Source organism: Triticum aestivum, chromosome 2D (genome assembly GCF_018294505.1).
Source record: "Triticum aestivum cultivar Chinese Spring chromosome 2D, IWGSC CS RefSeq v2.1, whole genome shotgun sequence".
Classification (NCBI taxonomy): Eukaryota; Viridiplantae; Streptophyta; class Magnoliopsida; order Poales; family Poaceae; genus Triticum; species Triticum aestivum.
In genome coordinates, this window is record NC_057799.1 from 564,259,060 (window position 1) to 564,331,148 (window position 72,089).

At 43.1% G+C, this 72,089-nt stretch overlaps 2 protein-coding genes across 2 annotated transcripts; one reads left to right on the top strand and one right to left on the bottom strand.

The window, feature by feature from the left end:
* Window positions 1-8,637: 8,637 nt before the first annotated feature.
* On the bottom strand, window positions 8,638-9,678 carry LOC123055927 (uncharacterized). Its single transcript, XM_044479733.1, has 3 exons — window positions 9,448-9,678; window positions 8,915-9,134; window positions 8,638-8,645 (listed from the first exon to the last, which is right to left on the bottom strand). Exons 1-3 carry the CDS (start codon window positions 9,676-9,678, stop codon window positions 8,638-8,640), a joined length of 459 nt encoding a protein of 152 aa, XP_044335668.1.
* A 2,027-nt stretch (window positions 9,679-11,705) lies between these two features.
* On the top strand, window positions 11,706-29,664 carry LOC123055928 (uncharacterized). Its single transcript, XM_044479735.1, has 5 exons — window positions 11,706-11,902; window positions 27,934-28,083; window positions 28,173-28,964; window positions 29,137-29,229; window positions 29,479-29,664. Exons 1-4 carry the CDS (start codon window positions 11,706-11,708, stop codon window positions 29,177-29,179), a joined length of 1,182 nt encoding a protein of 393 aa, XP_044335670.1. The 3' UTR covers window positions 29,180-29,229; window positions 29,479-29,664.
* The last annotated feature ends 42,425 nt before the right edge of the window (window positions 29,665-72,089 follow it).

A 72,089-nucleotide genomic window follows, 5' to 3' on the forward strand; every position in this document is an offset into this window, starting at 1 on the left:
GGGGCGCGCCCAGGGGGTAGGGCGCGCCCTCCACCCTCGTGGCCAGGGTGTGGGCCCCCTCTGGTATTTCTTCCGCTCAGTATTTTTCATTATTTCCAAAATAACTTCCATGGAGTTTCAGGACTTTTGGAGTTGTGCAGAATAGGTCTCTAATATTTGCTTCTTTTCCAGCCCAGAATTCCAGCTACCGGCATTCTCCCTCCTTATGTAAACCTTGTAAAATAAGAGAGAATAGGCATAAGTATTGTGACATAATGTGTAATAACAGCCCATAATGCAATAAATATCGATATAAAAGCATGATGCAAAATGGGCGTATCATAAAGCTCACGATGTTCTTCATCTTCATTCATTGCAAACTCATCGGCTTCAACTTGCACCACTTCATAGTTGGAGCGTTGAATGCTTGCACTTCCCTTGTAAATGGAAACAACATGTTGCCATGCTTCCTTGGCCACGGTGAAAGGTCAGGGATGCGCAATATGTTCGGATCGAATTGTATCTTGGATAATGAAGAGAGCGGACTCGTTGAATTGATGATCCGCGGCTTCTCTAGGAGTGAAGTTGCTTGGGTCGTGCGGGTAGAAACCTTGCTCAATAATTCTCCAAAGGTGAGTAGAACTATGATTTAAATGACGTTTAAAGCGATAGACCCAAGATGCAAAATCCTCATTTTTCACAAACTTAGGAGGAGGACCAACATGATTCATATGTGTGGAAGGAACCGGTCCTCCATAAGTAATTGGAGGTTCAACATGGGCAAAGATGCCATTTCCACTTCTACCACTAGTCAAAGGAACTTTATCACTAGTAGCTTCCCCCTTGTCGGAGTTAGCATCCGTCACCATGTTAGCAGGATCACCCACTTTCATTGGTGCAGTGGATAATTTAAGGCCTTCTAAAATCTTGTGAACATGCCTTCAACCTCGGTCGTCATGGAGGTTTTCAATGTGTCCAAAGCCGCATTGAACTCCTCACGAGAGACCGAGGATCCCCCATCGGCCGTAGACGAGTGATACGTCTCCAACGTATCTATAATTTTTGATTGTTCCATGTTGTTATATTATCAATCTTGGATGTTTTATAATCATTTTATAGTCATTTTATATCATTTTTTGGTACTAACCTATTGACATAGTGCCAAGTGCCAGTTGCTGTTTTCTGCATGTTTTTTACATCACAGGAAATCAATATCATACGGAGTCCAAATGCAACGAAACTTCACAGATATTTTTTTGGACCAGAAGGAACATAATGGGCCCTGGCTGCGCCTGGAGGGTGTCCCGGGGAGGGCACAACCCACCAGGGCGCGCTAGGAGGCCCAGGCGCGCCGAGGTGGGTTGTGCCCACCTCGGGTGCCCCCCGGACCGTCTCTTTGCTCTATAAATACCCCAGTATTCCCAAAACCCTAGGGGAGTTGACGAAATATTCATCCAGCCACCACAGAGTCCACAACCACCAGATCCAATCTAGACACCATCTCGGATGGGGTTCACCACCTCCATTGGTGCCTCTCCGATGATGCGTGAGTAGTTCTTTGTAGACCTTCGGGTCCGTAGTTAGTAGCTAGATGGCTTCCTCTCTCTCGCTGAATTCTCAATACAATGGTCTCTTGGAGATCCATATGATGTAACTCTTTTGCGGTGTGTTTGTTGGGATCTGATGAACTTTGAGTTTATCATCAGTTATATCTTTTTGTATCCATGAAAGTTATTTGAGTTTCTTTGATCTCTTATATGCATGATTGCTTATAGCCTCGTATTTCTTCTCCGATATTTGGGTTTTGTTTGGCCAACTTGATCTATTTATCTTGCAATGGGAAGAGGTGCTTTGTAGTGGGTTCGATCTTACGGTGCTTGATCCCAGTGATAGAAGGGGAATCGACACGTATGTATCGTTGCTACTAAGGATAAAACGATGGGGTCTATCTCTACATAGGTAGATCTTGTCTACATCATGTCATCGTTCTTATTGCATTACTCCATTTTTCCATGAACTTAATACACTAGATGCATGCTGGATAGCGGTCGATGTGTGGAGTAATAGTAGTAGATACAGGCAGGAGTCGGTCTACTAATCTTAGACATGATGCCTATATAATGATCATTGCCTGGATATCGTCATGATTATTCGAAGTTCTATCAATTTCCCAACAGCAATTTGTTTACCCACCGTTTCCTATTTTTCTCGAGAGAAGCCACTAGTGAAACCTACGGCCCCCGGGTCCTCTTTCTCATAAATTTTCCTTTGCGGTATACTTTTCTTTTGTATTTATTTTCAGATCTAATAAACTAAAAATTCAAAAATACCTTGCTGCGTTTTATTTATATTTATTTTATTTGGCGTTCGATCTATCAATCTACTACTATTTATCTCACGTTCGTTTGCCTATCTTGAGGCACCGTACCCCGGAAGGGATTGATAACCCCTTTAACACGTCGGGTTGCGAGGACTTGTTATCTGTGTGCAGGGGCTGTTTACGTTGTGTTGCTTGGTTCTCCTACTGGTTCGATAACCTTGGTTTCATATCTAAGGGAAATACCTACCGCAGCTGTGCTGCATCATCCCTTCCTCTTTGGGGAAATACCGACGTAGCTTCAAGCGACATCAACGAGGACGGATTCACACCGGAGTGATCCTCCCCTCCGTCTACGGTATCAACCATACTCTTTGGACGGCAAAGTCCTTAATAAAGAGACAAGGCTTTGATACCAATTGAAAGGATCGATATAGTTGACTAGAGGGGGGTGAATAGGCAACTAACAATTTTAAGTTGTTCTTTACCAAATTAAACTTTGCATCAAAGGAGGTTGTCTAGATATGCAACTAAGTGAACAACCTATATGATGCAACAGCAACAACAACAAGCACACAAGCAAGCAAGGATACAACTAAATATAAGCTTGCACAAGTAAAGGTAAGACATAACCAAAAGTGGAGCCGGTGGAGACGAGAGTGTGTTACCGAAGTTCTTTCCCTTTGAGTGGAAGTACGTCTCCGTTGAAGCAGTGTGGAGGCACAATGCTCCCCAAGAAGCCACTAGGGCCACCGTATTCTCCTCACGCCCTCACACAATGCGAGATGACGTGATTCCACTATTGGTGCCCTTGGAGACGGCGATCGAACCTTTACAAACAAGGTTGGGGCAATCTCCACAACTCAATTGGAGGCTCCCAATGATACCACGGAGCTTCACCACAATGGAATGTGGCTCTGCGGTGACCTCAACCGTCTAGGGTGCTCAAACACCCAAGAGTAACAAGAGCAGCAAGGGATTAGTGGGGGGAATCAAATTTCTCTTGATGAAAGTGTAGATCCGGGCCTTCTCAACCAATCCCTAAAGAATCAACAAGTTTGATTGGCTAGGGAGAGAGATCGGGTGAAAATGAGCTTTGGAGCAACAATGGAGTTCGGGGGAAAATAGGTAGGTCAACTTGGAGAAAAAGACCTCCTTTTATAGTGGGGGAAACAATCCAACCGTTACCCCCCTCTTCAGCCCGCACAGAGCGGTACTACTGCTCAGTGGAGCGGTACTACCGCGGTGACTGAGAGTAGATCCATCATAGGAGGAACGAGAGAGGGGGGGTGTTTGGGCGACACTAATAGCGGTGGTAGCCGCGGTACTACCGCCCAGGGGCGGTACTACCGCTGCTACTGCCGCTGCTACTGCCGCTCAACCCGACACGAGGAGAGCACCCTTAAATCGAGGCGGTAGCAGTGCCAACCTAGGACGGTACTGCCGCTTGAGGTCCATGGGCGGTACTACCGCTCTGGCGGCGGTACTACCACGAGCACCTCACAACCTCCACTTTCGATGAAACGACAAACTCTAAGGAGGAGAAATGAGTTGGGGGTGCAACGATGAAGTGTACGTGTTGATTCTACCCTCGCCTTTCCAATGCGGACCCCCTCTTGATAGTACGGTGTCTCCGACGACTCAAGTCCACCAAAACCGAAACGAAAGAGACTACACCGTCTTCACCTAAAGCTCCGAGGGGAAAAAATCGTCTCGTGCCAAAGAATGAATCTTTGAAATATTCTACGCACACGATTAGTCTGTAAAAGCATTATCATCAATCATCAAAACTACTTAAGGAGAGACATGCCCTAACAACAACGCAACACACGAGGCGCGGCAGCCTGTGGCGGCTCAAGCTGTGGGGACGGGGGCGTGCGGCGGCCGGGAGAGACGGGGTCCGCGAGGTGCTGCGAGTAGCTCATCCGGATGGGTCGCGGCAGCGGATGGACCGGCTTGGTCGTTTTGATGGGCGTAGACGGCGGCTCGCGCGGTTTGGAAGATGCGGGGCTGGGCGGTGGTCCCCCAAGGCGCGCGGGTGGCCGCGGGGTGCTCGCATATGGTGAGTCACGGAGGCGGCAGGAAATACTACAGCGCCGACGAGAGGATGGAGCGGTGCAGCGTGGCGGTGCATCGACACCGGTGATTCTTTCTCCTCCATGCTTCTTCGCCAGCCCCTGGGCATCGAACGTTGACCAGACAAAAGCGGGGAGAGATAGACACAGCAGACGTGATGGATGTGTTTTTTTTCGGAATAAAGAAAGGAGGGGTAGCGATGGGAAGCTGGCGTGTCGTCTAGTGTGTCGCTTAGAACGATCAAATCGAGCGAATCGTGCGGCCACGGAGCGGCCGCTCGCTAGGCCCAGATAGTGCGTAAGCACTTTTTAGATTTTAGCATATGTGAATATGATGGAGTAGTACATACGAGGGGTTTTAAAATATGTAGGCCAAAAGACCAAGGGGGCCTCGGCGTAAAAAATTTAGAGGTGAAGAATAGATGTCTTCTCAGCAAGTGGTTGTATAAGCTATCTGTAGAGACTGATGCAACATGGGCCCAGATTCTGCGTAATAAGTGCCTACATTCCAAAACCTTATCACAGGTGACGGTCAGACCGACCGATTCACCATTTTGGAAGGGACTGATGAGAGTGAAACCACTCTTATTCAACAGGACAAAATTTATAGTTGGAAATGGTACTACCATGAGATTCTGGGAGGATATATGGCTAGGGAAGACGCCCCTTGCTCTCCAATATTCTTCTCTCTATAATATTGTTCAGCGAAGAGACGCTTACGTTGCAACAGTATTACAATCAAACCCTCTAAATATTCAATTCAGGAGGACGTTAGTGGAAAACCATCGGAAAGCTTGGCTCCATCTGGTGAGAAGATTGATGGACGTTAACCTTTCTCAACAGCCAGATCAGTTGCACTAGAAACTAACTAAGAATGGAGAGTTTTTGGTTAAGTCCATGTATTTGGACATTATCAATATTGGCCCTATATCCCGATCGAAACATGTTTGGAAAGTCAAAGTGCCTTTAAAAATTAAAGTGTTTATGTGGTTTGTCCATAAACAAGTCATTCTAACTAAGGACAATTTGGCAAAACGCAACTGGACAGGATCTAGAAGATGTAGCTTCTGTGATCATGATGAATCCATCAAACACCTCTTTCTTGGCTGCCCAATGGCAAAAAAATTATGGCGGTCTGTCCACATAGCATTTAATATTACTTCTCCAAATACTATCAACACGTTATTTGGGACGTGGTTAGACGGAATAGATTCAGAAACGGCGAGACATATCCGTGTAGGAGTATGTGCTTTATTATGGGCAGTTTGGAACTGCAGGAATGATTTGGTTTTTAACAGAACAACACATATTCATTTCTTGCAGGTTATATTCCGGGCCACTACACTGATCCGTATGTGGTCGCTACTCACTCCGACGGATGCCAGGGAGCGTATGGTTACTGGGTCTATCCGGTGGGAGACGGTAGCACGGGCTATTTTCAACCGGTTTGGATGACGGTCATGTAATATGATAGGTGTTTAGTTTCCTATCTTCTTTTTGCCTGCCAGTTGTGGCTATCCTGTTTTTGTGTGTTTTTGCTTTTTTTTTAGCTTTTTTTACTGTTTGAGTCCGGAAGACCTTGTTGAACCTTTTGCTTTTTAATAAGATGGCCGTATGCATCGTTCTGATGTAGAGGCCGGGGGATAACCTCCTTTTTGAAAAAAAAACATATAAGGGTCTTTTTTTATCGGGGCACATACTAGTTTTCTTTGTACCAGAAGAGAAGAGAAGAGGCGATCGATCAACCTGTATGTATGACAGGAGCCGCATTGATTGATTTGGCTAGAGACCTGGCCATGTGGCGGGTGGCGGCTGACGCAAGGCGTATTATTGTAGCAAAATACCTCTTCCCTCGCAATCTCGCATGACGTGCATGCGTGTCCAATTTGTTGGTGTACGTATGTAGAGTAAGAGTATGTATATTACTCGTATATGCATTGGTCAGTGACAAAGACCTGCAAAATACAGACCACCGTGGCATGCAGCAGACGATATCAACATCAGCCGGCCGCCGGCCGAATTCTGGCGCTAGCTTTGCCCCTGGACGTACATAGTAGTACCTACTCCTACGTACCCACGCATGGGGTTCACCGCAGCTTCGCCGGCCGGCAGTTGTACCGGCACGGCTACCCACAGTAAAGCTCAGTTGCATGAGACAGAAACTAGAGATGACTGACATAAGTCGAGGCATGCATGCTATATAGACAGGCACTCGTTCCAACGGCTACTGCCGAGGCAGGCAGTTGGGGTAGCTCTAGCATTTGTGGTAACTGAAAAAGAAACGTAAGAAGAATGCTGCGATTGCTCGAGTGGGCTTGGTTTCATTGACCCCCCGACGCCGACCTTACCATTAAATAACAAGAACCAACATTTTTTTTTGTGTGGGAAAGAACCAACATTACTTTGGCGGGTGTTGGAAACCAACCATAGCCACGTTTCGTTTCCTTTCACTTCATCCCCTTCCATTTCTCTCCCACGTTTGGCCATGCATGAGCAACAGGGAGATGAGCAATTCTATGAAGATCAAGAGCAGCTAATACGGGCGCGCGGCACCATTTATACCGGCAAATAGCTTGCGGGGTTGGATCAAAGCCGTCACCTTCACCGACGCCGGTGATATGTATGATGCGCCAGCGCCCCGCGGGCGCGGGCTGAGGCCTCCGGCGCGAGCAGAGGTGAGTAGCTCCTAGCTGATCGATTTGGAGTTCTATTTTGCGCATTCCTACAACTGATTCATTTGGTTTGGCAACGGATGAATTGGTTCGTTTGGTTTGGCAACGGTTGAATTTTCGTTTGTAGAAAATCTCTCTCTTTTCACCGTTTGCCGGCAACTGCGTATGATCATAATTATTAGAAAGTTGTTCTCTTCTTCTTTTCCACGGGAAAGGCAGCCTTTCCTCTATTATTGACTAATCGAATGTTTTTGTTCCATCCACCTTTTTCTTGCGGAAACACTTGTATTACTCAATTAACGATGTCTTTACAATCATCAGGGGAAATACCCAAGACTTCATTTGGCCCAGATCCTAGCCAAGTCATAGTCCGCCCTTCAACTCGAGCAAACCTAGCTAAACTATCACTAGCTTTATTCTGAGCTCACGAAACATGAGTAATACAAGTTTGTCTAAGACGCAATGATAGTCTTATTTCATTCACCAAGGAGGCATAAACTGAGCGATCAACTTCACCAGAAGATATCAAAGATACTGCCATACTTGACTCAGATTCAATAGCAACTGGCAGATCAGACCTTTGTATGGCTAGTGATAAACCTTCCATGATCCCACATAACTCAGCTTCAACTGCGTCTCTACATGAATATAAAGATCTGCACGCCGAGAAGATGATCTTACCCCTAGAGTCGCGAAGAATCATACTAGCTCCAGCCTCATCATTTGCCACAAATGAGCCATTCGTGTTCAATTTTACCCAACCATGGTCAACCGGCCTCCATCTAAGTTCAGAGATTGATTATTGTGGGGGAACCGTCGCACCACTTTGATGATCAAAAGATAAGAAGCCCTTGCCTTTCATCGGATCCATTTCAGAATTCGTTTGATACCTATTAGTTCATCCAAGTACCTCCTCAGAAAGCTCACAGAAGACTCCATAGCCGGCGCTGGTTTATGGTGCACTAGTTCCATCCACCTGGTAGAACAACACTCGAACATGTCGTCGTTGTCATCATTTGATCATTCGCTAAAACAAAATCAAAAGGCTTTAGCGCCAAGAATAATTAAATTCGAAACACTTTTTTGTGATATGGAGTCTTGTTTGTGAAAACATGTTTTTTGTCTGCGTACAACGCCGATTGTTGAGTTAAGTCTCACATCGGTTGTGGGGGAGGCAGGGGCGGAGCCAGGATTTGGATATGGGGGGTGGGGGGGCCAAGCCAAACCAAGCAAAAAAAAGCCAAACCAAGCAAAGAAAAAAATATCCAGTACAAAAATAATCATATAGAACAAGGTTTTGCTGAAGTGACATAAAAATATCATTACATTTCTATTAATTTAAAGTCATTAAGTCATGTCAAATTTTAGTTGATGTAAAAAACTTGCTTACCTCATGGCATCGATGGTAGTCTTAAGCCTCAATCTCGCATTAGTAGCTACTTTCTCATTTTTCTTTTCCATCATCTTGTCGATATGAGCCATACTGCTCTTGAGATCTTCATAGCACCAAACGGAATAGTTGTGAGCAGAGTCCGGGCCCCCAACATCAGTTAAAAAAGCACATGCTTTTCCATTGTTAACCTTTTTCCAGTTTCTAAAACCCTTGACCGAGAATGTATCAGACCCACATCTCCCAACAGGTTTTTTTGAGAACAGAAAGCACGGCAAACAATATGCGCTATCATTGTGTGTTGAATACTCAAGCCACCAGAAATTTGTGTACCAATCTTTTTGAAATCGACGATGGTGTTTAGACTTTTCATCAAATGGGTACTCTTCCAACTCCGGTCGATATGCTCCCTTAGATATATAAAAATGCCGAGCGTCATCTTGCTTGTCCGGTGGGAGATCCCAAATTTGACAGCGTTTACCGGGGTCTCTCTGATAAGGTGTGGTTATAACTTCTGCTTGTTCTGCAACATTTACCACGTCCGGCATATCCTGATCAGAAGCGTTAACTGGACTCGGATTTGTAACTTGCACATCCGCCTCACTAACAATTTCAGTAGGTTGAGAACTTGAAGCAACCGGCTTAAAAAAGGCATTAATCTTAATGGTGTTTGGCCCAGCTTTTCTCTTCATAGCTGCTGCCTGCAGATTGGAATGGAGTCATGGAGAATTAACATACTGTATAAGTTCGACATAATCGCAGATAGGAACAAATACAAGATAATGGATAATTAAATTAAGAAGGTGGAAGATGGGAGAGCTACTAGCGAACAGGGAACAGGGAACTCTTCATAGAATCAAAGACCATAGAATCACAAATTACACAACCAAATTACCAAAGCAAAAAAAAATCTGGAGCATCAATTCGACACGGATACAGGATGAGAATCGACTTGCTAGTTTGTGGATTGAAGCGGGACTGCAGGAAGAACTGACAAGTGCAGCAGCCATTTACCTGAATATGTGAATCAGATCGACTGATCCCTGATCGAGAATCAAGAGCAGGCAGGACTGAGAGCAGGACTGCAGGAGCCACCGAGCCAGGAGATGCGAAGAAGCACTGAAGCAGGCCTGGGTCCTCGGCAGGAGCAGCCGAGCAGAGCAGGGCAATAATGGGCGAGAAGGGCAAGAGGCGAACGGGGGCGAGGGCGTCGAAAACTGGAACGGCGGCGGCGACTAATCCCATGTATACGCTAATTATGGATGTACAGTTACGATGAAAGCTGGGAGACTAGAGCGGTAGAGCCAATGCCCATCGGCCGCTATTACTATTAGTGGGCTTTTTTTCACACGGGCCTTTGTTTTTTCTTGCTAACAATATTGACGCTGAGATAATTAGGGGGGCCAAATACATGCGTACCTGCCTATGTATCGTCAATCGTATAGTAGGTACTTCACGTTCGCTCGATCGTTTGGGGGGGGGGGGGGGGGGGGGGCAAATACATGCGTACCTGCCTATGTATCGTCAATCGTATAGTAGGTACTTCACGTTCGCTCGATCGTTGGGGTGGGGGGGAGGGGGAGGCCCTTCTCCCCCTCCCCCCACCCCACCCCATCTCCGCCACTGGGGGGAGGCACACCACAACTTATATGGGTGGGGTGTCCCGAGCTCCATCGAGCCGCCTGATTCTGAAAAGAAAAAAGAATCTTATTTTTGATTTTTCAAAATATTCTGAAGAAAAAGTACACACGGACATTTAGATGTATACTACGTTTCTGTACAGTGCCATGATCAAATACACTTTGGTGTGAGCTGTACAAAAAACCATAAACTTTTATAGTGAATAGTGGTCATACCCACTGTGCAAAGTTAGAAAGATATAAATCATGTTCATGGGTAAAAAGAATCAGAATTTTCGACACTTCGAAATACGCCTTTTGTAGTTTTAAAAAATCTGAGCTCCATGGAGCTCGGGATCCAAAAGCATTTTCTGTGGGTACCCCATCTTATCTGGCTAGTCTATTGAAGGAAGATGGCACAAGACAGACATGAAGTTTCTGCTTGCGAGCTCATATGCGCCCTCATAAACAGTAAAAAAAAATTGTAAAAAAATCTGAATTTTTTTGGGAACAATCATTGATGAATTTTGAACATGCTTGCAAATTTTCATGAAGAAACAATTAGTTTGTATATTTAAGGAAGCATTTTTGGAATTTTGTTTCTTGATAAAAATCCGCACGCATGTTCAGAATTAGCCAATGTTTGTTCCCAGAAAAATTCAGATGTTTTAATTTTTTTACTATTTTTTTATTTTACTGTTCATGAGGGTGCCTATGCGCTTGCGAGTAGAAGGGTACTTTCGGCACAAGACCTCTTATAATCTAGTGTTGCTCTCCCCGACTGGAGCTGGTTGATGGGACAAGCACTCATGTAGCAGGCCCATGACACATGTGAGTTGCAAACACTGGTTAGCGAACGAGAGATTGCATAACACCAATTACCAAACAATGTCGATATATAGTTTCCACATCACCCACCCACTACAATTTTTTTGACATACCCACTGCATTTTTTTGACATACCTACAATAACTCTTTTTTCTTTCACGTACCAACTGCAACTCCTTTTTTTCTACATGCCCACTGCAAAAAACAAATTCCACATACTCACTGGTGTTCTTAGGTCACTCCAAATAAGCATTTTTTTTGTGGCTGGTAAACTCGGACGCAGCTTTCAAAAGGAGACACCAATTGTATTTCTCAAAGAAAAAAAAGAGACAATTGTAGAGGTAACTTTTTTTTGAGCAAAATTGTAGAGGTAACTAAGAAGCCCAACGCTTGCTTGGGAGAAAAACTAACCCAAAAATCGGTTCTTAGAAGAAAGGCCGAACAATGTTTTCGGCTAGCAAGACGCTCAGCCCAGTCGACGCAATCTAATCCGCCTAATCGGCCCAACGATACCCAGTCTCTCTCGCTCGGCCTAACAAGCACGATCGTTCACTCCATTGTCTCAAAAAAAAAAATCGTTCACTCAAAAAAAAAATCACATGAACAGGTTCTTATCCATGCGTAATACTTCAGCAAGAGGCTAAGTAACGGTAATTAGGGTTAAGGTAAACCCTGACTCAGTAAAGTACGTACCGTCACAGTAATAAAAGCAACAGGTTATAAATACTACTAGGATTATCGGGCCACTACTGTCACTGCCCCTACCGCCGCCGCCGCCGCCGCCTCCTTCCCCATTTTATCTTGGTATTCGCTGCGCCTGCGTAGATGGGGAAGAGCTTCGTGCGCGTGAAGCGAAAGCTCGCGGGCGCGAAGAAAAAGCTCGTGCGCTGGAAGAAAGAGCTCATGCGCCTGAGGAACGCCGCACCGCCGGCTCCTGCCACCCAGGCAGGGGCTACCGCCACGCCTACGGCGGCCGGCCCAGCCTCAGCCACCACAACCGTTCCGGGCAATACAGCAAGCAGGTATACGACCACACAACCGGCTCACCACGCATGGCGATCGAATCAGCTTGCCCTGCTTGTCTTTTCGTGTTAGCTTATTATCGCTGGGATCTGCCACGGCTCACATGCGATCGCGTTGTTTGTGATTGATTCCCTTCCTTTTCTAAGTGATCTTTATTCATGATCTAGATTAGGAGTTTTACAATCAGTGGCAATTATATGAGCGATCTGACTCATCTGGAGCGGCACTTGTGAGCTCCACTCAGCTCGAGTGCTAGGGGAAAGTATGTCTTGTGTGCAGGAGGCAAGACAGTAGGCTGCAAACGAGTCGAGTTCGAACGAGTTGGAGTTGGCTCAGCTCAACTCATATGAAAACTCGAGCGAGCTCAAACTGAGTGAAGCTCAAAGCCGAGCTGTAGAACATGACTCGTGCTCAATTTGTAACGATCTTGAGTTGATCTCGAGCTAGTTTTAAGCTAAATGAGATGGTAAAATTCTTAAATCTATGATGATTATCCTAACTAGATAAGGCTCAACACGACATAAGAAAACACTAAAAAATATTACTCCAATCAAGACGATGATAATATAAATTTCTTCAAAGTAGTTAGACTTATTCTCTCACAATCGAAAGTCCAGTATCAAAATAAGATAATGATTCGCGACAGACACAGAATTGGGAAAACAAATCTTTTTTGAAAGAAATAAGGCCTAAATCTTCTTCGCACTTAATTAAACTTCCATATTTCTTGGTAAATAAACTAGAAAAAAATTGTGGACAAGATATATGGTAATAAATTATCTTATTTCCATTTAATACATGGCATGATCATTTAACATAATGATATCATGTCGAGCTATCGAGCTATAATCGAGCGAGCTAGTATTGACTCAAGATCGGCTTGTTTCTCGATCGAGTTTCATAAAGTGTTCAAACTCAGCTTGTTTATTTTCGAGTCAATCTCGAGTCGAGCTAAAATACGAGTGGATCTCAAGCGGCTCACGGGCCTCGAACTTTTTTAGCAGCCCTACAAGACAGAGAGTTGCAGAGCATTGGTGACGGGTTGCTCAGCTCGAGTACAAGATTAGGACCCTATGCTAGTAACGAGCTGAATCTGTGCGCGCCCGCCCTAGCCTAGGATCTAGCCTCTGGATAGACGCGAAAAGCCGCGAGATGGAGGGATTCTCGTCGTAAAAAATGCACCGATTGCGCTACCTTCAGATGGACCAAGCCATGAGAAGAGACAACGTGGCTAGGCCCTTGGCGGTGGCCAATGGGTGATCCGGAGATTGCCGTCGTGCACGACGGGAGGAACTCCTCATTGTCGGAAGGTGGTGGTGGTGGGGTGTGTGTGTGTGGGGGGGGGGGGGGGGGGGGTAGCACGCACCGCATCGTGCCAGATTTGCCGAGAGAAGGGGCACCCAGGTGACACTTACAGTTCTGATATCTTCTCACGTGAACGAACCTACTCTCGAAATAGGCTGTCGCCCGCCACTTATGAAGCAACATGGTAGGATAGAGAACATTGTTGCAAAGTAGATTTAAAAAAGAGTATAGAGTAGCCACCTGAGCACCCGAGACTACCCACTAGAAGTGATACCGTGCCTCCATGGGAAACCATCGGACAACGTTGCATCACACACACCAAGGTATTGTCGGAGAGCGCCGTCTGCCCGTTCACTCTAAGCTATAGAGCGTCGATCCTGCCTGCGGACCGAAAATGTGACAACGAAGTCATATGTATAAGATTGGAGGCAACCAAGAGTAGGCATACCCGAAGGAGCTTCATGTTAGGATCAAAGCTTTCCCGCCGATGTCAACGCGACACAATCGGGAAGGTAGATGAGCTCCATGATGAGCCAGTCCTGGGCTTTAATGATGGTTGATTCGGCTACAACTGGCTCAGTAGCACCGTCAAATGTGGTGCTCAAGTCTGCCTTTGCGATGCACTTAGAGCTGTTGCGCTCTGATCTTCCATGCTTGACTGCTTCTCACCTGGTGGAGGTGGTCCAGCATCTATATATGCGAGGTCGTTGATTCCATGTAGGGTTGGCTGATGCATGTTGGGAGATTCCTGGAGCGGGCGAAGACTGCCATGGGAAGACTCTCTCTCGAGCTGGCTCCTATCGCTGAGCTCGTTCGTGGCTATGCCGATGAGAAGGGTATGGAGCTCTATGGAAGTTTCTCCCCTCATGTTCGGTCCAATTCAACACCCGACTCTATCCTGGCCTCTATGTACCATGTCTCTGAGGACGGGGCCTTCGTCAAGATCATCACTCCGGTTCTACACGTCATGCCCGAGCTATAGGTCTTGTGTGGGGAACTTGTTTCTCCTCTGTCGGTGGATCCACCAAAGGCCGGCTTGCTTTAAATTTTGAGCCCGCTTGGGAAATTGGTCGTGGCAACGATGCCCTCTCCACCACCACTGGAGTCTAGCCAGCGCTGGCCTCAACTGTGGCCAGCGGATGGTGTCTGTGGGTGACGAGGATGGTCAAAGAGGTGCGTTGGCACCTAATTCTGAGGATCTCTTCTAGAAAGAGATTTGCAACTTGTTCGCCAGCTTAGAGGGCGTCTAGCCCTGGATCTATCAAGGCGGTTACTTGCCCCTCCTAACAGGAAAGGCTACCAAGGGCAACATCAAGATGGTGGAAAAGGATTTCAGGAGCAAAGGAAAGAAGAGTGGCACCCTAGGGAAGGCTTCCGCTGGTGTCTACTACACAACTTCTATCCTTGTAGATTTTGTTGGGCCTTCAAGCACAAAGTTTTGTAGAACAACAACAAATTTTCCTCAAGTGGATGACCTAAGGTTTATCAATCCATGAGAGATGTAGGATGAATGTATTCTCCTCTCAATAAACCCTGCAATAAGATACAATAAGTCTCTTGTGTTTCCAACGCACCAAATACAATTGTCAATTGTACGACGAAGAGATTGATAAATTTGATGGTAGATGGACAATATGGATGATGCAAATATTTTTGTATTTTCTAAACAATTAAAAACAGCAATGTACAAGATGGAAATGAGCTTTGCAATGCTTGGAAACAAGTCCTAGGGTCCATGTGTTTCACTAGTGTCAACTCCCAACATGATAACTTCATTAAAATACAAGATACAACCTCACAAAGTTCGTTTTTAATTAAATTCAGAAGGGATAATGTACTTATGACTAAGCAAACCTTTAATTTTGTCATTCTAATCTATAGGACACACCCCAACGTCACCTCAGGATGGCCCAAAGAACACACTAAAGAATCACTTGATGATCTTTATGGTTCTAAGCTTTATCCATAGAGTCACCCCAATGTCACTACGGACATCTCCAGAAATTATACTAGATATGCATCACATAATCCCATTAGCTCCTTTGTTCAAGAAAAAAATGTGAACAAGATTCAATCCATAAATGTACTCATCAAGAGAGGTACATCATACAATTCAGCAAATAATCATGCCCAAGATCATAATAGTCATGGCAATTCATAATAAGAAAGGGAGATACTTGACACATAGTTACTACCACAAACACTCAGCCTCGAAGGGGACTACTCCCGGATTGCCATGGGAGCATCAAGATTGACGTAGGGGTCGAAGATGAAGGTCCCCACTTCGGCAGAGTACTAAATCAAAGATAAAAAAATATTGCGTTAGAAATGCGAGGTAGCGGCAGCGAAAAATCAGTGATAATTAGGGTGAAGTTTTGGGAGGTATTTATGGACACTCACGCACTGGACGCCAGGAAGAGGGGACCCCAAACCCCTAGGCACCCTAGGGCTAGGGGCACCTATAGGGAGCGCCTAGGCAACGTGGGTGGCCCTTAGGTGGTGCCTTGGCCCTCTGGTTTTCTCCTGGCTTGAAACTTCGCGAACATTTATTTTTATTTTTCGGGGACTTCTTTAGTGATGTTTTCCTGAAATACCAAAGATACTAAAAACAAAACACAAGACACTAGTTTAATATGTTAGTCCAATAACATTCAATAAAAAGTATGCCCAAACTGCCTATAATTGATAGCAATATAGCATGAATCATACAAAAATTATGAATACGTTTGAGATGTATCATCTGCTACTTCTTAATGGATAATCACTCGCATGATTGTTGATGAGAAATTGGGGATGCCTCTACCCCCATAGAGTGAACCATCAATTTCCTTGTAAGTATACATTCTTTATGCCTTGAATTGTCCATAAATGGGAGCAATTCCTTCTCCTCCTCCTTGAGAAACTGTGCCAAAGATTCCTCCTACTCTTCGTGATCATTAACTTTAGTAATTGATTGAACCTCCAATGAATGTGCACTCCCTGGACCAGGCAACTCTTTTCTCCTCTCCATAAAGATCTTGCGTAATTTGGATTTTACAATATATGATTGCCACCTCAAAGAAATAAACCAGAGTTGAAGGCCCATGATAGCCCTAGAAACACGAGCATGGAGATAGATTGAAGAAGTAGGATATGTTTGGACATAATTCTAGGGGGATGCTTCAAGATTGGGTTTTGTGTTTCAGGGATTATCCATTGATTGCAAGAGGAGAACAAAAAAGCCACTGGTTTGGGTTTGGAGAGGAATAATCATTATTGTCTCCATTCTTGATAGGGAGGCATTGTTTGTGATTGTTATTTTCCTGTAATCACATGATGTACATTTCATATCCCAGATTCCCAACTAAGCTAGACAAAGAATAGATGCGGTGAGGGTTTTTAGGGGAACAAGCTTAAGGTGGTGGGGAGACGATGCGGCAATGCACACATAATATCAATTGGAGGTAGGGGGCAAGGAAGGTATGGCAGACTCGGGATCAGAGATACGAAAATCTAGTCGTTCCTCTAATAAATGCATATCCAAGATTCACCCCCTGACACACACACATAATGCACACATTATATCCACGTAGGCAACACACATGTTGTGTTGGTGGAACAATATGTAAAATAACAACCTAAATCTATGACAAAACTGCAACATATATATACAACAACTCAGAAACGAGTAAAGTTTAACAACTTACTACAAACAAGGGGTGTCACGACCAACATGGCATGGTGAACAATTTACAGTTGTGTATTGATTAAATTACAAGTTTAATGAAAATGATCATACATGGCATAAGTTCATATAGGAATCACGTACGTGCATCTATAGACTGTTAATCCAATAGCATCTATGGCTAATACTCCACCCCAAGACCACTATCCAACATGCATCTCGAAGTTAAGTAAAATAGAGTATTTCATTAAGCATGATGACATGATGTTCATAATATATTATCTTTAACCCGCGGTTAAGGGACAACTACGCAACTATCTTATTACCCTTAGTGGCAATAACACAATACAAGCCTTTTACACTGTATGTTACTGTGGTAGCTTACTTGCAAGATTAAACCCAATATTGTACACAAATCCATCTTGGATATCATTCGTAAAGTGGCTAGTGCAAGACTTATAGATTAGAGAGCTTATATGTCTATAAGTTATGCAGCAAAGAACTCATATGAATCCATGAATTAAACATGTATGAATCTGATCATAAAGTGAGATATCATCACACCTCAACAAACACACCATGAATATTACATTAGATGGATCACAATTATGTAGGGCAGTTCATGTGACCAATGTATTGAAGAACATTGGAGAGATTGCCATCTATCTACGTCTATGGGCAGATAGTCCAAAGAGGAACACTCGCATATGGACATAGTGATATCAAAGGTTAATGTAGATTTTCGCCATGATGAATCCCCCTGTCCGAGTACCGGAAAAGTCCTCCAGATTGGATGGCGATGGAACAAAGAGGTGCGACGACGTAAAAATCCTCGATAAATATAAGGGGAGTTTTTAGGCCAATATAAAGCCAGGGGCACCGATAGGCAGTGAAGCGATGTGGGAAGCTGGGCGGGTGGGGCCCACGGGTACCACCTTCCAGCACCTTGTGGAGGGGAACGTAGCAGAAATTCAAAATTTTCTACGCATCACCAAGATCAATCTATGTAGTAATCTAGCAACGAGGGAAGGGGAGTGCATCTACATACCCTTGTAGATCGGTAAGCGGAAGCGTTGCAAGAACGCGGATGAGGTAGTCGTACTCGTTGCGATTCAGATTGCGGCCGAATCCGATCTAAGCACCGAAGAACGGTGCCTCCGCGTTCAACACACGTGCAACCCGGTGACGTCTCCCATGCCTTGATCCAGCAAGGAGAGAGGGAGAGGTTGGGGAAGACTCCGTCCAGCAGCAGCACAATGGCATGGTGGTGATGGAGGAGCGTGGCACTCCAGCAGGGCTTCGCCAAGCACTGCGAGAGACGAGGAGGGAGAGGGGTAGGGCTGCGCCAAAAGAGAGGGAGACTCATGTCTATGTCAGCCCCAAAACCCCCACTATATATAGGGGAGGGGGAGGGGCTGCGCCCCCATCTAGGGTTCCCCCCCAAGGGGTGCGGCCAGCCCTAGATGCATCTAGGGGGCGGCCAAGGGGGGAGAGAGGGGGGGCGCACCACTAGGTGGGCCTTAGGCCCATCTGAGCCTAGGGTTTCCCCTTTTCCCTTCTCTCTTCGCCTTGGGCCCTGGTGGGGGGGGGGGCGGCGCACCAGCCCACCTGGGGCTGGTCCCCTCACACACTTGGCCCACGCAGCCCTCTGGGGCCAGTGGCCCCACCCGGTGGACCCCCGGGACCCTTCCGGTGGTCCCGGTACGTTACCGATAGCACACGAAACTTTTCCGGTGACCAAAACAGGACTTCCCATATATAAATCTTTACCTCCGGACCATTCCGGAACTCCTCGTGCCGTCCGGGATCTCATCCGGGACTCTGAACAACATTCGGTAACCACGTATATCTATTCCCTATAACCCTAGCGTCATCGAACCTTAAGTATGTAGACCCTATGGGTTCGGGAACCATGCAGACATGACCGAGACATTCTCCGGCCAATAACCAACAGCGGGATCTGGATACCCATGTTGGCTCCCACATGTTCCACGATGATCTCATCGGATGAACCACGATGTCGGGGATTCAATCAATCCCGTATACAATTCCCTTTGTCTACCGGTATATTACTTGCCCGAGATTCGATCGTCGGTATCCCGATACCTTGTTCAATCTCGTTACCGGCAAGTCTCTTTACTCGTTCCGTAACACATCATCCCGTGATCAACTCCTTGGTCACATTGTGCACATTATGATGATGTCCTACCGAGTGGGCCCAGAGATACCTCTCCGTTTACACGGAGTGACAAATCCCAGTCTCGATTCGTGCCAACCCAACAGACACTTTCGGAGATACCTGTAGTGCACCTTTATAGCCACCCAGTTACGTTGTGACGTTTGGTACACCCAAAGCATTCCTACGGTATCCGGGAGTTGCACAATCTCATGGTCTAAGGAAATGATACTTGACATTAGAAAAGCTCTTAGCAAACGAACTACACGATCTTGTGCTAGGCTTAGGATTGGGTCTTGTCCATCACATCATTCTCCTAATGATGTGATCCCGTTATCAACGACATCCAATGTCCATGGTCAGGAAACCGTAACCATCTATTGATCAACGAGCTAGTCAACTAGAGGCTTACTAGGGACATGGTGTTGTCTATGTATCCACACATGTATATGAGTTTCCTATCAATACAATTTTAGCATGGATAATAAACGATTATCATGAACAAGGAAATATAATAATAACCAATTTATTATTGCCTCTAGGGCATATTTCTAACAGTCTCCCACTTGCACTAGAGTCAATAATCTAGTTCACATCGCCATGTGATTAATACTCAAGAGTTTACTAGAGTCAATAATCTAGTTCACATCACCATGTGATTGTAATGAATCCAACACCCATGGGGTTTGTTCATATATCGCTTGTGAGAGAGGTTATTAGTCAACGGGTCTGAACCTTTCAGATCCGTGTGTGCTTTACGAATATCTATGTCATCTTGTAGACGCAGCTACCACGCGCTACTTGGAGCTATTCCAAATAACTGCTCTACTATACGAATCCGGTTTACTACTCAGAGTCATCCGGATTAGTGTCAAAGTTTGCATCGACGTAACCCTTTACGACGAACTCCTTTTCCACCTCCATAATCGAGAAAATTCCTTAGTCCACTAGATACTAAGGATAAGTTCGACCGCTGTCATGTGATCCATTCTCGGATCACTATTGTACCCCTTGACTAACTCATGGCAAGGCACACTTCATGTGCGGTATACAGCATAGCATACTGTAGAGCCTACGTCTAAGCATAGGGGACGACCTTCGTCCTTTCTCTCTCTTCTGCTGTGGTCAGGTCTTGAGTCTTACTCAATACTCACACCTTGTAACACAACCAAGAATTCCTTCTTTGCTGATCTATTTTGAATTCCTTCAAAAAACTTGTCACGGTATGTATTCATTTAAAAGTACTATTAAGCGTTTTTGATCTATCCTTATAGATCTTGATGCTCAATGTTCAAGTAGCTTAATCCAGGTTTTCCATTGAAAAACACTTTTCAAATAACCCTCTATGCTTTCCAGAAATTCTACATCATCTCTGATCAACAATATGTCAACAACATATACTCATCAGAAATTCTATAGTGCTCCCACTCACTTCTTTGGAAATACAAGTTTCTCATAAACTTTGTATAAACCCAAAATGTTTGATCATCTCATCAAAGCGCACATTCCAACTCCGAGATGCTTACTCCAGTCCTTAGAAGGATTGCTGGAGCATTGCATACTTGTTAGCATCTTTCAGGATTGACAAAACCTTCTGGTTGTATCACATACAACCTTTCCTCTAGAAAATCGTCGAGGAAACAGTGTTTTGACATCGTATCTGCAAGATTTCATAAATAATGCAGTAACTGCTAATATAATTCCAACAGACTCTTAGCATCGCTACGAGTGAGAAAATCTCATCGTAGTCAACTCCTTGAACTTGTCGGAAAACATGTTAATGACAAGCCGAGCTTTCTTAATGGTGACACTTACCATCATTGTCTGTCTTCCTTTTGAAATCCATCTGCACCCAACAGCCTTACGACCATGTAGATCTTCCAAAGTCTATACCTTGTTTTATACATGGATCCTCTCTCGGATTTTATGGCCTCGAGCCATTCGTCGGAATCCGGGCCCACCATCGCTTCTCCATAGCTCGTAGGACCATTCCGGAACTCCTCGTGACGTCCGGGATCTCATCCGGGACTCTGAACAACATTCGGTAACCACGTATATCTATTCCCTATAACCCTAGCGTCATCGAACCTTAAGTGTGTAGACCCTATGGGTTCGGGAACCATGCAGACATGACCGAGACATTCTCCGGCCAATAACCAACAGCGGGATCTGGATACCCATGTTGGCTCCCACATGTTCCAAGATGATCTCATCGGATGAACCACGATGTTGGGGATTCAATCAATCCCGTATACAATTCCCGTTGTCTACCGGTATATTACTTGCCCGAGATTCGATCGTCGGTATCCCGATACCTTGTTCAATCTCGTTACCGGCAAGTCTCTTTACTTGTTCCGTAACACATCATCCCGTGATCAACTCCTTGGTCACATTGTGCACATTATGATGATGTCCTACCGAGTGGGCCCAGAGATACCTCTCCGTTTACACGGAGTGACAAATCCCAGTCTCGATTCGTGCCAACCCAACAGACACTTTCGGAGATACCTGTAGTGCACCTTTATAGCCACCCAGTTACATTGTGACGTTTGGTACACCCAAAGCATTCCTACGGTATCCGGGAGTTGCACAATCTCATGGTCTAAGGAAATGATACTTGACATTAGAAAAGCTCTTAGCAAACGAACTACACGATCTTGTGCTAGGCTTAGGATTGGGTCTTGTCCATCACATCATTCTCCTAATGATGTGATCCCGTTATCAATGACATCCAATGTCCATGGTCAGGAAACCGTAACCATCTATTGATCAACGAGCTAGTCAACTAGAGGCTTACTAGGGACATGGTGTTGTCTATGTATCCACACATGTATCTGAGTTTCCTATCAATACAATTTTAGCATGGATAATAAACGATTATCATGAACAAGGAAATATAATAATAACCAATTTATTGTTGCCTCTAGGGCATATTTCTAACACCTTGTGCTTCCTAGAACCTTCTAGACTTGAAAATCACCAGCGTATTTTCCTGATTTTTTGGTCTCAGGAAAATTGTTTTCGTGAAAAGTCCAAAAACAACATAAAACAAAAACTAGAACTAGGCATTGAGTTAATAGGTTAGTCCAAAAAATAATGAAAATGGGTCAAAAACATGCATTAGTGATATTATTGTAACATGAAACAAGCAAAAAATATAGACATGTCTAGGACGTATCAACATCCCCCAAGCTTAATCCCTGCTCGTCCATAAGCGGGTAGATAATATCAAAATATTTTTTGATTGTGAATGCTACCTTAACATGAACATAATCATCTGACATAATGTCTAAAAGTTTAACTAAAAAAAGATATATAATGCAATTGTCTAGAGTTGATAATAAGCAAGTAACATTAAAACACATACAAGTAACAAGTCTTTGCTTTTCATGAATCAATCTGTTAAGTCTATGTGCCCATACCAAGGTTTTGAAAGAATGTCAATATTATATTGGGAACTTAGTATTTCTTAATGTTCATCATATAATGGCAATCTTATCATAAAACCATCCCAAGGACAACCAAGTGAATAATCACGCTTCTTTTTTGTGTCAACTATTCAACACTCACGCAATACTTGAGCGCGAGCCTCGGTCTTAACAATTAATGGAAATTTAAAATGATGATGGGGGTTCATGGGAAGTCAAAAAACGAAGAAAGTCTTGCATCAACGTAGCTAATCATTAGGCAATGGAGAGGCCTTACAATCGGTGTTAATGCAATGATTAGGGATTGTCATGCAACAGATGCACTAGAGTTATAAGTGTATGAAAGCTCTCTCTCTTTCAATGTACTAGTGGTGCGTGCATCCAACTTGCTTACTAACAAAGACCTTGGGCATTTGAAGAAGCTCATCTCTACTCCTATAAAAGATTCAGTTGGTGGTGATGGTGTGTTTGTCATCCGTCATTTCTGACCATTAGATCCATCTAACGACCGTGATGTAAGTTGTGGCCTTTCTGCAACAATATCCCACTTATCTGCTCCAATTTACAGAAAACCCCTTAGTATCTTGAAACCAACCACATTCCTCCGTTACCTCATCAAAATAGCCCAAGGAATAAATTTTGAGTGAAACATAAGATATTTTTAGTGATATATGTATATCAAAACTAGACTGTTTTCTTTCATATTTGTGAATATGTATTATTCTACTTTGGATTCGTTGCAACGCACGGGCACATTGCTAGTCATTGGAATATGCAAGTCAAGTTCTATAATGTGAAAAAAATAACTATATATCAACATGAAATACATGAAAACTCTCTAGATGAAATGTAGTGCTACTTTAAAGCACTTTATAATATCTAATAAAACAATGTGCTACTTTGAAGCACAAGTGTATATAAAAATAGGATTAGTAGTGTTGCTCTCTCTCCCTCTCCTTTTTCTCTCTGAAACCTCCTTGGTGCATCTTTTATGTATTTATTCATTTATTTTTTAATATCCTTAGAGGTAGGAGCAACACCCTATAATGACCAACAATAGACTTTGAATTTACTTAGTACTCGTTACAACTCAACTGAACAAATATATATATATATAAGGAAAATCCATCCTACCACCCGGTGGTAGTTACCCCACATGTCTCATATACTAGCATGTGGTACTATATATATATATATATATATATATACTATTTTATTATTTTAAATATGATCATATATTATATCTAAGATATTTCAAAATAAGTTACAGGAAAAAATTGCATATGAGCCCATAGTTTTTGTTATATTTGTGAAATACGTACATATTTGTATGTAAAAAAGAACATACTCAAAAAATGATACATACTACCTAAAAATTTGTATATATACTACCTAATCATTGTTATATACTACATACTACACGTATATACTCTCGGTTTCGACAGATACTACATAAAACATACAAAACGCTAGTGGTGGTAACTACCACTGCTTGTAGGAAATATTTGTCCTATATGAATATATGTATATAAACTCTAATGAATGCCTCTGGTAGTGTACCAGGATGTGTGATGATTTGGCGTAGCATATATGAAACAATGATGAACGTGGCTTTGACATAATGATATCATGCCAGCTCTATATGATAATACAAAGAAATATGACAAAGAAAAAAGATTTCTAGTCATGCAATGTTAATTAAACAATGAATGTTTTGCATGACAATATATCTTGGAGTGGCCATGAAAATGCCATAATAAGTAGGTACAGTGACTATTTTGAGGAAGATAGGTGTTTTATGTGTAGGAGAACAAGAGGAAGTCCTCCCACGGGGTTTGGATGTATCATCGGAGTATGCACCATGTATCGATGTGAGAGTGGACAATGCTCGATACCAAAGAGGCTAGCAATATTGATAAAGTGGGAGTGCATAAAATATCCCAAATACAACGTTAGTCATAATGAACTCAAATACTTATTGCAAGTGCATATCAGTCTGTTCATAAAATCCATGCAACCACCACACTCTGATGGGGATAGTTTGGTGGTGTCGAAGCCCATTGCGCGTCCCCGGCTCAACCTACGTGATTTTTCTTGTTACAATTAACCCTCAACTTGGATCTGATCTTAATACTTAGGTTCCCAAGTTATGTTGTTTAATGAAGAAGGTATGAAACAATTAACTTCAATAACATATTTGCACTAATTAGCGCAAACATTTCTATCGACATGTTCGTCTATTACTTCCTGTATATTTCTCAAAACGATTACGAAGAATCCAATTCTCAAGTTTATAACTTCTAGAAATATTTGATGCAAGTTTTATTTATACCGCCAATGCATTCATATTACTTGTAGGACCAAAGTATTAATGTCATGCCAACAACCAATTACTATTCAACTCTCCAAAAACATATAAGTTAAGCAAGAGAGTTACCTTTTCTATTAGGACTACCGCCATGCTCTAACAAGTATAAATGAAGGAAAAGAGAAATTCTATAAATGCATGTACATGTATGTTTCTTATGTAGCGTATTTATTTAGGTGTGATGATTTTTTAGACAAGCAAATAAATTAAAGACACTCCAATAACAACACATATCATCTGAACATATGAAAACATAGGTCCAATGGAGGCAACTCGATAATTGTTGTTCAAGAAAGGGGATCCCTTGGGCATCCCCAAGCTTGGACGCTTCAGAATTCTTGAAATATTTACTTGGGGTGCCTTGAGAATCCCCGATCTTGAGACTTTGCCTCTCCTTTATTCTCCTCATATCACTATCTCACTTGGGTCTTCAAAACTTAACCCACACAACTTTGCAGAACTTAATGAGATAAGTTAGTATAAACAATATTTAAATCTTAATAATCCTTGATGTAACAAACTTGTTAAGTTATACACTCTTTGTAAAGAAATATAAGAGGATTTAGCTCACTACTTTATTGATCTAAACGTTGTTATATTTCTTTACGGAGGGAGTAATCCATAATTAGCTAATATGGTAACACATTTTTAAACATCCTACCCACCAATTGGAACAATAGAAGGGAAACATATGCAATTAACGGAACTATAACAACAATCTATCAAAACATAGCAGTATGCAAAGACATAATTTTTATCCATAATTATGTTACTCCAGTAATTTTAAAAAATTATCATGTGACAGAGAACTTATCCATGTTTACTGTGAATAAATTTTAAATCATGCCCTGTTTAACCGCAACACAATAGAGAAAACTTTCTTTTTCAGCACGACCACTCACAGATTTGCAATCTTCACATGGTAAAGGCTATCCTTGGCAATTTATTAAGTAAAACGTAATAAACAATGTTGCTACAGATAGTAACAACTTTATTTTAACAAAACAAAAATAAAACTAAATATGGGTTGCCTCCCACAAGCGCTTCTCTATAATTCCTTTTATCTAGGCATAACAGTTTGTAGATAGTTTTAAGTCTTATCATCATCACTTTCCGAAGGGCAAGTGGATCTCATACTAGTTTCATAAGGTAAATTAATTTTCTTCCCTATGAAATGTTCCATCCCTTTCCTCATAGGGAATTCAATTTAATATGGACTAGGCGATTCGGTGCCGAGGCTCAGCTGCACCCGCGATGAACAGAAAATTCAAAAACAAATACTAGAAAAATTTAAAAAATCAGATTTTTTTTCATGGAAGATAATTTGGGCGTGAGGTGCGCTCCAAATTTCAGATCATTTGGACATCTGAGTAGCTCTCGGCAAAAAAGAAAAAATTGGGGTCTGGGAAAAAAGTTATTGTTCATGTATTGTTCTGGCCCAATTTGTCTTATTTTGCTGAGAGCTACTCATATGTCCAAATGATCTGAAAATTGGAGTGCACCTCACGCACCAAATTATCTTCCACGCAAAAAAAGTCGGGCGAATTTTCTCTTCATTGGGTGCAACTGAGCCTGGGCTCAGAACTGGATATTCAATTTAATATTAGCTTCTTTATATCAATAACAACACCAATAATTCTTAAGAGTCCTTCCAACACCCACGGGCACCGCCTTCCAACACCAAGAGCTTCCTCGAACCTTCTGGACCTGAAAATCACCAACATATTTTTTTTCCTAATTTTTTTGTCTCCAAAACATTATTTCCCCTAAAAGTCGAGAAACAACAGAGCAATAACTGGCACTAGGCATTGAATTAATAGGTTAGTTAAGAAGAACAATAAAGATTGATGCCAAAACTAAGCAATAATGATATAGTTGTAGCATGAAACAAGCAAAAATTATAGATATGGCTAGGACGTATCAATTGTCCATGACGCTTCCCCTATGCTACAACCCAGTCCAGTGAGTCCCCCACCTGAGTTTTACCCAAATCGCGAGTTTATCAAATCTTTGATATGGCCACAACTTTTGTGAGCCACGACCCAAGCCCATCTCACGGATGGTACTACGCTTGGCACACCGGGCCACACCTAGGTAAGACCACACCACCATCACATCACATCACATCTCTTTTATTTTATTTTCCAACTCTTTTGCAACTCACACTGCAAATGGAAAGGTAAACCATGTGACTCCTGGATCGGTCCAGGGTAAGGTACTAGGCCGAGGGGTAACCCATATAACCCTCGTATGGTTATCACGCTCACTCTTTGATTAAGTTAACAAGAACTGGAGTCCTAATAGCAACTTAAGTGAAACAACCCACCATGTTCTCCAAAATGGCCCCTCACCTTTGCCTTTAGTCATGTTAACACAATTATCTCCATAAGCACACCACAATCCACTTATGATGTGTATCTATCAACTATGATTCATCACCCAGATGGATCAGGACTCACACAAAGCATAGCTAAGAACGAGAAGAATGTAGGGCCAACATGATGATAACAACAAGCAACTCCTAATCATGCTAGGATACAAGGTAAAGTCAATATCAGGTTATAAGGATAGGCCATGCAAAGAATATGTAATATGTAATAACTACGGACAGCATAGTAGAGAATGAATGCAATTATAGCAGGGAAAGATACTACTATAATGTAGAAGACAATGGGATATCAACATGATCAAAGGAGGTTTTGCTTACCTATCACGAGTGTTTTGGCACTGGTCACATCTTGTTCGTTGCTCACGTCATCTCTAGAACCTACCCGTGAACAAGCAGAAACACTGAAAAAAGCAAATGAAGCACTTTACTACTACGATTACCAACATGATCATGATATGCAATGCATGAAATGACATGGCATGGCATATGTCTTGATTTATTAATGTTGTTGTTATTCAAACAAGCAAATTATGTGCATACTGTGGAATAAGCAGTTCAAATGAGCAATTATTTGGTTAATAGTAATGCCGGATTCCTATAGTTGATTTTGTTGTTTGGTTCTGCTTCCAACCTTTTGTTATCTTGTTTAGGTCTATATATCACTGAACTAACTGACAAAGTATGCCCTTTTTTGCTCCAGTCTTAACTCTTCTCCACAAGATGAGGTTAAGCTTAGTCTCAGATTACTACATGGTGCGCCGGAAGTAATCCTAGAGGTTGCAGGTTCGCAAGATGAAGTTACTAGGAAGATTGTGGAGATATGCTTACCTTGTATCGGCCGCCCAAAGAGGTTGGACATCATATCTCATCTCTAACAAATGATAAATGTATCCTCTTTTATTTTACAATAACAGTATGTTTTTTTGTGTGTATATGCAGTGTCCAAGACCTCAATGAATTTTTGATGAGTAATCCTATTGTGTGCTCTGCGCGGACGGGGTACATTCCAGATACAACAGCCCAGGGTAGGCTTTTGTCCCGGACCATCATTGCTGTTATATTGGAGTGTCATTCAGAACATAAAAGCTGGAATGGCGCATTGGATTCTGACCACATTCGGATCAGTAAGCCTCGGGAGTCCAAGGAGATGTTCATGATGATACTGAAAGATGGAGTGGAATTTGAAGGGGAGGCACTGCTTAGGGCTAAGGTCAATGACCTACGCAAAGCTGCCCTGATCTTCAGAAGACTCTACCAGGCCAGTGGCCATTCTCCTGTTTACGTTTTGGAGCTCATACAAGCCCTTGAAGGAGCGACTACACACTCGGTTGCGCAGCCTGCGTTCATGGAATTTTTGAGGTATCATCCCGCGATCATGGCATCCGCTGGCCGTACTAACTTTACCAAGGCGATCAACAGAGATCGTGAAAGGATCCTTGTGGGACTACCAAAACCCACTATATGTCCAAATGACTGGAGAGCACTTGTCAAATTGGAAGGCCACATGCCTATTACGGTTGTGTACCGTTATGGCCCTTATGGAAGCACGGTGGGCGAGCTTATCAGGTTTATGCGCAATGTTCTCGAGCATGGTAAGGAGCATCAAGGAGAAGATGGCAATGTCGACTATTATAATGAGCACGAGTTGGAGCTATACCTTGCCAATACGTTCCATCCGTTTCTTCCAAGCATCATGCGAACCCTGTTGGCCTTGGGAAAAATGGAAGAACCGTGAGCACACCGTCCTCAAATTTCAACTTGTATTTCTTTCAATTACTCCAGTTGTTTGGTCTACTAAAAGCTCCTTCCTAGTTGCCTGCCTTATATTTACACGTCAGTAATTATCAATCACATTCATGACTTTCTTTTCTTCTAATAGTAACTTCTTCTTTTTTGTGTATAGCTGTGGACGCGCAGCCTGGTCTTCTTACAAATTATTTGTCTAAATAATTCGAACGAATTGGATCCATGGTCGAAGTGATCACTGCGAGAGGAGGTATGTATAATGTATTAACCATTATTTTGCAAGCAAAGTTTCCAGATTTACTATCATGCTTGATCGGCGGTAGCTATATATATTGCTTGGAATCTAGAACTGCAATTTGTTCATATAGTATGTCCCCTTGAGTATTGGAGAACCGAAACATTTTGGGTATGCTTTTATAATTATTCCTCTCGAAACTGGCACTGTTTACCTCATTTGTTGATTATGCTCACTAAATCGCATGCTCTTGTGGTTTTTCAGGTTATGTTTTTTGCATGGGGCTGTAAGAGGTTGCAGTTCCTTCAACAAGTTTTGATCGTGGGCGATGTGTTGAACTAAGATTTACCAGAGAAACTAAGGCGCTCAATTGAACCATAATTTTGAGGCGCGTGAAATAGATTGAATGCCATTTTATTAATAAGGAAAAATAAAGCATACTATAACCATGCATGCATTTTGTACCTTTTCTTTCTTTATTTTTGGGATCAGATTCTCTTTCTTTTCTAGCAGAAATAAACTTGTATTACTCAAGCATCATGGTTACAATTAGACCTGATCATACTCCGGGCTTGGCTTGACAAAGCACGAAGTGGAAATCCCAAGCCCGAGCACAGCCTGACCCAAAACATGTGAACAATGCAATTTCTTAATTAAAATAATTATAACCCCTCAAAAAATGAAAAAAAAATTGGGGTATTTTAATATGATAGTATACCTATTTTTGAATTAAAATAATGATAATGCTCCATCTACGAACAGGCTACGTAAAGTAACGTAATCTTCCTAACTATAATCCTCTCCCCCCCCCTATTTCAACTGGGGTGGGCCCCAGCCACTAATCCTCATCCAATTAACTACCTTCACATCAACCTTTACGTAAAATCCTCATGTAAGTTTACGTGGGTCTAGCATCACTCTTAAAATAATTATTTTAGTGGCATTCGCTCTTTCAGCCCGGGCTTCAGCCGGAAAAGCTAAGACCAAGCCCAGCCCGGATGTCGGGCTTTCGTGCTCGGACCACCGGGATGGTTTGCCCATACACAGGTCTAGTTACAATCATTTCGATAGAACTCCTAAAAATTAATAGGCAGGCCTGGACCGAATTCAGACCAGAGTGCATGCTCTAAGAGTACTTGTAACGGATCCCTCGAAAATCAGATATGAGAAAAAAAAAGTTTTAAGAAATTAATCATCAGCTATCATATCTAAATAGAAGCCCGGTGATTTCTCGTGGCATTCAGCCTATCCACATTAGCAATCAACATGCACACATCCACTCAGTCCACCTCAACAATCTAGCCAGGCCATCAATTCCAAATGCCCTTCCTATTCTTGTGATTTATTTTTTGTTTCGTCTGCTTCCTCTTCCGTCTTATGTAACCGATGAGATAGTCTAATCTTAAGAGACATTCATTCGTCAATAATACCAAGCCGATGGGAAATGGTGGAGTCCCATCTCCCTTCAGTCCAACAATGTGTCTCTTCCCATCTCCCTCTAGTACGCCTGTTCCTCCATAGATTGCTGGATTCACCGCAGCTCACGTCGAAGGAGACCCGGCCGGAAGCGCGGTACGCAAGCAATCCGGCGGGCGCTTTTGTTGACCCGAAACCCCACACGCCCGGGAGGGACCCCGTCAGGGCGCGCGGCGGCTATGGGCTGCCCTAGGTCGACCTGATCGCCTTTAGGGCCTCGAGGTTCGCTGCCCTGCAACAAGAAGAACAAACGAAGAATGAGGAAGAAGAAGAACTAGGGTTAAGGAGAAAAGATAAAAGATAAAAGTGGTAGATTGATTTGTTCGTTTGTGTGTTGTTCAATCGGCCGTCACCTCTCATCTATTTATGAGGCGGATGGACTTCCCGTACAAGAAAAGGACTAAAAATTCCGTCCAAAACATCAAAAACCCTAACCTAACTCGGACAGGAATCTTTGGCAATTTTCCGGATCAACTCGGTCTCACCGATTGGTTTGCTTCGGTCCCACCGAGTGAGCATTGACAACTTTCTGTAACTTTCTGTAATTTTCCGGATCAACTCGGTTTCACGGAGTCAATCAACTCGGTCGGTCAATATCAAAATCAACTGATTCGACGATTAAAACTTCGTAGCTTCTGTTTCTGACCTTGTTTTGCCTTCACAGGTTGCATACGATCTCGGATTAAGATGATTTTTATATCAAAATCAACTGATTCGACGAGACGCACAACTTTCATGTTGAAACGTTTTCCATCAGAGGCCATCCTAATTGAGTTTATAGCCATTTTATAATCTGATGTCAATATGAGCATCTTTGAACTTCTCATAACTTTTGCATCCGAGCTCCGTTTTAGACCATCTTCATATCCAACTTGATCTTCTCGAATAGAGCTATCCCATGGTGACTTCCAATCATAACTTTAAATTAATCTTGACATAGCTTTAAGCAACTTTTATGATTGTGCCACTTTTGAGCATCAACACATGCCCCCCTGTTTTTCGGCAAAGCTAGCGTGCCGAAGAATAACTTATACCATGTTTCTTCTAAGGACGATGTCAACACTCCATCGGCCATTTATAGGTGCTTAGGGCGATAATTTCTATATCGGCCATGTTTATGCTTAGGGCGATAATTTTATATCGGCCATATGGATCAGCATCAAAATGCAGCTAATCAAATCAATGATGATGTGGTAAAACCCTTGCATGATGTAAGAAGTTATATTGCGTCCATGGATTAAAATAAGTCCATGGAGGGTAACCAGTCATACCTGAGGATGAATTCCATGTCATCGGCATAAATGACATAGTTGGAGAATGTGGATAATGTGTGCACTGAGGACGTTGAAACCTTCGGCTTGGTCGTTCATAATTTTCACTCTTTTCCTTCTTTACCTTTGTCACACTTCTTGCGATGGAAGCTTGCACACCATTCTTTTTTTGAGTACTTACTTTGGGAACCCATGCCATGTTCCTTTCTTTAAGTTCTTGTGCACTAAGTTTTTGTAAAAAAAATTTGCCAATAAGATAAGCCGAGTGGGCACCACGGTTGCGATTTTGTTTGAAGCAATGGCAATTCTTGTTCTACCTTGTGCACTCTCAACTTCTTCTCTTCAGATTTGGCATTTGATTGACTTGCCTCGCTGCCTTTAGTAGCCAATGTCAATACTTTAATTGGCTCCTTTTCATTTGAGATCAAATCTGAAGCTGCATTTCTACGTCCATCTTTTTTAACATGGTAGACTTGCTTGACCACCTCTTTCTTCTTCCTTGAGCTCTGAACCGATTCCTTATGATTGAAACGGTCTTCAACATGTGATTGTTCAAAACATATTGATCTTCTCGGAGCTGCATTATATTGGTGAGATGGTCTAAAATAAGATGGAGAATGTGCCTTTGTATCATACCTGTCCCATGATGGATATGGATCTACATGAGCATAGGGAGGTATCCACGACATTGGCATAATAAGGATATGAACAAGTTGCATTCAAATTCTCTTCTTGCCAATATCGATCTTTGGATTTGCGCCTAGGGGGTGATCTTGATGCTTTTGCATTAGTTGGTCGATAAGCATAGTTCTCCTCACTTATCTTCTGATATTTTTCCAATAGTTGCGCGAAAGTGACTTTCGGCTTCTTACCTTTCTGCTTACGTCGGCCTTTGTTTTCTTTGGTTGTGCTTGCACCGGTCTTTGGATTTTCTTGTTGCCCCCCAGTCCTTGGCGTCTCCATTGTAGCTTCGATGGAATTCTCGCCCTCAAGATTATGTTCATTATGCTCTTTAACAACTTCTTTACTTGAAAGCTTGACCCCATCACCTGCAGTGTTTACCTTCTCTTTAAATGGATCACCTTGAATCAGCTGATGCAAAAACCTTTTACCGTCGGGCCAATTGGAATAGACTCGTTATCTCTTGGTGTCTCAACAAATTTCAATTGTCCTTTATCAATGGCCGATTTAACTATTTGACGAAACATGTTGCAATCCTCAATACTATGCTTGAATGAATCATGCAAGTTACAATAAATTCGCCCTTGGATAGATGGCTTGACATGGTGATCAACAATTCTAATATAATTATTTTTCAACAACAAATCAAAGATTTGATCGCACTTGTTTGAATCAAAGGTATACGTTTTGTTTTTTAGCCGATCTTAGTGTGCGAACGGCTTTGGAAGTAACACTACTAGAATCAGCTACTTTGCCATCTGCCAGCTCTTTACCGTCTGCTAGCAGACGGCAAAGAAGCTCTTTGCCATCAGCTACCCAAAAGCTGACGGCAAAGAACTGGCTGATGGGAAAGACTTTCTTTGCCATCAGCTAGTTCTTTGCCGTCCGCTAGCTGACGGCAAAGATTCTTTGCCGTCGGCTAGCTGACGGCAAAGAGGGAGGGGGCCCCACTGACGAGCTGCTTAAAAAAACTTAACGGCCCCCCTCTTTGCCGTCTGCAAGAGCAAAAAAGCGGACGGCAAAGATTTAACATATCTAACGTTAACGGCCGTGCCCCACCCCGCCCTGTTTCTCTCCCTGCTCTTCACACGCGCGCCGCCGCCCCCACCACTCGCCGCCGCCCGGTCGCCCCACCACCCCGCCGCCCCACCGGCCCCCCGCCCCGTCGCCACTACCGCCCGGCGTCGTCGCCCCACCACCCGGCGCCCCACCGGCCCCCCGCCCCGTCGCCCCCGCCGCCCTACCGTCTCGGCGCCGCCGCGCCCCGGCCCCCCCGCGCCCCACCGCCCCGGGCCCGGTGCCGCCGCCCCAGGCCGCCCCGCCCTCCTCCTCCACCGGCCACCTCCCCCACCGGCCCCCCGCCCCGTCGCCCCCGCCGCCCTACCGTCTCGGCGCCGCCGCGCCCCGGCCCCCCCGCGCCCCACCGCCCGGGCCCGGCGCCGCCGCCCCAGGCCGCCCCGCCCCCCTCCTCCACCGGCCACCTTCTCCACCGGCCCTGCCCCAGGTGAGCTCTACCTCCTCTTTTTTCTTTTTTTTCTGTTTTTTTAGTTTTAGGTTTATGTTTAGTTTAGTTTTAGTTTTAGTTTTAGGTTTAGTTTTAGGTTTAGTTTTAGTTTAATTTTAGGTTTAGATTTAGTTTTTTCCTTTTTTCTGTTTTTTTAGTTTTAGGTTTATGTTTAGTTTAGATTTAGTTTTAGTTTTAGTTTTAGATTTAGGTTTAGTTTTAGGTTTAGTTTAGTTTGAGGAAAGAAGAAGAAGAAGAAAAAAAAGAGGAGAGGATGAGAAGAAGAAGAGGAAAAAGGAAAGGAAGAAGAAGAGGAGGAGGAGGAGAAGAAAAAAGAAGAAGAGGAAGAAGAAGAAGAAGAAAAAAGAGGAGAGGAGGAGAAGAAGAAGAGGAAAAAGGAAAGGAGGAGGAGGAAGAAGAAGAAGAAGAAGAAGAAGAAGAAGAAGAAGAAGAAGAAGAAGAAGGAAGAAAAGGAAGAAAAGGAAGAAGAGGAAGAAGAAGAAAAGGAAAAAAGAGGAAAAAACCCCGACCCCGACCCGGCACCCCGACACGACACCCCGACCCCTAGACCCCGACCCCGACACCCCGACCCCTAGACCCCGACCCCGACACCCCGACCCCGACCCCGACCCCGACACCCCGACCCCGAGCCTGACCTGACACCCCGACCCCAACACCGACACGGCACCCCGACCCCGACCCGACACCCCGACCTCGAGACCCCGACCCCGACCCCGACACGGCACCCCGACACCGACACGACACCCCGACCCCCGACACCTCCCGAAAAGGTGTTCTTTGGCCTTCCAGAGGCCGACGGGGTCATATATTTGTGAATTATTAGTTAGGTCATATATTTTTCGATTTTGTTATGAAAAATATCATATATAATTGTGTTGATCGGGTAGTTTTAAATGTGCAGTTGTTTCATCGCTGCGAGGTTTGGTGTTCGACGACCTCGCCGTGCGTTTGACGAGCTCTGCCCCTTCGTTCGTGGGTGAGCACAAATGACATGTCCTCCTCCCCCATTAATTATTTGATCTATTCCGATGAAACTTGATAGCTAGCTATATATGTGTCTTGAATCATCAGTATGCGTAACCAATATGTGTCTCCCGTTCGAAAGCGTCATAGTTATAAATATGCATGCATTTGCATATTTATAACCTTGATTCTTTCGAATTGTCCAACGCTATCCATGGACAGCCCGAGTATGTTCAGATTGGGTTCGTTTTCCCATATGCTTTGCTCCGGATCCGACGCATAAATTTCGTCAGTGCCTACCCTGTTGTTCTCCGGGTACACATCCTCTCTGTTTATTGTAGAGACGTGTATCAGGAGAACAGCTGGGGTGCTGCCGAAATTTTGCGTAGGATCCGAAGCATAGCATGGGAAAATGAACCCAATCTAAACATACTCTGGTGGGATTAGGACCTATCATTACCTATTAGAGTGTAGGTTGCATGGACGTAATAAAATTGACAAAGTAGATCAACTGATGAATATATACATGGTGAATTATATATATATATATATTTGTTGTGTGTCTAGTAGCTCTGAAAGTCAAGATGAGTGATCGTGCGTGGATGTACACCGGTCACACTGGTCAGAACAAATGGAGCACTGAATGGTTCACAAAAACCAAGGGGTTTGTGCGAGCCGCATTTGCAAATGGCCAGAGGAAAACCTGGTGCCCCTGTTTACGGTGCGGCAATTGGGAAAAGAGGACAGAGGCTGAAATGGGCAAACACCTGCAGAAGAGTGGTTTTACGCCCGATTATACGGTGTGGACATTTCATGGTGAGTCTGCCCAACGTGACCGAGCTGAGGTGGATCCTCGTCGCACCGACGAGCATGGTACCGGGATGGAAAACATGGTGCAAGACTTCGATGATGCTCGGGATTCGGACGAGGAGATGGAGGAATCTGCAAAGGCCTTCAATGAAATGTTGGAGTCTTCAAAACGTCCGCTCCATGAGCACACTGAGCTTTGTCAGTTGGATGCCATCTCACAAGTAATGGCTCTGAAGGCTCAGTTCAACTTGGGCAGAGAATGCTACGATGCAATGATGACATTATTTGGACGCTTTCTACCCAAAGGCCATGTAATGCCTACAAACCTGTACCAGTCGGACAAAATCCTCCGTGCATTGAAGATGCCCTATGATAAGATACATGCCTGTGAGAAAGGATGTGTCTTGTTTAGGCTTGACTATGCGGACTTGAACTATTGTCCCATTTGCAAGTCTTCCAGGTATGTTGTGGTAGACAACGGTATGGGTGAAAAGACACAGACCAAAATCCCCGTTAGTGTTCTTCGGTATATGCCAATCGTACCAATACTTCAAAATGACTTAATAAGCTTACCATAATGACCTAGACTTAGCTTCTTCTCCTCCAATGCTTACCAGAATGACCTAGACTTAGCTTCTTCTCCTCCAAAATGACTTAATAAGCTTACTGACCTCCAAAACCATCCATTTTACCTAAGTTAGCTCTAAAATGATCTGTACTTAGCTTACTTATGTCAAAAATTGCATAATTAGCTTAGTTAGCTCATAAACGATCCATTTTACCTAAGTTAGCTCTAAAATGACCCATTTTACCTTGGTTAGCTTATAAATGATCCAGTTCATCCAAGTTAGCTCAAAAATGTCCCATTTTACCTAGATTAGCTCCTAAATGATCCATTTTACCTATGTTAGCTTTAAATGACCCATTTCACCTAGGTTAACTCCAAAATGACCCATCTTACCTAGATTATCTCATAAACGATCCATTTCAACTAATTTAGCTCATAAACGATCCATTTCACCAAGTTAGCTAAAAAATGATCCATTTCACCTAAATTAGCTCTTAAATGATCCATTTCACCTAAGTTAGCTCAAAAAGATCCATTTCAACTAAATTAGCTCATAAATGATCCATTTCACCTAAGTTAGCTAAAAAAGATCCATTTCAACTAAGTTAGCTCATAAATGATCCATTTCACCTAAGTTAGCTAAAAAACGATCCATTTCACCTTAGTTACCTCAAAAACGATCCATTTGACCTTAGTTAGCTCATAAACGACCCATTTCAACTAAGTTAGCTCATAAATGATCCATTTCACCTTAGCTAGCTCATAAACGACCCATTTCAACTTAGTTAGCTCATATATGATCCATTTCACGTAAGTTAGCTCATAAATGACATACTCTTCTTGTTCTAGTCTTCTTCTTGTTCTACTCTTCTTGTTCTAGTCTTCTTCTTGTTCTACTCTTCTTGTTCTAGTCTTCTTATTCTAGTCACCTATTTCTAACTTTCTTATTTTGCCATTTTGCAGATTTCATTCACTTCATGGAAGCTACTCTTCTTGTTCTAGTTTTCTTGTTCTAGTCTTCTTGTTTATGTATGGATGGAACTTGTTTATGTATGAATTGATGGATGGAACTTGCTTATGTAATATGTATGGATGGAAGTTGCTTATGTATGAATGGATTGAACTTGCTTATGTATGAATGTATGGAACTTATGTGCTGGATATATGTGATATGAATGCCTGTGAAATATATCTATATATGTCATATATATTTGCTGTGAAAATTGTTGGATTTAATAAAAACAGAAAAAAAAGAGCCAATATGCAGGCTCTTTGCCGTCTGCCACCGACGGCAACGGGCTCTTTGCCGTCTGCCGCGGACGGCAAAGAAGCCACGTGGCAGCCAACTGTGCTTTCTGGGAGCTGACCCATTTGGTCAGTTTGCCTACCGTGGCAGACGGCAAAGAGCCTGCCGTCCGCGGCTCACGGCAAAGGCACTAGAAAGTTTGTCGTCCGCCGCGGACGGCAAAGGCCTGCCGTTAGCCACTTAACAGACTGACAGCGCAATTATTGTCGTCCGCTCTCTTTGCCGTCCGCGGCAGACGGCAAAGGGCCTTTGCCGTCAGCCGCCCGGAAGCAGACGGCGAAGTAGCTGTTTACCGTAGCCTACTTTGCCGGAGCCTTTTGCCGTCCGCGGCTGACGGCAAAGGTCTTTGCCGTCCGCCGTTCATGCCTTTGCCGTCCGCCGTGGCAGACGGCAAAATAGCTGATTCCTGTAGTGTAAGCAAACGAATGGTTCAGATTTAGAATCTCCCCATTCGGCTATGCATTGTGTTTTACACCCTATCTCCGATGTATTTGGATAAGATATTATATTAGCATCGGATTTCTCAAAAGAATTTGACCTTGGCTTTAAATTTCTAAAACGAAAATAGTTAGAATACACATGTCTCAATTGAGACCAAGTGCAAGCCAAGTAAGAAACAAGCAAAGCTACCCAATTAGATATGAAATTTTGATAAAGCAATGGGGAAAACTTTGGCTGCAATAATAGGTCACTATCGGTCTTTATAAATGGCACAATAGATTGACCATATGTTCTATAACAGTTTTATTGCTAACAAGTAAATTTCCCTTTGTCATTGGTCTTTCAAAATTACTTATGAGAATTTCTCTTATAGAAGCATCAACAATAAAGTTGCGACCAAATCGGAAGATAGGTAAATCACTTGCTAGACATACCTTTTCAAACACGTTGGGAGAGCATGATGGTTGCGTTACTTGAACGATAGGTTGTTCCTCTTTCGAATAGCTCCCCAACACCTTGTCATCCTGTTTTTCTAGAATAGATTCGGCATACGTAATATTTGATTCGGTCTTTTCAATAGCCGAATTAACTTTATTATCCGAATCACCATCTTTTTTGATAATTCTATCCACACCCAATGCTTTCTCTTTTTGGCGTAATCTAGCTTGGATTGCAGTAGAATTAATAGGCTTTCCCTCTTTTATTAATTCATGTAGAACAACATTGCATTCGTCCCAAAAAGATGTAAGATTTTTCTTAATGACCCAATCTGGATAGAATTGCCCCCCGACACTTTTAGACTCTTTCGGTAATGATATGTCACCGAAATTCTGTAATTGTGTTGGGGGGACATGATATGCCATGGTAGTAGGTGAAGGCATTTGTGCTACTGTAGAAGTTTCACTTATTCGGCCATGACCATGAAGGTGGGGAGACGAATTATGGACATCAACAGTTGCGTATGGTGCCATAAAATTAGTAGCATGAGGTGTAGCATATGATGTTTGAAGATAATTGGCCGAATAACTAGTAGTAGCATGGCCAATTCCCCTATCCACCGGCACGTTTGGATTAACAAACTGCAAGTTATTTGCCGATGAATAAAAAGTTGAAACACTTTGTTGCATCCTATTGGAAGTTCCTACATGGGGTGTCTCAACTTGATTAACCGAACTCATCATGGGGTGTTCATCGGCATATAGATTTGTGGGGTTGCCGATGCATGGGAGTCGGAATACATATGTTGCATGTTGCTGAAATTATATGAAGTTGAAGCATGAAGATTATTCGGAATCGGCTGTTGCACATAATTAGATACATGATTGATAAAACTAGGGCTAGCCGATACATTATGCTCATTAGACGATCTAGCAACAACATATGCATTATTTGCATCTACATAAGTGAATTGGGTATTCATATTACCTTCGTAGATGTCAAACCCTAGATGACGATCTCTTCGTAGCAAGAACTGGTTGGAGACCATTCAAAGCTTCGTCCCCAGCGGAGTCACCAAAAAGTGTGTTCGCACACGAACACGTCACTGTGTACCCTCAACGCCGGTGGTGATGCACCGCAGCTCACGTCGAAGGAGACCCGGCCGCTTCCGGCGGTACGCAAGCAATCCGGCGGGTGCTTTTGTTGACCCGAAACCCCACACGCCCGGGAGGGACCCCGTCAGGGCACGCGGCGGCTATGGGCTGCCCTAGGTCGACCTGATCGCCCCTAGGGCCTCGAGATTCGCTGCCCTGCAACAAGAAGAACAGACGAAGAACGAGGAAGAAGAAGAACTAGGGTTAAGGAGAAAAGATAAAAGATAAAAGTGGTAGATTGATTTGTTCGATTGTGTGTTGTTCAATCGGCCGTCACCTCTCATCTATTTATGAGGCGGCTGGACTTCCCGTACAAGAAAAGGACTAAAAATTCCGTCCAAAACATCAAAAACCCTAACCTAACTCAGACAGGAATCTTTGGCAATTTTCCGGATCAACTCGGTCTCACCGATTGGTTTGCTTCGGTCCCACCGAGTGAGCGTTGACAACTTTCTGTAACTTTCTGTAATTTTCCGGATCAACTCGGTCTCACCGAGTCAATTAACTCGGTCGGTCCGAAATGACTCCGCAGCTTCTGTTTCTGACCTTGTTTTGCCTCCACAGGTTGCATACGACCTCGTATTAAGATGATGTTTATATCAAAATCAACTGATTCGACGAGATGCACAACTTTCATGTTGAAACGTTTTCCATCAGAGGCCATCTTAATTGAGTTTATAGCCATTTTATAATCTGATGTCAATATGAGCATCTCTGAACTTCTCATAACTTTTGCATCCGAGCTCCGTTTTAGACCATCTTCATATCCATCTTGATCTTCTCGAATAGAGCTATCCCATGGTGACTTCCAATCATAACTTTAAATTAATCTTGACATATCTTTAAGCAACTTTTATAATTGTGCCATTTTTGAGCGTCAGCAACATCCACACTGTTAGCAAATAATATTGAGTTAGTTTGCGTCTAGTCAGTATAGGTAATGTCCTACTTTTACACGAACTTGTTTTAGGAGCCTCCATATTAGTTGTGTAGCTTTAGAAATTCATCCAGTTGTACTAAATCAGCGACAATTATATGGGTCAGAGGGAGTAGTAGAGTCTGATTAGTTGTCATGTGCCCCTACTTTAGTAGCACACGTGTTGAGTTAGCAACCGGGTATGTTCAGGTTTCGGTCCAAGTCGTGTTTGTTATTCCCCTGCATGTGTGTATATTTTTTTGGATAAAGGGCATTGTTATTATCTCAAAATGTAGTATCAAGTGGATACAAAAAATTATGAGTAACATCCGATCTCTGCATAATTAGGATGCACACAGCCAAACACCTATAGTATAACAAAAAGAAATGAAAAAACCGACAAATCGGTGATAGTAGAGTCATATAGACCGACACTATGCCTATGTCGAAAGGGATGGTGGACCGATCCAGAGATTATACTGCCATCCATGTTGGGTAAAAACCTCCATAGCAACCTGCTTCAACCGCGTACACACCGCCTTGAACAACGGTTGGTACTCCGCTCGTTGTAGCGTAGACCACGTATGAAGTGAGTGCGTACAACGAAAAATAACCTACAAAGGAGAAGCATTTTTGTCATTGAAAATCAAATCATTTCTACATAGCCAAAGTGACCATAGTAAGGCATACGCTCCCACCTTTATTAGCGTTTTGAACCTATTTGGAATACCGTCCAACCAATAACCAAGAATATTAGTGACACTTATGGGCGGATACAAATTTGATGCTATTTGGATGACTAACCACGTAGAACGTGCAAACTTGCATTGGAAAAAGAGGTGTTTGATTGTCTCTTCATGAGTACGAAAACAACACTTCTTACTCTCTGACCAGTTGCGTCCTGCGAGGTTGTCTTTGGTTGGAACAACTCCCCTACGAAGATGCCACATGAAGATTTTAACTTTTAGTGGAATCTTTGACTCCCAAATTTTCTTGCTATTACTCACGGTACCTCGGAATGTGTGAGTGCATGGTACATAGAGTCTAATGTAAAAAAATCCGATGTAGTAAGGTTCCAACGAAACACATCCCGACCTTGTGTCAAATTGATCAAATCCATACGCAATAAAAGATTATGCCATGACGTAAGTCGGGGGCCAATCAAATCCCGTCCAAACGAAATATTGGGCGGGGATGAACTGAGCATCTGTGCTATAGTTTTATTCTTATTGTGAGCAATGTTGTACAAGGCTGGATATTATTCTCGGAGACTGGCATTGCCTAGCCAGATGTCTTCCCAAAAACGAATTGACATGTCCCTTATCGCGGAAGACCCAAAGCTAAAGAGATGTTTCTTTGCCGCCATTAGACGAACCCAAACATGCGAGTCACCAGGTTTCCAATATGCCTGAGACACCGCCTTTTGGCCTAGATACTTGTTGTGCAGCATGGTTTGCCAAACACCATCCTCGGAAAGAAGTTTAAACAACCACTTACTAAGTAGGGCCTCATTCTTGACTTGCAGTCCATGAATTCCAAGGCCACCTTGGTCTTTCGGCCTACAAACCACACTCCATTTGGCCAGCCTGTATTATTTTCTTTTCACCATCTCCTTACCAAAAGAATCTGGATCTAAAATAGTCCAGTCTTCGCAAAACCCCTTTTGGGAGTTGGAAGAAAGGAAGCATATAGAGAACCATATTTGTGAGGATAGAGTTAATCAAAACCAACCATCCTCCAACTAAGAGCAACTTGCCTTTCCAACTGCTCAACTGTTTCTCTAGCTGCCCCTCTACATGCTTCCACTCCGCAATAGTGAGACCCCGATAATGAATCGGTATACCCAGATATTTAATGGGGAATTGGCCATGTGCGCAACCAAACAGGTCAGCATAATCGGCCGCCGCCTCAACTTCTTCTCCAAAGCAGAAAAGTTTGCTTTTATGGAAGTTAATTTTAAGACCTGACATTTGCTCAAACGCTAACAACAAGAGTTTCAGGTTTCGAGCCTTATCTAGGTCATGTTCCATAAAGAGTATTGTGTCATCGGCACATTGCAGAATAGAGAGACCACCATCCACAAGGTGTAACACTACTCCTGCAATCTGGTCGTCCTGCTTGGTGCGCTCAATCAGAATAGCCGACATGTCAGTGGAAATGTTAAATAAAATTGGGGACATGGGGTCACCCTGCCGAAGTCCTTTTTTTGTTTGAATGTAATGGCCTACGTCATCATTGACTTTGATGGCCACACTACCTCCAGTTACAAATTTATGGATCCACTAGCGCCATTTATCAGAGAAACCTTTCGTCCTAAGGGCTTGTTGGAGGAAAGACCATTTGACCTTGTCATAGGCTTTTTCAAAGTCGATTTTGAATACGACTCAACTCATGTTTTTCCGGTGCATCTCATGGACAATCTCTTGCAGGATTACTACGCCATCGAGTATATTTCTTCCTTGCATGAAAGCCGTTTGAGATGGCCGGAAAACATGGTCAGCTACTGAGTTTAACCTATTCGTAGCCACTTTGGTGAAATTTTTGAAGATGACATTAAGGAGACATAAGGGTCTAAACTGTTGGATCCATTTGGCCTCCTTAATCTTCGGTAACAGGACAATCTCGCCAAAATTAAGTCTGAATAGGTCAAGTCTGTTGGCATGAAGACAATTGAACAACTCCAAAAGGTCGGACTTGATGATATCCTATACATTCTAATAGAATTCTGTGGGGAAACCATCTGCGCCTGGAGCTTTGTTATGTTTCATTTGGAGCACTACAATTCTCACCTCCTCTTCGGAGAATGGTGCTGTAAGGATATCATTTTCTTCTGTCGTGACTTGTGGAATACCATATATTCGGGTCTCAATAAGAGTGAAGTTCCCTTCAACTGTCGCCCGAATAGAGATTTGCAGTAGTTGGTGATATACTTGCATGTGTATATAAGCACGACCAGTTCTGGTTCTTAGATTTTGGGGGCCTGTGTGATATTAAAACTTGAGACCATTAACATAGACATCGAAATAATGACCAATGCATACATTAGACAAAGATGCTTGCGTTTATGAGAAGACATTCTTGGAAATGAAAATCTACGTTTAGTGTGAATGTACAACAGCTACAAGAGTACATTGTATCATATGTTTAAGGTACCAAATGGCTCAATGACAAGTGATTCCATGAATATTCCGAAAAGAAACTTGCATTCAAAGTACAGAGGATGCACATTTTCAGTTCTTGGATCAACTAATGGTAATGTTTGTATTTTAAATAGGAGAACTGGAGAAATTAAAATATATGAGCAATTTCATATGATTGATGTGGAAATATATTTATATCATTAAATATCAACTCAACCATCCGGCAAAAATAATAATCTAATCAACAGTATCACAATAGTCCGGAGTTACTCTTGCCTAATTGCGCAAATGAGTAAAAGAAGCTTTTTAATCAAATGAGTAAATGGGTAAATCAAAAGTTAATTACCCTATGTGTGTCGTCATTTCTCATGCCATTGCGTCGCTGAGGCCCCACTCGCAGTTGTAAGGGCATATTTCTCCCTAAGTGGTTTTGGTGATCGATGACAGTGCTTTGCGGACTAGTCGTGTCAATTGAGCATTTCAGATATCTCATGTCTAGGCACAAGATGATTCGGTGCCCCTCGGAGCCTATCGAAGATGGCGGTTCTCTACGTTTCTTTTCGGTGGATCTGAGTCGTAGGAAAGCCATAGTATTAAGAGGGGGTCCGCTTCGGAAAGGTTAGGGTGGAATCAACACGTCACATTTGTTCCTTGGCACCACCTTTCCTTCGCTTCGATGGAGCACCATACGTTTATCCTTCTCTCTGCGAAATGAGGCTGCCAAATGCTAAAGTGTCTGTGGCGTGTGGTAGTACTGCTCAAGGGAGCAGTAGTACCACAGGGGCTTGCGGTAGTACCGCTCAAGGGAGCGGTAGTACCGCAGGGCCCAGTGGTAGTACCGCTCGTGGTGAGCGGTAGTACCACTGCCTCCAGCCTGACGCTGACGCATGCGGAAGTAGGTGCGGATGTAATTTTTTTTACTTCCGCTCCTACGCGGTAGTACCACTCCCTGTGAACGGTAGTACCGTGCCGGATTTTTGCACAGCTCCAAACTCAGCGGAAGTAGTTGCGGAAGTAATTTATTTATTTCGTGCATTTCCAGCGCCAGTTGAGCCCTGCCTTATGGTAGTACCGCTCCATCGGTTCTACCGTTCGTTGCCCTGTGCAACATGCCCTCGTCTGGTCAGTACCGCGCAAGCGGTAGTACCGCACCCTGCAGCGGTAGTACCGCGGCTGTGTGCAGTAGTACCGCACCACACGGTTGGATCTTTTCCCCGACTATATAAAGGGTGTCTTCTTCTCCAAGAAGACTACATCTTCCCTCCTCAAGCTCCATTTTCGCTCGATCTCTCTCCCTAGCCAATCAAACTTGTTGATTTTCTTGGGATTGGTTGAGAAGGCCCCGATCTACACTTCCACCAAGAGAAATTTGATTCCCCCCACTAATCCCTTGCGGATCTTGTTACTCTTGGGTGTTTGAGCACCCTAGACGATTGAGGTCACCGTGGAGGCATATTCCATTGTGGTGAAGCTTCATGGTGTCGTTGGGAGCCTCCAATTAAGTTGTGGAGATAGCCCCAACCTTGTTTGTAAAGGTTCGGTCGCCGCCTTCAAGGGCACCAATAGTGGAATCACGGCATCTCGCATTGTGTGAGGGCGTGAGGAGAATACGGTGGCCCTGGTGGCTTCTTGGGGAGCATTGTGCCTCTACACCGATCCAATGGAGACATACTTCCTCTCAAAGGGAAGGAACTTAAATCATAGTTCTACTAATCTTTGGAGAATTATTGAGCAAGGTTTCTACCCGCACGACCCAAGCAACTTCACTCCTAGAGAAGTCGCGGATCATCAATTCATCGAGTCCGCTCTCTTCATTCTCCAAGAAGCCATTCCTCCCAAAGATATTGCGCACCTCAGACCTTTCACCGTGGCCAAGGAAGCATGGCAGCATGTTGTTTCCTTGTACAAGGGAAGCGCAAGCATTCAACGCTCAAACTTTGAAGTGGTGCAAGATGAAGCCGATGAGTTTGCCATGATTTAAGATGAAGAACCTCGAGAGCTTTATCGAAGATTAACTACTCTCGCGGTCTCACTCCGAGATCATGGGAGCAAGGATACGGATGACAATTGGACCAAGCGCAAGTTTCTCAAGGCCATGATGCCTTAACATAAGGCCATGTCCTCCGTCATCTGTCAAAGGCCGGACTTCCATGCCTTGTCCTCAAGCGAAGTGTTGGATGAGTTTGTTGCAATGAGGATCTTGGACAAGACCGCCGACAATGCGGTGTTGCCTTCTCAACGATCAAAGAAGCCCAACCTTGCTTTGAAGGCCAAGGCTAGTGCGGAAGAAGAGGATGAAGAGGAAGAGGAGGAGTGTTGCCCCGAAGACACCAAATATGCCTATCATGAGCACATGGCTCTTGCTTCACGACAATTTTGGGGCAACAAGAAGAACGCAAGGCCCAACTTCAACAAGAACAACTCAAGTGGCACCAAGGGCAAGCAACGTGTGAGGAAATGCTATAATTGTGGCAATGTGAGTCACTTTGTTTTGGATTGCCCTTACGAGAAGAGGGAAGACAATGGTGGCGAGCTCATCCGAAAAGACAAAGCCAAGTCTTTCCCCAACAGGAACAACTTCACCAAGAAGACTCCTCCCAAGGGGTTGGTGGCACAAGAAGAGTACAATGAGGATGATGATGATGATGACGGTGAGACGGGTGCCATGGCCTCCGTTGCCATTGCAACAACTCCACGGGTGTCCCTCTTCGATTCACCCAACGAGAACATCACCGCCAAGTGCCTCATGGCTAAAGCCACCAACAAGGTAACCCCCAACATCAAGACTACCATCACTACTAATCCTTCCTTGACGAATTGTGATGTCTACTATGCAACCTTCTTCTTGTAGACATTGTTGGGCCTCCAAGTGCAGAGGTTTGTAGGACAGTAGCAAATTTCCCTCAAGTGGATGACCTAAGGTTTATCAATCCGTGGGAGGCGTAGGTTGAAGATGGTCTCTCTCAAACAACCCTGCAACCAAATAACAAAGAGTCTCTTGTGTCCCCAACACACCCAATACAATGGTAAATTGTATAGGTGCACTAATTCAGCGAAGAGATAGTGACACAAGTGCAATATGGATGGTAGATATAGGTTTTTGTAATCTGAAAATATAAAAACAGCAAGGTAACAAGTAATAAAAGTGAGAGAAAACGGTATTGCAATGCTAGGAAACAAGGCATAGGGTTCATACTTTCACTAGTGCAAGTTCTCTCAACAATAATAACATAATTGGATCATATAACTATCCCTCAACATGCAACAAAGAGTCACTCCAAAGTCACTAATAGCGGAGAACAAATGAAGAGATTATTGTAGGGTACGAAACCACCTCAAAGTTATTCTTTCTGATCGATCTATTCAAGAGTTTGTAGTAAAATAACACGAAGCTATTCTTTCCATTCGATGTATCCTAGAGTTCGTACTAGAATAACACCTTAAGACACAAATCAATCAAAACCCTAATGTCACCTAGATACTCCAATGTCACCTCAAGTATCCGTGGGTATGATTATACGATATGCATCACACAATCTCAGATTCATCTATTCAACCAACACAAAGAACTTCAAAGAGTGCCCCAAAGTTTCTACCAGAGAGTCAAGACGAAAACGTGTGCCAACCCCTATGCATAGATTCCCAAGGTCACGAAACCCGCAAGTTGATCACCAAAACATACATCAAGTGAATCAATAGAATATCCCATTGTCACCACGGGTATCCCACGCAAGACATACATCAAGTGTTCTCAAATCCTTAAAGACTCAATCCGATAAGATAACTTCAAAGGGAAAACTCAATCCATTACAAGAGAGTAGAGGGAGGGAAGCATCATAAGATCCAACTATAATAGCAAAGCTCGCGATACATCAAGATCGTGCCAAATCAAGAACACGAGAGAGAGAGAGAGAGAGAGAGAGAGAGAGAGAGAGAGATCAGACACATAGCTACTGGTACATACCCTCAGCCCCGAGGGTGAACTACTCCCTCCTCGTCATGGAGAGCGCCGGGATGATGAAGATGGCCACCGGTGAGGGATCCCCCCTCCGGCAGGGTGCCGGAACAGGGTCCCGATTGGTTTTTGGTGGCTACAGAGGCTTGCGGCGGCGGAACTCCCGATCTATTCTGCTCCCCGATGTTTTTAGGGTATATGGATATATATATATATAGGCGAAAGAAGTCGGCCAGGGGAGCCACGAGGGGCCCACGAGGGTGGGGGGCGCGCCCAGGGGGGCAGGCGCGCCTCCCTGCCTCGTGGCCTCCTCGAAGCTTCCTTGACTTCAACTCCAAGTCTCCTGGATCACATTCGTTCCAAAAATCACGCTCCCGAAGGTTTCATTCAGTTTGGACTCCATTTGATATTCCTTTTCTGCGAAACACTGAAACAAGGGAAAAAACAGAAACTGGCACTGGGCTCTGGGTTAATAGGTTAGTCCAAAAAATAATATAAAAGTGTTTAATAAAGCCCATAAACATCCAAAACAGATAATATAATAGCATGAATACTTCATAAATTATAGATACGTTGGAGATGTATCAGCATCCCCAAGCTTAATTCATGCTCATCCTCGAGTAGGTAAATGATAAAAGAAATAATTTATGAAGTGTGAATGCTAGCAGGTGCACAAGTTTGATCAATGATAATTTCAATCACCTTTTCTAGCATCATTATATATCATAACAGTAGGTTATCTCATAAAGCTTTGCATGATCAAGTAACAAACTATTCACATGTCAAAGTATAGATCATAAACTTTCTTGAAAACTAACAAACCGTGTTATTAGTCATCAAACAATTACAATTCATCTTATTTTCAGGAAGAGTCTATGTCAGAGCTTTGATTTAGCAAACTCCACATACTCAACTATCATTTAGTCTTTCACAATTGCTAACACTCACGCGATATTTATGGATTCAAAGTTTTAATCAGACACAGAGAAAGATAGGGGCTTATAGATTCGCCTCCCAACCTTTTACCTCAAGGGTAATGTCAACAATAATAGTTCATGATGCCTTACATCCAATTGGATATATATATCAGAATCTTTCCAACACAATGTGCTTGCCAAAGGATAAAATGTAAAAAGGAAAGGTGAAGATCACCATGACTCTTGCATAAGGTAAAAGACAAGAATAAAAGATAGGCCCTTCGCAGAGGGAAGCAGAGGTTGCCATGCGCTTTTATAGTTGGATGCACAAAATCTTAATGCGATGGAACGTCACTTTATATTGCCACTTGTGATAGGGACCTTTATTATGCAGTCCGTCGCTTTTATTGCTTCCATATCACAAGATCATATAAAGCTTATTTTCTCCACACTAAAAGATCATACATATTTAGAGAGCAATTTTTATTGCATGCACCGATGACAACTTACTTGAAGGATCTTACTCAATCCATAGGTAGGTATGGTGGACTCTCATGGCAATACTGGTTTAAGGGATGTTTGGAAGCACAAGTAGTATCTCTACTTGGTGCAAAGAATTTGGCTAGCATGAGGGGGAAAGGCAAGCTCAACGTGTTGGGCAATCCATGACAATATACTTTATTTCAGATATAAGAAAACATAACCCATTACATTGTCTTCCTTGTCCAACATCAACCTTTTAGCATGTCATATTTTAATGAGTGCTCACAATTACAAAAGATGTCCAAGATAGTATATTTATATGTGAAATCTCTCTTCCTTCAATATTCTTTCATGAATTGTTCAAGTGACCAATACAATGTTTGCTAACCTTCAATAAATTTACCACCTCTACTTCTTATATGTAAAGTCATTACTCCCCATGGGATAAGCATATGAAACATGTATAATTTCACATTTATGATATTCAAATCATTCAACTATTTACTCATAGGATATAAGTGAAGCACACGAGTAAATGACAAACTACTCCAAAAAGATAAAAGTGAAGATCAATGAATAGTTAAATAATTATGTAGCTTTGTGAAGACTCTCTCTCATTTAAGAATTTCAGATCTTGGGATATTATTCAAACAGCAAGCAAAACAAAACAAAACGACACTTCAAGGATAGCACTCATCATGTGAAGAAGCAAAAACTTAGGCTCAACCGATACTAACCGATAATTGTTGAAGAAGAAAGGTGGGATGCCTACCGGGGCATCCCCAAGCTTAGATGCTTGAGACTTCTTGAAATATTATCTTGGGTGCCTTGGGAATCCCCAAGCTTGAGCTTTTGTGTCTCCTTATTTCTTCTCATATCACGGTTTCCTAAATCTCGAAAGCTTCATCCACACCAAACTCAACAAGAACTCATGAGATAAGTTAGTATAAACCAATGCAAAAACCTTATCATTTTGTACTGTAACAAATCACTAAAATTATTATTCAACATTGCATAATAAATGCCTCTGCATATTTAATACTCCTATCCTCAAATAGAATCATTAAACAAGCAAACATATGCAAACAATGCAAATATAACAACAATCTGCCAAAACAGTACAGTCTGTAAAGAATGCAAGAGTATCAATACTTCCCTAACTCCAAACATTATGAAATTCTACCACACTGTAGAAAATTTATCAGAGCTTATTATGCAAAAAGTTTCAACATTTTATCATATTCTGACTTTTCTAGGGAATTTTTGCAACAGCGGTAAACTTTCTGTTTTGAAACAGCAACATGTATACTTGCAAAATAAGCATGGTAAAAGCTATCCTTGACATTTTTATTGAAAATAGAGATGCAAAACATTATTATAAATAACAGCAAGAAAATACTAACAAAAGAAAAGACGCTCCAAGCAAAACACATATCATGTGGTGAATTAAAATATAGCTCCAAGTAAAGTTACCGATGAACGAAGATGAAAGAGGGGATGCCATCCGGGGCATCCCCAAGCTTAGGCTCTTGCCACTCCTTATTCCATAGTCCATCGAGTCTTTACCCAAAACTTGAAAACTTCACAACACAAAACTTAACACAAAACTCGTAAGCTCCATTAGTATAAGAAAATAAATCACCACTTAGGTACTGTTGTGAACTCATTCTAAATTCATATTGGTGTAATATCTACTGTTTTCCAACTTATCTATGGTTCATACCCTCCGATACTACTCATAGATTCATCAAAATAAGCAAACAACACATAGAAAACAGAATCTGTCAAAAACAGAACAGTCTGTAGTAATCTGTATCAAACGTATACTTCTGGAAATCCAAAAATTCTGAAATAAATTGGTGGACCTGAGGAATTTGTCTATTAATCTTCTACAAAAAGAATCAACTTAAAATCACTCTTCTGTAAAAAATTACAGCTAAACTCGTGAGCACAAAGTTTCTGTTTTTTACAGCAATATCACATTAACTTCCACCCAAGTCTTCCCAAAGGTTCTACTTGGCACTTTATTGAAACAAAAGCTATAAAACATGATTACGACAGTATCTTAATCATGTGAACACACAAAAACAGTAGGGGTAAATATTGGGTTGTCTCCCAACAAGCGCTTTTCTTTAATGCCTTTCTAGCTAGGCATGACGATTTCAATGATGCTCGTATAAAAGATAAGAATTGAAACATAAAGAGAGCATCATGAAACACATGGCAAGCACATTTAAGTCTAACCCACTTCCTATGCATAGGGATTTTGTGAGAAAACAACATATGAGAACAATAATCAACTAGCATAGGAAGGCAAAACAAGCATAACTTCAAAACTTTAAGCACATAGAGAGGAAACTTGTTATTATTGTAATTCCTACAAGCATATATATTCCTCCCTCATAATAATTTTCAGTAGCATCATGAATGAATTCAACCATATAACCAACACATAAAGCATTTTTGTCATGACTTGCATAGAAATTTTACTACTCTCCACATAAGCAAATTTATTCTCATCAATAGTAGTCGGAGCAAACTCAACAAAATAACTATCATGTGAAGCACAATCCAATTGAAAATTAAAATCATGATGACAAGTTTCATGGTTATCTTTATTCTTTATAGCATACGTGTCATTACAATAATCATCATAAATAGGAGGCATGCCTTCATCATAATAAATTTGCTCATCAAAACTTGGGGGACTAAACATATCATCTTCATCAAACATAGCATCCCCAAGCTTGTGGCTTTACATATCATTAGCATCATGGGTATTCAAAGAATTCATACTAACAACATTGCAATCATGCTCATCATTCACATATTTTACGCCAAGCATTCTATGTAATTCTTCTTCTAGTACTTGAGCACAATTTTCCTTCCCATCATTTTCATGAAAGACATTAAAAAGATGAAGCATATGAGGCACCGTTAATTCCATTTTTTGTAGTTTTCTTTTATAGACTAAACTAGTGATAAAACAAGAAACAAAAAGATTCGATTGCAAGATCTAAAGATATGCCTTCAAGCACTCACCTCCCCGGCAACGGCACCAGAAAAGAGCTTGATGTCTACTACGCAACCTTCTTCTTGTAGACATTGTTGGGCCTCCAAGTGCAGAGGTTTGTAGGACAGTAGCAAATTTTCCTCAAGTGGATGACCTAAGGTTTATCAATCCGTGGGAGGCGTAGGTTGAAGATGGTCTCTCTCAAACAACCCTGCAACCAAATAACAAAGAGTCTCTTGTGTCCCCAACACACCCAATACAATGGTAAATTGTATAGGTGCACTAGTTTGGCGAAGAGACAGTGATACAAGTGCAATATGGATGGTAGATATAGATTTTTGTAATCTGAAAATATAAAAACAGCAAGGTAACAAGTAATAAAAGTGAGCGAAAACGGTATTGCAATGCTAGGAAACAAGGCCTAGGGTTCATACTTTCACTAGTGCAACTTCTCTCAACAATAATAACATAATTGGATCATATAACTATCCCTCAACATGCAACAAAGAGTCACTCCAAAGTCACTAATAGCGGAGAACAAATGAAGAGATTATTGTAGGGTACGAAACCACCTCAAAGTTATTCTTTCTGATCCGATCTATTCAAGAGTTCGTAGTAAAATAACACGAAGCTATTCTTTCCGTTCGACTATCCTAGAGTTCGTACTAGAATAACACCTTAAGACACAAATCAATCAAAACCCTAATGTTACCTAGATGCTCCAATGTCACCTCAAGTATCCGTGGGTATGATTATATGATATGCATCACACAATCTCATATTCATCTATTCAACCAACACAAAGAACTTCAAAGAGTGCCCCAAAGTTTCTACCGGAGAGTCAAGACGAAAACGTGTGCCAACCCCTATGCATAGATTCCCAAGGTCATGGAACCCGCAAGTTGATCACCAAAACATACATCAAGTGAATCAATAGAATATCCCATTGTCACCACGGGTATCCCACGCAAGACATACATCAAGTGTTCTCAAATCCTTAAAGACTCAATCCGATAAGATAACTTCAAAGGGAAAACTCAATCCATTACAAGAGAGTAGATGGGGAGAAGCATCATAAGATCCAACTATAATAGCAAAGCTCGCGATACATCAAGATCGTGCCAAATCAAGAACACGAGAGAGAGAGAGAGAGAGAGAGATCAAACACATATCTACTGGTACATACCCTCAGCCCCGAGGGTGGACTACTCCCTCCTCGTCATGGAGAGCGCCGGGATGATGAAGATGGCCACCAGTGAGGGATCCCCCCTCCGGCAGGGTGCCGAAACAGGGTCCCGATTGGTTTTTGGTGGCTACAGAGGCTTGCGGTGGCGGAACTCCCGATCTATTCTGCTCCCCGATGTTTTTAGGGTATATGGATATATATAGGCGAAAGAAGTCGGTCAGGGGAGCCACGAGGGGCCCACGAGGGTGGGGGCACGCCCATGGGGCAGGCGCGCCTCCCTGCCTCGTGGCCACCTCGAAGCTTCCTTGACTTCAACTCCAAGTCTCCTGGATCACGTTCGTTCCAAAAATCACGCTCCCGAAGGTTTCATTCCGTTTGGACTCCGTTTGATATTCCTTTTCTGCGAAACACTGAAACAAGGGAAAAACAGAAACTGGCACTGGGCTCTGGGTTAATAGGTTAGTCCAAAAAATAATATAAAAGTGTTTAATAAAGCCCATAAACATCCAAAACAGATAATATAATAGCATGAATACTTCATAAATTATAGATACGTTGGAGACGTATCAGATTGCATTGATGAAAGTGAGGGGGCAAAGGAGGAGGAGAATGAATTTGAGTCTTTCATGAGTAAGCTCAAAGGTAAAACCAAGAAGCACTTCACTACTCTCTTGGAACAACTTGGTGAAGCCAATGAGATGATCGAGGCTCACGAAGAGTCCATCTCTAAGATGGAAGGGCATAGTCATGACTATGCCGATGAGATATCGGATCTCTCTAATGTGCTTGAGGAGGAGCGTGGTCATCGTTTCGCTCTTGAGGAGTCACACAACGATTATCATGCCAAATTAAAGAAGGATCTTGATCATGCTCTTGTTGTCTCTCATGTGCTCAAATCCGAGAAGGCTAAACTTGAGGTTGACCATGCTAGACTCAAGGAGGAGATTGATCTACTTGACAAGGCTCACAAGGCTTTGAAGAGTGCTCATGCTAGCCTCAAAGAGTCTCATGATCAACTCCAAGTGAATCTAACCAAGGAGAAAGCCACATTTCCTCATATGGTTTTAATTGATAATGCAAATGCTACTAACCCGTGTTGTGAGCATGTGCATCTTGTGGAGGAGAATCACAAGTTGAAGGAGCAACTTGAGAAAGGCCTTGTGTCGTGCATACAAGGTGAGAAGAACCTCAACGACCTTTTGAGCAATCAAAAGGAAGTTGTGGCCAAGGAGGGGATTGGGTTTGCACCCAAGTCCAGGAAAAAGAAGAAGAATGACAAGACCAAACAACCTAAGCAAATGTTTGTGAAGGAGGGAGAGGGTACTCCTAAGGAGAAGAAGAACAATGCAAAGGGTGGCGGTGTCAAGAAGGGCAATGCCACTCCTTCCAACAAAGCCGGCGACTTTAACCCTTCTTATGTGTTATGCCATGCTAGTGATGGGCATGTTTATGCCAAATTTGTTGGTTCTTCTTATGAGTACATTGAATGGTCTATTTGGGTTCCGAAGACCCTTGTTGCTAACATCAAAGGACCCATTACAAAATGGGTACCTAAAACCAAGCATTGATCTCTTGTAGGTGTTTGCTTCCGGTGGGGGATCAAGGTTGCTCGATAGTGGAGCCAAAAATCATATGACTGGAAGCAAGGACTTGGTGGTGGACGTGCACAAGGTTTCATCTATGCCCACCAATGTCGAATGGGGTGATGCCTCATCTTCTAAGGTATTGGGTCCTGGCAAGGTTGTCATTTCTCATGATCTCTTGATCGAGAAAGTCATGCTTGTTGAGTCCCTTGCATACCACTTACTTTCCGTTCGTCAACTTGCACTCATGGGCTTTGCCACTTTCTTTGATATTGATACCGTGGCCCTCTTGTGGAGCAAGACTCTTAAAGTAGCATTTGTTGGGCATGTCAAGAACGGTCTTTATGTGATTAACTTTTCGGAGCGACCCACTAAGACCGCGACATGCCTAATGGCTAAAGTTGACGTGGGATGGCTTTGGCATCGCCGTTTAGCCCACATCAATATGAGATCTTTGTAAAGTCTTCTCAAGGGGGACCATGTCCGTGGACTAACAAATGTTAGTTTTGCCAAAGATCGTGCTTGCAGTGCTTGTATCGAAGGAAAGCTACATGAGAAGGCTCACCCTCCCATGACTATCATCTACTCGAAGAGGCCCTTGGAGCTCCTACACATGGATCTCTTTGGGCCTCCATCCTTTGATAGTCTTGGGGTAGAAAGTACTTCTTGGTGATTGTGGATGATTATTCGAGATACACTTGGGTATATTTCTTCAAGAGGAAGAGTGAGACCCAACAAACCGTCGTAGACTTTGCAAATGAAGATCAACGTCAACACAATGCAAAGATTTTGATCATAAGAAGTGACAACGGAAACGAGTTCAAGAACTACACCTTGGATGAGTTTCTTAGTGATGAGGGGATCAAGCACCGATATTCCACACCTTACACCCCTCAACAAAATGGTGTAGTGTAGAGGAAGAATCGGACATTGATGGACGCGGCAAGGACCATGATGGCGGAGTTCAAGTCTCCGTACAACTTTTGGGCCGAAGCCATCAACACCGCTTGTCATGCATCCAATCGGCTCTATCTCCGCAAAGGCTTAAACAAGACTCCATATGAGATACTTACCGGCAACAAGCCCAACCTCAAGTACTTCCGGGTGTTCGGTTGTAAGTGTTTCATTCTCAAGAAAGTTGTTCGTTTGTCTAAATTTGAAGCTAGAGCTTATGAGGGCATATTTGTTGGTTATGCTACAAACTCTAATGCTTACCGTGTCCTCAACATGTCCACGGGACTCATTGAGGAGACATGTAACATGGAGTTTGATGAGAATAATGGCTCCCAAGTGGAGAAAAGTGGTACTTGTGATGTAGGTGATGAAATTCCTCCCAAGCCATAAGAAGAATGGGTGTTGGCCTTATCCTACCCATTGAGGAACCCCTTGTGGCCGAAGGAGAAGGACAATGTTCCACTCAAGTGGAACCATCACCAACCCAAGACCCACACGCTTCCGAAGAACAAAGTGAAGGCCCTCAACCAAATGAACAAGATCAAGAGCAAGATCAACCTCAAGATGGTGGTGTCCACCAAGTGATGCCCAAGGTCAAGTTCTTGCCACCGAGCAAGTTCAAGATCAAGAGCAAGCTCAAGAACAAGCTCTAGACGACGCTCATGATGATCAAGTTACCACTCCTCAACTCTCTCTTGAGGAGCAATTGGAGCGTCGTGCCGCCAAGATTGCGTCCAAGCTCACTACCAAAGATCATCTCATGAAGAATGTGCTTGGAAGCTTAAGAAAGGGGGTAAGAACTCATAGACAATTAGCAAACTATTGTGAACATCATGCGTTTGTTTCTTGTGTTGAACCCCAAAAGGTCTATGAGGCGCTCGAGGATCCGGATTGGCTTAATTCCATGCATGAAGAACTCAATAACTTCGAGCACAACAAGGTGTGGAGATTGGTGCCAAGGCCAAAGGAGAACCATAATGTTATTGAAACCAAATGGATATTCAAGAACAAGCAAGATGCTCACGGGATTATCATTCACAACAAGGCTCGTTTGGTGGCACAAGGCTACTCCCAAGTCGGGGGTGTCGACTACGGTGAAACCTTTGCTCCCGTTGCTCGCCTTGAATCTTTTCGTTTGTTGATTGCTTATGCTTCTCATCATAACTTCAAGTTGCAACAAATGGATGTGAAGAGTGCTTTTCTTAATGGTCCTATTAATGAGTTGGTGTATGTCAAACAACCCCCGGGGTTTGAGGATCCCGAGTTCCCCAATCATGTGTACCAACTCGATAAGGCGCTCTATGGCCTTAAACAAGCCCCACGTGCATGGTATGAGCACCTTACCGAGTTGTTGCAAGACCGTGGGTTTGAAATTGGGAAAATCGACCCCACTCTTTTTACTAAGAAGGTCAAAGGGGAGTTGTTTGTATGCCAACTATATGTTGATGATATTATCTTTGGTTCTCCTAACAAAGCTTTCAATGAGAAATTTGCCGCACTCATGACCTCGAAGTTCAAGATGTCCATAATGGGAGAGTTGAAGTTCTTTCTCGGGTTCGAAATCAAATCAGAAGAGAAGGAACCTTCATCAACCAAGCCAAATACACTCAAGACATGCTCAAGAGATTCAAGCTAAGTGATGTCAAGCCGGCTTCTACACCAATGTCTGTCAAATGCCAACTTGACATTGATCCCAATGGTAAAGCGGTGGATCAAAAGGTATATCGTTCTATGATTGGCTCCTTGCTTTACCTTTGTGCATATAGACCGGATATCATGTTGAGTGTCGGAATTTGTGCATGGTTTCAAGCCTCACCTAAGGAAAGCCACTATGTGGCGGTCAAGCGAATCTTTTGAAATTTGGCTCATACCCCAAACTTTGGCTTATAGTACCCTAGAGCAACAAACTTCAATCTCGTGGGTTTTTCAGATTCGGATTGGGCGGGAGACAAAGTGGATAGGAAGTCAACTCCGAAGGGAGCCAATTTCTTGGTTGTTCTTTGGTGAGTTGGTCTTCTAAGAAGAAAAGTTGTGTGTCTCTCTCCTTCACCGAAGCCGAGTATGTGGCCGCCGGTAGTTTTTGTGCTCAACTCATATGGATGAGGCAAACTTTAAAGGATTACAGTGTCATTTGTGACAAAGTGCCTCTTTGGTGTGACAATGAAAGTGCCATCAAGATTTCTCTCAACCCGGTGCAACACTTCAAGACGAAGCATATTGAGATTTGGTATCACTTCATCCGGGATCACATTAGGCGAGGGGAGATTGAGCTTAACTATGTCAACACTCATGATAACCTTGCAGATATTTTCACGAAGCCTTTGGATGAAGCAAGATTTCGCGAGTTAAGGCATGATCTCAATATCATCGATTTGAGCAATGTGGCTTGAACCCGTGCACACCCCACCATACTCATCTGCTTGTCTTGTTTAGGTGTAGGCATCGACATAGGGGAAGTGTTGTTCTCTCAATGAACTCTCCCTCCCCCCATTATGCATAAATTGGTCAACTCTTCCACATTCGCCATTGTTGATGGTGCTTGTGCTTCAAAGACGAGTGTTGGTCATGGGCCCAAGGATAATTCTTCATGGTGCCATACCAATTGACGCAAACATAGGTGGCTCCGGCCACCGCCCTCGCTTCATGAGAGGTTTTGGTTCGTTGTTTGGTCCTTGGTGTCTCTTTGCTTTCTTTTGGACCTTGTTCGTGGTTAAGTTGCTTCTTTTGTGGTCTCTCTTGTGTGTCCGTTTGCTTGAAGTTTGTATTGCAAAGGCCTTTTTGTTTCTTTTTGACCAAACTTGCACTTTCTTGGGTTTGCGGTACTACCGTGGCACGCCATGGTACTACCGCTGGAGGTGGGTGGCTCATGTGCTTGCACAGCTGCGACCACGACATGGTACTACCGCTTCCATTGCGGCAGTAATTTTTTACTGTAGCTGGTAGAGCAGTACTACCGCCCAGAGTGCGGTACTACTGCCCGGGCAGTACTACCGCGATGATCCATGGTACTACCGCGCTGTCAAGACCGCGTGGGGGTGAAGCGCGGGCAGGGGGAGTTCCAACTCCCCCATACCCCTTCATCTCTTCCCCTCACCTCGTCTCTCTCTCTCTCTCTCCTCCCCAAGAACGGCGCCGGAGGACCTTGCCGAATCTCCGTCTCCGGTCACTCTCCTCTCATTTCAACCGGTGGGATCGTTCCCCACCTCGCCCTCTTGCCATAGACCCCGGTATCTCCCCTTGTCCCTCTCTCTTTGCCTCTCTTTTTTTGCTTCTAAGTTTTGGGAGATGCATGTGTAGGTCTGATACGTCTCCAACGTATCTACTTTTTCTCACGCTTTTCCTCTTGTTTTGGAATCTAATTTGCATGATTTGAATGAAACTAACCCCGGACTGACGCTGTTTTCAGCAGAACTACCATGGTGTTTTTTTGTGGAGAAATAAAAGTTCTCGGAATAAAGTGAAACTTTGCGAGGATTTTTTATGGAATAGAAGAGGATTTTGGAGCCAACAACCACCAGAGAGGGGCCCCTGGGTGGGCACAACCCACCAGGGCGCGTCCCCCTCTCCAGGCGCGCCCAGGTGGGTTGTACCCACCTGGTGGCCCTGCAGACCTCAACCCTAACACTATAAATTCCTATTTTCAGGAAAAAATCAAGGGGAAAGAATTATCACGTTTCACGAGACAGAGCCACCGCCAAGCCCTGTTCTTCCTCGGGAGGACAGATCTGGAGTCCATTTGGGGCTCCGGAGAGGGGATCTTCATTCTTCGTCATCACCAACCAATCTCCATCGCCAATTCCATGATGCTCCCCACTGGGAGTGAGTAATTCCTTCGTAGGCTCGCTAGTCGGTGAGGAGTTGGATGAGATTCATCATGTAATCGAGTTAGTTTTGTTAGGGCCTGATCCCTAGTATCCACTATGTTCTTAGATTGATGTTGCTATGACTTTGTTGTGCTTAATGCTTGTCACTTTGGGCCCGGGTGCCATGAACTCAAATCTGAACCGTTTATGAATTCATCATTATATCCATGTTTTAGATCTGATCTTGCAAATTATAGTCACCTATACATGTTATGATCCGACAACCCCGGAGTGACAACAACCAGGCCCACTCTCGGTGATGACCGTAGTTTGAGGAGTTCATGTATTCACTATGTGTTAATGCTTTGTTTCGGTTCTCTATTAAAAGGAGGCCTTAATATCCCTTAGTTTCCAATATGGACCCCGCTGCCACGGGAGGGTAGGATAAAAGATGTCATGCAAGTTCTTTTAATAAAGCACGTATGACTATTTACGGAATACATGCCTACATTATATTGATGAACTGGAGCTAGTGTCATATCGCCCTAGATTATAATTGTCACATGATGAATATCATCCAACAAGTCACCGATCCAATGCCTATGAATTTATTTATATTGATCTTTCTGCGTTACTATTGCTATCATCACTGTTACACTTGCTACAAAATACTGCTATCACTGTTACTGTTACCGTTGCTACTGTTACTACTATCAAAACTATCAAACTACTTTGCTACCGATCACTTTGCTGCAGATAATTGATCTCTAGGTGTGTTGAATTGACAACTCAGCTGCTAATACCTTCAAATATTCTTTGGCTCCCCTTGTGTCGAATCTATAAATTTGGGTTGAATACTCTACCCTCGAAAACTGTTGCGATCCCCTATACTTGTGGGTTATCAAGACCTTTTTCTGGCGCCATTGCCAGGGAGCATAGCAATATTTGTTGAGTCACTTGGGATTATTATCATATTATCACTATGAAGAATCTGAAGGATCCAAAGACTAAGATATTTCCCTCAAGGACGAGGGGAGGTAAGGAACTGCCATCCAGTTCTGCTTTAGATTCACCTTATGCTATGAGTAAACTTGCAACACCACCACATGCTATCAATTATAATATGTCGCAAGTTATTGATGATGCTACTTCTGCTATGGATAATGCTTATGATGATGCTAGTACCATGCTTGGTAATGATGATGTGCCACTTGGTGAATTTCTTGATGAACAAATTGCTAGAGTTATACAACATGATGTTGTTGAATCTGATGATGAGCTTGAAATTAAAACTCCTGAAACACCTGCTAGAACTAGCCTTCCTAGATATGAATTGCCTAAGGTACCGGAAGGTTATGTTATGAGTGAGGAGGCAACTAGAGATATTCTTGCTTGTTAGGATAGAGATGATCGAGAGAAATTACTATGCAAGTACAAAGAAAAATCTCTGAATGCTAGAATGAAGTATGATCCTAAGTTTGCTACTTCACCTATTTGTATTGCTAATAAGGATTATGAATTCTCTATCGACCCAGAGTTAATTACTTTGGTTGAATCTGATCCTTTCCATGGTTATGAAACTGAAATTGTTGTGGCACATCTCACTAAGTTGAATGATATAGCCACCCTTTTTACTCATGATGAGAAAACTCGCTACTACTTTATTCTCAAATTATTTCCTTTCTCATTAAAGGGTGATGCTAAAGCTTGGTACACTACTCTTGCTCCTGGTTGTGTGTGTAGTTCCCAGGATATGATTTATTACTTCTCTGAAAAATATTTTCCTGCTCATATGAAACAAGCTGCCTTACAGGAAATATTTAACTTTGTGCAAACTAAATAAGAGAGTCTCCCACAAGCTTGGGGGAGGCTTTGCCAGTTACTTAATGCTTTGCCTGATCATCCTCTTAAGAAAAATGAAATACTTGATATCTTCTATAATGGACTAACCGATGCTTCTAGGGACTTCCTAGATAGTTGTGCTGGTTGTGTTTCAGGGAACGAACTATTGCTCAAGCTGAAGAATAATTGATTAATATAATGAAAAATTATGATGATTGGACTATGCCAGAACCACCGGCTAAACCCACTCCGAAGAAGAGGGGTATATTATATCTCAGTCCTGAAGATGTGCAAGAGGCAAAGAAATCTATGAAGGAAAAAGGTATTAAAGTCGAGGATGTTAAAAATTTACCTCCTGTTGAAGAAATGCATGGGCTTGAAACACCACCACCGCCTAAGGTGGTAGAGGTAAATTCTCTTATGAAGTTCAATGATAATGATAATGCTCATAATATGCACCCTAGCCAATGCCTTTATGAGTTTGAAAACTACATTAGAAAACAAGATCACTTCAATGCAAATGTTATGAAACAATTGAAATATAATTCTGATATGATTGCTCGCTTGAGTGACTTGTTATTTAGAATTTCAAATGATGTTAGAGGTGTTGGAAAGCATGCTTCTATGGTACAAACTCAACTACAACAAGTTGCTAAATCACAAAGAGAATTGCTTGATGAAATGAATAATAATATGCATGACTTTGCTGTTAGAGTTGCAACTAGAGGAGGTAAAATGACTCAGGAACCACTTTATCTTGAGGGACACCAAAAAGAATTGAACAAGATTCACAAAGAGCTAATGCTACTGCACCTAGTCCTACTAATAAGAAAAAGAAAAAGAAAAATGATAGGACTTTGCACACTTCTAGTGAACCTAAAATAGAAAAACCTCCTGATAATGAAAATGAAATTTCTATCTCAGATGTTGAAACTCAATCTGGTAATGAACATCCACCTAGTGATAATGAAAAAGATAATGCTGATGTTCATGAAAATGCTCAACCTAATGAAAAATAACTAGACAATGATGTTGAGATAGAACCACCTGTTGATCTTGATAACCCACAACCCAAAAATAAAAGGTATGATAAAAGAGACTTCATTGCTAGAAAACACGGGAAAGAAAGAGAACCGTGGGTTCAAACACCTATGCCTTTTCCACCCAAGTCAACTAAAAAGAATGATGATGAAGAATTTGAACGCTTTGCTAAGATGCTGAGGCCAGTCTTTTTGCGTACTCGCTTGACTGATATCTTGAAAATGCCTCCTTATGCAAAGTATATGAAAGACATCATCACTAATAAGAGAAAAATACCGGAAGCTGAAATCTCCACCATGCTTGCTAATTATACTTTCAAAGATGGAGTACCTTAAAAACTTGGAGATCCGGGAATACCAACTATACCTTGCTCTATCAAAAAGAATTATGTGAAAACTGCTTTGTGTGATTTAGGAGCTGGTGTTAGTGTTATGCCTTTCTCTTTATATAAAAGACTTGACTTGAATAAACTCACACCTACTAAAATATCTTTGCAAATGGCTGACAAGTCGACTTCCATACCTATCGGTATCTGTGAGGATGTGCCCATTGTTGTTGCTAATGTTACTATTTTGACTGACTTTGTTATACTTGAGATGCCCGAGGACGACACCATGTCGATTATCCTTGGTAGACCCTTCTTGAATACTGCAGGGGCTGTTATTGATTGCAATAAAAGCAAGGTCACTTTTCATATTAATGGTAATGAGCACACGGTGCACTTTCCGAAGAAACAATTCCAAGTGAATGGTATTAATGTTATTGAAAAATCTTCGACAATCACTATTGGAAGTTTTCAAATACCTCTACCTACTGTCAAAAAGAAATATGAAATGCTTATTGTTGGGGACATGCATATCCCCATTGAGGTAACCTAGTGATTATGAAAGTTCTTCGGTTTCATGCTAATCGAAAGGGGTTGTTAATAAGACTTGATCAACCATATTAATGAATCATTTTTGAGCGGTATGAAGGTGATGAATTTAGTAAGCACTACCTTCTGTCCTTACTTGTTGTTTTCTCTTTTTATTAGTTAAATAAAATAAAATGACATGTTTAGTCTGTTTTCTGAATTTTCCGTGGAATAAAAAAATGACCCAAAATTAAAGTTCTCAGAATGCCCTGAAAATTTTATATGATTTTTCTGAATATTTAAGAATTTTTGGTGCAAAAATTACTAGAGGGAGGTGCACCAGGTGGGCACAACCCACCCGGGCGCGCTAGGACCCCCATGCGTGCCCTGGTGGGTTGTGGTCCCCACATGGGCCCCTCACTTATCTCTTTAGCCCACATCATCACTCACCTCCAGAAAAAATATCCCCATTGCTCTCTCTCCCGTGTTCTTGAGCTCAAACCCGTGGATTTCGATCTCTTTGCTCGAAGCTCCATTTCCGAAACTGTTTCGGGGGATTGTTGCTTGGTATGTGACTCCACCATTTGTCCAATTAGTTTTCGTTTTAGTGGTTTATACTTTCAATAATTAGCTACTCTTGGTGCTACTGTAGATGAGCTTGCATGTTGAAATTTTAGTGTTCTAAGTAGTTTGAATGCTTGCTATGGCCTCTATGTATCCCTATGAGTAGTTGCTATTAGTTTTGTGAAGTTTTGTTGGAAAACATTTGTGGACTAAAAATTCAGATTTTTGTTCATAGGAAAAATTGTACGCGGACATGAATATCTTCAGAAAATTTGGCTCTAACAAGAACTCCAAGGGTGTTATTGGGGACTCTTCTGACACTGATCTCCACCCTCGGAGGTTGGCGGAGGTACGACCGTGCAAATGGCCGCACACCCCGTTCCTGCAAGAGGCTAGAATTCATGAAGAGTTCATGCAATATATTGCTAATGCCGGCCTCACCGACTTCATCGCAGATGAGTGTGACCAACACCAAATCCTCACAAACATGTTTGTTCAAAGTTTTACTTTCCTGCCTAGGAATAATCCTCCTGAAGTGAGTTTTGATTTATATGATGAAAACCATCAGATACCACTTACTGAGTTTTGCAACATATGTACGATCCCGTCTGATGGGAGGTTGGCTGAGCCTAGGCCGGCTGAGTTGGAGGATTTTTGTCACACTTTGACAGTGGGTGATGAGAGGAGAGTGTCAACCATCACTGCTGGTGGCTTACATTTTCCCGCTGTTCGTTACTTTGCATATCTCATTACCAAATGCTTGATTGCTAGGGAGAAGGTGGGTGCACTTAGTTCACCAGACCTTGCTGTTTTGCGTCGAGCATTACATGGTGACAACACTTATAGCTTGGGAGCTATTGTGGCTGGTCGCCTCCATCTTAATAAATCCCAGGGTAAAATACATGGTGGGATTTTTGCCACTCGTTTGGTGGCTCACTTCGAGGTTGAGATATGCCCCCATGATTTCCCCCTGACCAAGGTTTACCTAGACCAGGCAGCCATGTATCACCATCACTTTCTTGCGCATGATAGTCCTATCATTGCCATTCCTTATAACCTGGTCTAGAGCATTGACACTCGTGATGTTATCCCCTTGCCTGCACCTGCTTTGTTTGATTCTGTTGCTAGGGGTGGATACCAGATCATGTCTGCAGACATCCTCGCCTACTGGAACGCCCACACTGCTGCAGAGGCTGCACAGGCACCTCCGCAGTGGGATGAGTGGATGCTAGCTCCTCAGGATCCCTACTACCCTCCGGGCTACTGATCGACTACCAAGTTAGGCCAGCCTAAGCTTGGGGGAGTACGTGTTTCTCACAGACATTATATTCATGTTCACTCATATCATTCTATTTGTCGGTGTTCACACTTTTTCATTGTATCATCCATGCTTAGATTTATTTTCTTGCTTTCTTTTTGTGTGTTTGAAAAACTTCAGAAAAACCAAAAAAATTAGTTGTAGTAGTTTACTTTCCATGCATGCTTAGTAGTAGTATTGAAAAGAAAACACAAAAAGATTTCCTTGTTCTTCTTTTGCTTGTTCGGAGCTTTCCCGTGTAAATAGTTTTTCTCGTTTTTTTGCTTTTCTCTCTTTTATTTGCCTGTTCAAGAAAACCCAAAACTCCAACAATATTCCAGTTTGTTTCTCTGAACTTCTTTTCTTTTTATTCGATTCTCACCAAGGAGAAGACCACGATGAAAATGTTGAGTGGCTCTCATATGAATAATTGTTGAACTAATAAGAGCCCATTTTACCTCGTCTTTTCCTGTTGAATAAAATGTTTTGCAGATTTCAGCTTAGTCCATGGCACTCTTGCACTATTATTATTTTCATATCATTCGGTCGTGCAAGTGAAAGGCAATAATGACGATATTCGATGAGCTGGCCGTGGCAAGGAGAAACTGGTATGAACTCGACTTGTTCTGTCTGTGTAAATATGTTTAACCTAGTGCCCATGCTTCAGCCCATTATGATTAAACATGTTTGCAATGACAATTAGAGATTATAGTTTCTCATGCCATGCATAAGTAGCTAGGAGTTGATAATAATTTATCTTGGATATCAACATAGCGTTAAAATGATTGTGATGTAGTATGATGATATTGTATCCTCCTCTGAATGCTCGAGTGGCTTGACTTGGCACATGTTCATGCATGTGGTTGAATCAAAACCAACATAGCCTCTATGATATTTATGTTCATCGTGTTCATATCCTACTCATGCTAGTGTCCAATGTTACTTATGCGCCAGACCCTGAGAGCACAATTGTCATGATTTAGGCATTGTGTGTAGCTATTGTTGGGTGCATCATGACTGGAACTTTTCTACCGTGAATTACAATGTCTAGTCGCTGCTTGAACTTTGGAGGTGCTCTGCTATTTTGCGGTCTCAGAAAGGGCTAGCGAGATACCACTATTGTCATATTATATCATGGTTATTTTGACAACATGTTGCTGTTTGAGATATCTTATTATTGCTCGCTAGTTGATTATGTCATTGATATGAGTTAATATAATCTTTAAATGTTATTGTCGGCATGGTTAGTTATAATGCTGGCTGAAAACCTGGGTGTTGTTTAAGCTTATTTATGCAAACAAGAGCAAAAGAGTTCATAAAAGTTTTTCTTTCTCACTTTCAGTTTATCAACTGAATTGCTTGAGGACAAGCAAAGGTTTAAGCTTGGGGGAGTTGATACGTCTCCAACGTATCAACTTTTTCTCACGCTTTTCCTCTTGTTTTGGACTCTAATTTGCATAATTTGAATGAAACTAACCCCGGACGGACGCTGTTATTAGTAGAACTACCATGGTGTTGTTTTTGTGCAGAAATAAAAGATTTCGGAATAAAGTAAACCTTTGCGAGGATTTTTTATGGAATAAAAGAGGATTTTTGGAGCCAACACCCACCAGAGAGGGGCCCCTCGGTGGGCACAACCCACCAGGGCGCGCCCCCCTCTCCAGGCATGCCCAGGTGGGTTGTACCCACCTGGTGGCCCCGCAGACCTCAACCCTGACACTATAAATTCCTATTTTCGGAGAAAAAATCAAGGAGAAAGAATTATCGCGTTTCACGAGATGGAGCCGCCGCCAAGCCCTGTTCTTCCTCGGGAGGACAGATCTGGAGTCCATTTGGGGCTCTGGAGAGGGGGATCTTCGTTCTTCGTCATCACCAACCAATCTCCATCGCCAATTCCATGATGCTCCCCACCGGGAGTGAGTAACTCCTTCATAGGCTCACTGGTCGGTGAGGAGTTGGATGAGATTCATCATGTAATCGAGTTAGTTTTGTTAGGGCCTGATCCCTAGTATCCACTATGTTCTTAGATTGATGTTGCTATGACTTTGCTATGCTTAATGCTTGTAACTTTGGGCCCGGGTGCCATGAACTCAGATCTGAACCGTCTATGAATTCACCATTATATCCATGTTTTAGATCCGATCTTGCAAGTTATAGTCACCTACTATGTGTTATGATCCGACAACCCCGGAGTGACAACAACCGGGCCCACTCTCGGTGATGACCGTAGTTTGAGGAGTTCATGTATTAACTATGTGTTAATGCTTTGTTTTGGTTCTCTATTAAAAGGAGGCCTTAATATCCCTTAGTTTCCAATATGGACCCCACTACCACGGGAGGTAGGACAAAAGATGTCATGCAAGTTCTTTTAATAAAGCACGTATGACTATTTACGGAATACATGCCTACATTATATCGATGAACTAGAGCTAGTGCCGTATCGCCCTAGGTTATAACTTTCACATGATGAATATCATCCAACAAGTCACCAATCCAATGCCTACGAATTTATTTATATTGATCTTGCTGCGTTACTATTGCTATCATCACTGTTACACTTGCTACAAAATACTGCTATCACTGTTACTGTTACCGTTGCCACTGCTACTACTATCAAAACTATCAAACTACTTTGCTACTGATCACTTTGCTGCAGATAATTAATTTCCAGGTGTGGTTGAATTGACAACTCAGCTGCTAATACCTTCAAATATTCTTTGGCTCCCCTTGTGTCGAATCTATAAATTTGGGTTGAATACTCTACGCTCAAAAACTGTTGTGATCCCCTATACTTGTGGGTTATCAAGGTCTTGTGATTTTTGGCTAAATCTTTGCAAGAGGAGATTGTTGGAGAGTGCTTGTGCAGTAGATATGCTATTTGGTGTGATACAACTACGTAGTTTTGATCAAAGGTAGTACCAATTCATCATTACGGATGTTCTCAGATGCGTTCTTGCAAGATCCACCCCGTGCGGTACTACCGCTCCGCCTGGAGCAGTACTACCGCCCGTTGCGGGCCCCGTGCGGTAGTACCGCTCCCCTGGAGCGGTACTACCGCCCAGTGCGCGGACGTAAAAAATTACTTCCTCTCTGAGCATGGTACTACCGCGCCAACCTGGCGCTGTACTTCCGCGTCATGTTACAATACTACCGCTTGACTTAAAATTGCTTTGTTTTGTCACACCCAATCTCATTTCTATGTGTTCCGTTCTGTTTTGGCCTTGGTCTTTGCAATAACCCTTCTCGCTCTTCTCATGTGTTTGCGTTGTGTGTCATAGGTGGTGGCTCGAATCCCAGTTGTGATACGAGCTCAAAGCGCCTTCGCAACCAAGAAGCTCCTGAGGGGTCCAATGCCCCACAATGCAACGTCAAGACCACAGCTACCAAGATCAAGGAGCCAGTTATCGGCTTGGATGAAATGCCTCAAGCAGAGTTTCTGATTCGAAGGAAGCTCAACCCCTACATCAAGCCTAGGGAACTCATAAGAGGCAATGACTTGTTTTGGACCAAGCAACAAAATCTCATCTTTCTAGATGTGATGAAGGCCAAGCAGAACATCTACGTACCTGTTCAGTGGATTTACATGGACCATCTGAAGAACAACCAGGCATATTTTGGTGAGCCTCTGGATTTGGTGGAGCAGTTTGGTATTGAGGAGATCCTCACGTTGCACCTTGACTTTGACCCGGAGATTGTGGCTCAGTTTTTTGCTTTTGTCCACTTCCACACGGATGAGAAGCGGACCATGACTTGGATGACAAATGGAAAGAGGATGTCTGCTGAGTGGAAGGATTTCATGGATCTGTTGCACATTCGTGATGAGGGGCTAGATGTGCCCGTTGGTCTCCGCCAGCATGCCAACCCAGAGTCTGCTTCCAAGAACAAGCTTCAACCCTACCTTGTTGAGAAGTGTTTACCCAATGGCAAGAAGGCTTATGTGCTGAACCCGTTTCTTGACATCATGCACCGGATCTTCCGCAACTCTGTTTTTCCTCGCATAGCCGACAAGGACAAGGTGCATTCCTATCTTGTGGACATGATGCTTATTTGTGAGGAAGCGTGTCTTCAACAACCTGGACCACTTGATGTCTCTGATATCATGTGGTGTGAGCTTCAGTTTGCGGTGTTCCATCGTAAGGTTCCCATCTATGGACCTTATTTGCACCTCTTGATTTTGAAGACTTGGGAGAAGCTCTTTCCGGGTGAAGAGTTTCATGCTCCCAACTGGATTCGCCATGAGCCCATTAAGCTGCGCCAGAAGAACAAGTGGGCTAATACCACTACCTGGGCTCAGGCAGAAGCTGCCCGCATGGATGTTGATGAGATGAGATTGAGGAGGAGGAGGAGGATAGTTCTAAGGGGTATGCACCTCCCTCTGCTGAGCCATCTTAGGCTAAGAAGCTCAAGGCCAAGGTGAAGGCTTTGTTCTGCATGCAGGCCAAGGGGCAATACCAGACTCACGTTGCTCAGAAGGAGAGCCGCCAGGGCGACAAGCGGATTTTGAGGAAGCTTGGCGAGCAAGTCTCGAGCGGGTCTAAGAAGAACATCACTCCTGAGGCTGCTTGGATGATGAAGCAAGGCTGTCAGTGGGCTAAGTCCGATGAGGAATCCATTCCTGCTACTTCAGATGAGGAGGTTGATGGGTGATCACTTCAGTGGGAGCTACCACATGTGTCTTAGGTGTCCTCTCTGCCTTTTTGGTGTCTCGATGCCAAAGGGGGGAGAGAGTAGGATTTGCGAGTTTGTCTCCGTGCTTTCGTTTCATTGAACCTTCGTTGCTTTGGTTTGTGTTTTTTGCGTGTGTGACCAGAACTTATTCTATCATATGGTGTAAGACATATGCCTTCGCTCTTATCCTTTTATTGTCTAGTATGAGTAGTAGCTTATGAGTTTATTCTGTCTTGTGCCCTTATCATCATGCTCACTTGTTATACCTTGCTTCCATGCTTAATGTCACTTATATTGTTGCAAGGATTGCCTTGTCTATAAAATATAGGGGGAGTGTTGATCCTGGTGTGTGTATTGTGCGGTCCAAAGCATATCTATAGAATGCACACGTCTAGGAGGAGCCTGTCTATATTCTATAGATTTTGGGTTTGCTTATGATCATTTTATATCTCTATGTGCAAATCTCGTATTGTCATCAGTCCACCAAAAAGGGGGACATTGTAAGGGCATGTTTCTCCCTAAGTGGTTTTGGTGATTGATGACAGTGCTTTGCGGACTAATCGTGTGCATTAAGCATTTCAAATATCTCATGTCTAGGCACAAGACTATTCGGTGCCCCTCGGAGCCTATCGAAGACGGTGGTTCTCTATGTTTCTTTTCGGTGGATCTGAGTCGTAGGAAAGCCGTATTATTAAGAGGGGGTCCGCTTCGGAAAGGTTAGGGTGGAATCCGCACGTACACATCTGTTCCTTTGCACCACCTTTCCTTCGCTTCGATGGAGCACCGTCCGTTTAACCTTGTCTTTGTGGAATGAAGGCTGCCAAATGCTAAAGTGTATGTGGCGTGCGGTAGTACTGCTCAAGGGATCAGTAGTACCATAGGGGCTTGCGGTAGTACCGCTCAAGGGAGTGGTAGTACCACAGGGCCCAGCGGTAGTACCGTTCCTGGTCAGCGGTAGTACCGCTGCCTCCAGCCCTGACGCTGACGCATGCGGAAGTAGGCGCGGATGTAATTTTTTACTTCCACTCCTACGCGGTAGTACCGCTCCCTGTGAGCGGTAGTACCGTGCCGGATTTTTGCACAGCTCCAAACTCAGCGGAAATAGTTACGGAAGTAATTTATTTATTCCGTGCATTTCCAGCGCCAGTTGAGCCCTGCATTATGGTAGTACCATAGGGGCACGCGGTAGTACCGCTCTGGCGGTTCTACCGCTCGTTGCCCTATGCAACATGCCCTGGTCTTGTCACTACCGCGCAAGCGGTAGTACTGCACCCTGCAGCGGTAGTACCGCAACCCTTTGCGGTAGTACCACGGCTGTGTGCAGTAGTACCGCACCACACGGGCTGAGTGAGGGGATAACGGTTGGATCTTTTCCCCCACTATATAAAGGGGGTCTTCTTCCCCAAGAAGACTACCTCTTCCCTCCTCAAGCTCCATTCTTCCTCAAAGCTTCATTTTTGCCCGATCTCTCTCCCTAGCCAATCAAACTTGCTGATTTTCTAGGGATTGGTTGAGAAGGCCCCGATCTACACTTCCACCAAGAGAAATTTGATTCCCCCCACTAATCCCTTGTGGATCTTGTTACTCTTGGGTGTTTGAGCACCCTAGATGGTTGAGGTCACCGCGGAGCCATATTCCATTGTGGTGAAGCTTCGTGGTGTCATTGGGAGCCTCCAATTAAGTTGTGGAGATAGCCCCAACCTTGTTTGTAAAGGTTCGGTCGCCGCCTTCAAGGGCACCAATAGTGGAATCACGGCATCTCGCATTGTGTGAGGGTGTGAGGAGAATACGGTGGCCCTAGTGGCTTCTTGGGGAGCATTGTGCCTCCACACCGCTCCAACGGAGACATACTTCCTCTCAAAGGGAAGGAACTTTGGTAACACATCCTCGTCTCCACTAGCTCCGCTCTTGGTTATCTCTTACCTTTACTTGTCCAAGCTTATATTGTGTTGTATCCCTTGCTTGTTTGTGTGCTCGTTGTTGTTGCATCATATAGGTTGCTCACCTAGTTGCACATCTAGACAACC

Coding starts and splice junctions, on each gene's coding strand:
- LOC123055927 (XM_044479733.1), bottom strand. CDS start 9,678: ATGGGATTAGTCGCCGCCGCCGTTCCAGTTTTCGACGCCCTCGCCCCC. Junction 9,135..9,447: donor GATCTGATTCACATATTCAG/GTAAATGGCTGC, acceptor TCCAATCTGCAG/GCAGCAGCTATGAAGAGAAA.
- LOC123055928 (XM_044479735.1), top strand. CDS start 11,706: ATGGGGAAGAGCTTCGTGCGCGTGAAGCGAAAGCTCGCGGGCGCGAAG. Junction 11,903..27,933: donor CCGGGCAATACAGCAAGCAG/GTATACGACCAC, acceptor TTTTTGCTCCAG/TCTTAACTCTTCTCCACAAG. Junction 28,965..29,136: donor TTGGGAAAAATGGAAGAACC/GTGAGCACACCG, acceptor TTTTGTGTATAG/CTGTGGACGCGCAGCCTGGT.